The 72,089-nt window shown below is 43.2% G+C and overlaps 2 protein-coding genes across 2 annotated transcripts; one reads left to right on the top strand and one right to left on the bottom strand.

Annotated features, from left to right (window-relative positions):
- Positions 1 to 11,859: 11,859 nt before the first annotated feature.
- Positions 11,860 to 41,180, top strand: LOC118783996 (adhesion G protein-coupled receptor E1-like). The gene is made up of 19 exons (XM_036537964.1): positions 11,860 to 11,931; positions 17,775 to 17,813; positions 18,133 to 18,447; positions 19,362 to 19,670; positions 21,394 to 21,537; positions 22,793 to 22,936; positions 23,127 to 23,155; positions 23,399 to 23,464; positions 24,959 to 25,136; positions 27,342 to 27,455; positions 27,821 to 28,011; positions 29,651 to 29,812; positions 34,887 to 35,090; positions 35,773 to 36,005; positions 36,341 to 36,407; positions 39,287 to 39,378; positions 39,532 to 39,694; positions 40,090 to 40,194; positions 41,158 to 41,180. Exons 1-19 carry the CDS (start codon positions 11,901 to 11,903, stop codon positions 41,161 to 41,163), a joined length of 2,592 nt encoding a protein of 863 aa, XP_036393857.1. The 5' UTR covers positions 11,860 to 11,900; the 3' UTR covers positions 41,164 to 41,180.
- A 27,942-nt stretch (positions 41,181 to 69,122) lies between these two features.
- Positions 69,123 to 70,154, bottom strand: LOC118784082 (beta-1,3-galactosyltransferase 2-like). The gene has a single exon (XM_036538076.1). The coding sequence runs from the start codon at positions 70,152 to 70,154 to the stop codon at positions 69,123 to 69,125; it is 1,032 nt and encodes a 343-aa protein (XP_036393969.1).
- Between the last annotated feature and the right edge of the window lie 1,935 nt (positions 70,155 to 72,089).

Genomic DNA, 72,089 nt, shown 5'->3' on the forward strand with positions numbered 1-72,089 from the left:
AGTCGAAAACAGGCAGGCAGTCCGAGGGCAAAACAAGGATCAAAACAGCAACAGGCAGGGTCAAACCGTGAAGGCAGGCAGATCAGGAAATCAGGACAGATTAGCAGGCAAAGACGACGTTGAGGAACAGGCACGGCAAAACCAGAAAATCCAAACGGGGAAACAGAGGCGGGAACGAGACAGGCAGAAACACTGAAACGATCTGGCAAACAAGACAGAGACAAGCGAGGCAGATATAGGGCTAGGCTGATGAGGTGATGAGGTGATGGGAAGCAGGTGTGCAGGCAGGCAGGCAGGGCTAGAACACAAGGAAAACAAACGCACATGGACAGGGAAAAACAAAAACAACAGCTAGGGGGCGGGAGCCCTGACAACCCACCTGCTCACTTGTTAAAAAAACACCCTTAAGCAACCTTAACCTTTTTTCTGACGGTGCTGCTAGTCGCCATGACTTCCTGGCTGCGCTGTTACTTTCTCTTTTGAAGCTCTAGAGGCTCTCGCTCTCCCGCCCGCAGCTTCCGCTCAGGCAGCGGAACTGTTTATGCACGAGTGAGCACACACAGAACATTAACTCACACACATATATATAAATATTTTTTTTTTGGACAATTTTCAGAAATTGTGTCTGCACTCTTTTACCTCTAGTCTGTAATGGTGTATCCACTGTAAGTGCAGGCGGGTCCCACTACCTCAGTTTGAAGAGTTACCATTACCATCTCTGCACCATCAGGGAACATTCTACAAGCTTGATGGTGTTTGGAGGGTGCTGCTGTTCAGCTTGAGGATGAAGATTCAAAGTGAAAGTAAAACATCATTATCTGATGTGTCTTAAGAACCAACCGAAATTTGCAAACGCTCATTGCAGATCGTCTACACCGCCAAACAAGTACACACTGATAAACCTTTGATTAATTCAGTAGGCCTATCCAGAATGTCGCAAAAATCCTGGTTTAACGCACTGAAAGGCAAGGAAGGAAAGGAAAGGCTTCTGATATTGTTGACTCCTCACGTTTTTTTGCTTGTGATGTACTGTACCTTACTTTAAAGTCGCTTTGGATGAAAGTGTCTGCCAAACGAATAAATGCAAATGTAATGAGTAGGAACGGTTTTATTATTGGCTTTTTAAAAAAATCACACACTTGGATTCAATGATTTAGATTTTCTTCTTGTCTCCTTTGCTTTCTGGCGGGATCTTTCAGAGTCTTTTTTGTAATCACTTGTATCATAATAAAGCTGAATTAAGTGAATTATGACTGAATTTGAACTTGAACAACTGACCTTACAGAATTAAAAAATCAGTTTTCTCTACCAGTGGTCTAAGTTTATTTAATGTAGTTCATTTCATTCCTATTCTTTTTAACACCAGCCTTTTCTCATATCCAGTCACTGTGATAGAGCTCACACAAGAAACTATCCATCACATAGGGAAAAGAATAACATTCGTCACTGTAATAAAATGATACTGAGTAATACTGATGTGTGAAAGGTGTTGAGTGTAAGTTTTCGATAATGGTGTTGATTTCAGGCAGAACCCAGTCCTTTCCCTTACAGAGTATCTCTCCTTCTCTTTCTCTCTCTCTCTGTCTCAGTTTGTTTGCGCTTTAAAGCACTGAAAGTAAAACATCATTATCTGATGTGTTTTAGGAGCCAAACGAAATTTGCAAATGCGCATATCCGCTCATCTACACCACCAAACAAGTGGACACGGATAAATCTTTAAGTTGATTCGGTATCCAAAATGTCGCAAAAATCGTGGTTTAACATTGTAAAAGGCGAGATGGGAACGGGAGTGAGGCCGGAGCCACACCAGCCGTGTGGCGTGTGCGTGACGGCTGCGTCGCTGAACTGCTGCGGCTCGCATGCACCGCCAGTGTTCTGACCTTTCCAGTTAGTGGTTAGTGGTTTCCATCTACTGGTCGATTCTGGCATTGCACATAAAGACAAGTTGCTTCTCAGCGGAGTTGTTCTTTTCCTTTCCTTTCCGGTATTTTTCGATCGTCCGGAACCTTGGAGTAGATATGTCTGTCAGTATGAAAACCTACTGGCTCTACAGCAACGTTATTTACTGTATAAAGAAACCCGTGGTAAGCAAGTTAAGCTGCATGTTATACAGAGAAATTTCTTGAGGTAGCATCAATGTTGCTAGCCAGCTGAGCTTATTTATCCGTTCAGCTTATTTACTGTTACATAAAACTTACGTTAATACATACCTACCCACGAATATTCACCTGCACGAATGCTGTTAAAAGTGTAAAGAAAAACTGTGTAATACAGGCGGGTGTTTAGATTCGTTTATTGTATAGAAGCACTTTTCATATTTGGAAAGATGTACAGAGAAAACATGTTTGTAATGAGAAGGGGTATGCAAACTGTAATACTGTATTTTGTTTGTGTTATTTTTTAGTTTTACGAAGAGAAAATTCAGTAAACTCAGTCAACACGAGAAGACAGTCTACTGAGGTTTTCATGTGTGCGCTATCTGCCTAGCTTTGCTCAGTACGCAATAGCGAGGACACAATAGCCAGTGTTTCCGCTGCGGCGATGCTACTGCCAGCCGTGTCTTTCTACATTGAGTTTGCCGTTGATAATGGCCATCAATAATAGAATGTTTGATTTAATTTCATTATAAACAAAGGTTAAGAAGCGTGAGATAAATAAATAAATACATACATACATACATGCATAAATAAATATCCCTCTTCACTTGGCCCGGCTCAGGTTAAAAGCTGTTGTCATAGGGGGTTTCGGGTTTCTGTTCTACAGGTTTCCAGGGGTGGGCTTATCGAGAAGTATCGCAGGACCTTAATTTACATTATAGGCGCCAAACCAAATTTAAAACTGTATACGCAGATGTTCTGGGTTCAGTCTCTCTTCAAACTCCAAAATACAGTTGTTTAACGTACTCATCATCTCTACCAGCTAACTTGTATCTTGTCTGGCGAACCACTGAAACCTGGTCATGCAGCGCTTCTGATATTGTTGACTCCTCACGGTTTTTTGCTTGTGTTGTACTCTACCTTACTTTTAAGTTGCTTTGGATGAAAGTGTCTGCCAAACGAATAAATGCAAATGTAATGAGTATTATTGGCTTTTAAAAAATCACACATGTGGGATTCAATGATTTAGATTTTCTTCTCGTCTCCTTTGCTTTCTGGCGGGATCTTTCAGAGTCTGTTTTTTGTAATCACTTGTATCATAATAAAGCTGAATTAAGTGAATTATGACTGAATTTGAACTTGAACAACTGACCTTACAGAATTAAAAAATCAGTTTTCTCTACCAGTGGTCTAAGTTTATTTAATGTAGTTCATTTCATTCCTATTCTTTTTAACACCAGCCTTTTCTCATATCCAGTCACTGTGATAGAGCTCACACAAGAAACTATCCATCACATAGGGAAAAGAATAACATTCGTCACTGTAATAAAATGATACTGAGTAATACTGATGTGTGAAAGGTGTTGAGTGTAAGTTTTCAATAATGGTGTTGATTTCAGGCAGAACTCACCTGTTAGACAGAAGGTGACAATAAGGAGGTTCCTCATGCTGAGCTCTGGCTCCCAGTTACTCCCAGTTATTCCTAGTGCTTCCAGTCCTTTCCCTTACAGAGTATCTCTCCTTCTCTTTCTCTCTCTCTGTCTCAGTTTGTTCTCTCCTCCTCTGTTCAGTTCAGTCTTTACATCAGTCTGCAGCTCAGAGTGTCAGCAACTCTGTGTGGAGAGACATGGCCCCGCCCTCCTCCTTCTCTTCCCCCTCTCCCAGCTTCCTCCCTCCTCTCTGTCTCTGCTCTCCCTCATTCACATACACACTGCGCCCCCTGCTGGAGTCCCTGGGTCACTGCTTCACTGAGTGCAGTGCTGTGCTGACACTGTATTGCTCAGAGGGAATGTCAGTGAAGCAGTGGCCTTTTTCTGTGTGTCTGTCTCTCTGTGAGTCTGTTTTTGTCTCTCTGTCTCAGTGAGTCTCTGTATGCTTGTCTGTCTTCAAGAAACTACAGTCACTTTTTTGGTATATTTTGGTATTTTTTTCCCCAAGGCGTAGCTGTTTTAATGTTATTTAGTAATTTTTTACATTTCTCCCAATCTAATTACTGTCTAAGAAACCTGTGAAAATGTAAATGTCTCCAAAGCTTTATTGTTTTAATGCAGACTGAAGGGGCTGCGTGTGGGTGTTGGTTCTAATCCCTGACTTTCCCATATTCTCAGTAAGCCTGGAGGTAAAAACAAAAGTTCTTATGAGGTCTGACCCGTCATCGTGCCTCTGATAAATTTTAGCTTTGTGACAGGTGTCTTTCGGGCCAACTTTCAACAGACAGGGGCTTAAATTTCAAAACAACATTTTTATAAATTAAATGTTCATGAAAATAACAGGAAATAAAATTAAAATTAATAAAAATCACATTAATGTTTAATGTGAACAGTGACCTACCTCCCCCCACCATGAATCTCACATCCCCCCAGCTCCACAGCTACCTTCCAAATTTTCACTCACCTTCCTTCAGCACCTCCACACAGAGAGCTGGCAGGGTGCATGCTGCTCTGATATCCCAGGGTTCATTGTTTCTGATATGCCAAGGTGAACAAGCCACGTAGAAATTTCCCACCTAACCAATCACTGTATTTTTTTTGTTGTTCTTTTTTTGCAGTAATGTTTGATCTGCAGTGATAGCCCTCTGTCTTTCCTTATAAAGAAAAACATTTCATACCTTCACGCGCCCTGCATTTCCTGTGTCTGCGTTCCTCCATTTCTGTGTTCTTTCAGTTGGGCTGTCTGAGCGTGTGCAGCTTGTACCTGCTTTTAACCAACACAAGGCTATGCAGCGCTGTTCTGCCCACTCACCCACTCAGAATTGCAAATTAGGACTTTTTTTGCAGAACTTTCTGAGTCTGGTAACCTAGTTCTTGATACCTTTTATTAATGGTAGACAAAATATAAAGAATGTCCTTGTTAATGACTTGTAATGCAGTTATCAATAACCTTTTGAAGTATATAAGTATATAACCAAAGCTTTTTCTGAAGTCTTAGCAGATTTTGTAACAGGAGGATGGGACCAAACATGAGGTAAGGGTCATATAACACAGGTAAGCAAGGTGAACAAGATCAAAGGCTTTGCAGCAATAGGAAACCAGTGGAGGGCGCTGTGATGTCAGGGAGGAGGGAAAACGAAAGGTGAGAATGCAGAAGTATAAGCAGGAAGGAAAGCAATGAAAGGATATCAGTAATCAGCAAGAGCTGTGGCTTTGGGCTTTCACCAAAATCTTAACAAGGAGGTGGCTGGAATATGCTTCAGAAAGTAATGGCTGAAAGTAACCACAGAAGACATATGATGCAAGAATGTGTCAGGGTTGTGTACAGTGACCCCCCAGACACCTCAGTTTTGTTCTTTTTTAAGTGGGAGGGTGAAAGTGTGACTAACTCTAGACACACAGAGAGGTCTGCGGGAAGGGATAAAGAAGCAGGAAGTGATAACAGCAGTATAACAGCAGTGCCCCAAAGGAGAGCTGGAACTGAACTGGCAACCTTTCGGTGATGACGTCAGCACTTCGGCCTGAGTCACTTGGTTTCTCTCTGTCTGTCTGTGCAGCTGTGTCTTTTGGTTTTGTTTACTTGTGTTTCCTTGTCCCGCATGTTACTCTGCCCCACCCGTCACCTGAGGCCTGTTCCACACACCTGTGTCTCATCCCCTCATCATTTTGCTTGTGATTTTGGAGTTGTCATTCATTCTGCCTGTACTGTTTGCGCCTGGGTCCTTTCCCCACAAACCCTGACAGATAAGCACGGCTCATCACTGCTACAACATGTATGATTGTATATGTAAAAGGAACAGCAGCGGCATCAGGAATCACTCAGGCTCTCAGACTGAGGCACATTAGACTCACTTTCTAAACGGTCTTTCTCTCAGCACACTGTGCTGTACTGCAGAGGTGGACATTCTAACCTTGGGAGGCTAGAGGCAAAGCAGAACCTCATGGGGGTTAACAGCAACAAGAATCACATTGGTGACTAATTATGCACCTCACAGTGGAACTAAACTTAGTTTTTTTGGTTTGTTTGTTTTTTTTTTTGGGGGGGGGGGGGGGGGCACAGAGGTTTCAGTTTACACATAGGTTATGAGCTTGTTTGATGTGGCAAAATTGGTTGAATCATGTTGTCAGCATTCACACTGAGACAGTGTAAAATATTTTAGTTTTTGCTGCTTGATGTCTGAAGTGTGTGCATACAGCAGCTGGGCTTTTAGTTGTTTATTTATGGTGAAATATTCTCACACAGAACTGCAGGAAGCAGGAAGCAGCAGCTTCTCACCAGGCAGGAAATGCAGCTCAAACACTTGTGTGCCAGAGACCTGAGCAAACCTCAGAGAATCCTGCTTGGTGTTCCCTTCTGTGCTAAGGCAAAGAAGATGTCAGAAGGTACTGAACATTACATTAATAAGCATCAGCCTCTTCACTGTGGTTCTCTGTTGGCTTATTGGAGGATATTATTTAACTTGCCTCAGCTCTCTTGCATGAGTGTAGAGGTCATTGTGGTGAGCCAGACCTCATGCACAACTGGCGATTCCAAAACAGTGCTGCATAGTGTAAGGACCGAGAGGTTGCTGGTTCGATTCCCTGCTGGCAAAGTATTGTGTACCCTTGGGTAAGGTACTTTTACCCAGAATTGCCTCTGTAAGTATCCAGGGGTACAAACGGACAGCATGTAAAAAATTATCAATGTGGGCATAAGACATTACCTATATAAGTTGCTCTGGATAAGAATGTCTGCTAAATGATAATGTAAAGTAAAACAGAAGTGTGTAAAGGTGAATTCTTCATTACGCTGTATACACCAGTGAAAGTAGTGATGATTCTGCAGGCTCTGAAGATCTGCAGTCGAGGTGTGACCTGTCAGGTTTTTCATCACCAGCAAGTAAAAGATCATTGCACTCCCCTCTTAGACTGTACATTAAGCTCCGCCCCTCTTTCTGAAGGTATGATTTCTGCATAGTGGTTTCCTCCACCAGCTGAAGTGTGTCCAGCAGCCAATTATTGCCTTTAGAGAATGTCACATGGCCCACACCACAGTTCTGATTGGACCCTTGAAAGTACATTCCCCAGTTCATGTGATCCAATGAAACAGTCAGATGAGTATTTGCCAGTCACAAATACATACAGTGAGCAAAGCCAGAGCAGAGGTTGCTGAGGCAGGGATTGCAGTGCCTTATTGGAAACTTCATGCTTCCTCTGACAGGGTTTCCCACTCTGCTTACTGTACTAATAAAGTCACGTGTCTGTATTTTAAGAACATTTCTATGTCAGAAATACTTCTGAATGTTGAGGGGTTTTGCTGAGAATAAGCCACAGGGGATAAAAAGAGGAAAAGCCTAAGACGACAGCAGTGTGTTGACCAGACTTCGAGAGAAAGTAGAATTAGACTTTTTTCCGGTTAAGTCAGGCTTCCTGATAAGTGACACAGCAGTGTGTTTCCTCTATATCTGTCGTATCAGCTAAAACTAACAGGGGTTAATATGACCAGGACTCACAAAAAGAAGTCTGTCATTTAGTCACTTTAATGAATGGACAGACTTTTTCTCCTCGGTGTGGGGAGATCCCTCTAACAGAGGGAGGGATGTTGTTGGGAGAGGGGCGGCTGTAGATGACTGAGGAGAGGGAGAAATTAACCAGTAGCTGGGTCTTACCTGCAGCTCGTGAAATGATGGTCAGTCTGCCGTAATGAAGCGTATCTGGACCAGTTATATGAGTGATCACAGATGGAAAGGTGGAGAAAAAGCCAATATGCATTTCAGCTAACATTCAATTCAAACTTTAATAACTAAAACAGCTTGTGTCCCTACCAGCCACTGGACTGAAATTGTATTAAGTCGATTTCCATTGGCATTTAATATCCTAAAATGAGCACAAAATTTGTAGAAGCATCTATGATCAATTCTGCAGGACATGCTGCAGTTGCAAGCACTACAAGCCCAGGAGCTAAACTCTGAAAGGAGTCCTCTCAGTAAACATTTTTTAGAGCTCACTAACCTAGTCACAGCTATTAGACTACACCAAGCTCAGACCAGATCTGCCTCTAAAAGACAGAATCAACCAAACTATCACACAAGCCAAAAACATCTATCTGGAACATTATACCACTAGGAAAATTAACCAAGCAAACTAAAAACTGGACCCACAGACAGAACTACACATTGACATAGTATCTCTTCACTGTCAGAGATACAGAGCACAGACAGATCAGCTGATTAGGAAACAGGGGTGCATTTCTTTCACCTACATGGCAATAAATTTTAAAAAAGCTTGAGTTGTCCTTCCCCACATTTTAAAAAAGGAGATGAAGGACAAAAATGAAAGATTCTTCTGGGTGAAAGAAACACAACACAACACCAGCAGCAAGACAAGAGTCCGAGTGTCACGACCCAAAGGACCGGGGTCAGGAAGTATCCCTCAGTAGCCTGTTAATGAATGATATTTATTTATTGTTGCAGTGCTGCCCGTATGTGTGGTCAAGCCAATAAAGTTTATCTGAGAGAGAGAGAGACAGAGAGAGAGAGGGAGAGCACAACAAACACAGGATAAAGAGATTTCCTGCTATTATTCGGTGCATTTTTCTTCATGGGACTGAATATGGGGTCAGACATTATTCCATGAAAAAGTGACACAATATCAGAACTGAAATAATTGACCTCAAAAGCCTTTAAACATATTGCTTGTTCCCAGAAACACTATCAATTAGGGATGGAACGATCAATCGGCTGTAGATCGGAATCGGCCAATTTCCGTTCTAAACGTGATCGGCGATCGGCCGACCTTCCGTTCATTTGGCCGATATTGAGACCCAATCTATGACGCAAAATATGTGAGCCAAATTTCGCCACAAGGGTTGGAATGGTAAAAAAATGTTGTCCATCTGGTAGTTTTTTTAAATATCTGATACAGATCTAAGTAATGCCATTTGCAATGTTTGTAAAACTAACGTATCTCGTGGGGGAAGCAAGACAAAAAATTTCAAAACAACTAACTTGATACGAAACTTAAGAGTAGCTACATCACCCGACCGAGTACAGGTATTATCAGAAGGTAGCGGAGCTAGTGAAGAGTGATAAAGCTACACTGACATTAAGCCAACCACCAGCGCAGGAGACACTGGAGAGATACCAAAAGTACAGCAGCAATAGCACACTCATCTTCATTGGATAACTGTTAGACTGCAGCTACTGCCTGTTCCTTGATGGAGGTTTGTTGCAACAAATCGTCGTCTTACTTTACTCTTTAATTACTCTTACTTTACTCTTTAATTACTCTTACTTTACTCTTTAATTACTCTTATTTTACTCGTTTAATTCAAGATGTTAGTCATTTTAACCAGTTACAAATATGCTGTACATTTAGGCTATTTTTGTGTCAATAGCTATTGCGTTTGGTCATACTAGCACCTTAATAAGATAAAAGAACTGTTAAACTGTAGCTACTGCCTTTTTCATCGTGTGAATTGGTTGCAACAATCGTTGTATTGCTTGTTAATAATAATAATAATAATATATATATTTTTTAATTATACCGCCCTTTGGTTCTTTTCACAACCTCCTCCCCTCCCCCGGGGGGATCGGGATCGGGATCAAGATCGGCCGATTCTGCTCACAGAAAATCGGCAATCGGGATCAGCCTCACAAAACACAGATCGGTCCAACACTACTATCAATAATGGTCTCAGGGTGGACTAAGGTCTCTTGCCCTTCCTACTCCCAATAGACAAACAGAACAGTCAGATTCTGGCTTCATCTAATCCAGGATGACCTGACCAATCAAACACACGAGGGTAAAACAGTGCACTGTAATGTGGAAGTGAAGACACAGGCCCATCTTCTCCTTTCTTCCTCCTTTCAGTCCCTCTTCCCTAAATTCTCTGCATTCTGCATGAGGTTTTTATATCTAACCAGATTCAAAGAAAATAAAAACAACTTTGAAGGAAGAGGATAACACCCCAGACTCAGCGGCCCAATGTTTATCTGGCTAACTTTAATTTTAGAGTTTCATTTAACTGAGATACTGTATGACATTTGTTCACATTTACTAGTTCTGAGGCACAGGCTTGTTTTTGATCATCTTTCCTAAGTGTGGGTGGCAAAAGTATGTTTCAGTTTGTTATCTATAATCAAGTGTTATATACAAGCATCTCAGCAAAACCGTTGTACAGGCATTTGCTGTCTTTTTGCTTGCAAAAGGGAAACGGGCTACTTCCTTCAATTCCTTCAAAATGAGGTACAAAAAGAAGAAGCTAAATTTTGGGTGTAACCATACCACACTCCTACCAGCACACTGCACTGCTTTCCTATCACTTACACCCAGAGAGGAGCAACAAGTCTGACAACAGCCCCAAAAGAAACGTACAAACATAGTACATCATAAGCAAACCTTTCTGCTTGTGATTTATCATGCAGACAATAACTAGTAATAATCATAATAATAATTACAGCTATAACTCTGAGGGCCCAATTCTACCAGAGAAAAAGCACGGTGTGTAGCATAACTGCACATGGTGCGGGGAGTTTTGGTAATTTCATTGGCACATTCTGCAAAATGGCAGCTGTGCTGGGTTTGCAGCTTTGGACCCCGCTGCATTACAGCTGTGGTTTCTGTAGGAGGGTGATGGCTGGTAGCATGAAAATGCAGGTTGTAGTCGATATTAGAAGCACTACATGCACCTTGTACAATATGTACTGCAGGCACTTGTGCACATTGTGTGTTTGCCATCATGAAGGAAGACTTTCATCATTACAGAATAGAAAAAGGAGCACACTGTGTGTTTGCTGTGGAGTGCTTTCTCCTCAAACGCTGTTCTTCTGTTCTCCTCCATCTCCCTACACAGGCTGTTTCTGGGATCCTCCCTCATTGCTGAGAGTGCCCCTAATGGCCCTCCTGGAGGAATCTCCAGCTCCAGCAGAGGGTCACTAACACCATGAAGCAGGTCCTGTGGGAGGCCGGGACCGTGAGGATCTTCCAAAGAACAGCCATGGACCTGGCCGTGATCAGCAGGATCATGTGTGATCACTTTGGCGCTACCATGTGTGATCACTTTGGCGCTCTTGGAAAATTTTGAAAAATGAAGAACATTAAATTAAAAAATCAAATCAAAAATCATGAAATTATTCTAAATCGCCCTTCTTCAATTCCAAGTTGGTGTGAAATGATTTGGCAGCTAAAAAGTGTTACTGTAATATAATGAATCTGTAATTCAAGTCACCATACTGTACATGTGTTTTTTATTGTGTTCATTAAAAAGTTAACATTTTTCAAAATTAATTTGAAATTAGTATAGTTCAAAAAGAATGTGGAAGTTCCATTTCTGCATTAATCACAAAATGATTCATGCCTGCCTTTAACCAATTTTGCCCTTAAACTTTAACTGAAGTTAAAGACAATTACGGTTTGCTGAGATCAACAAGCATGAAAATGAATTTAAAATATTCTATTTGTAATGAGAAAGTAACACTTGTGTTGAGTTGTAAGTTAGATTTCTGGCCAAATGTTGATTAAATCCAGGAGCAAATTAATTTTAGTTTACAATAAATATATAATGTGCAAGGCTATTACCAAAAGGAAATACTAAAAGGAAATGTTGCAATACTTCAGTCCTGTGTTCCTGAAACACAATAAGTGTTACATGACAAGTGGGAGGCACACAAGCGTAGTTTTGCAAAGAACTCTCATTAGCCTTTCTCTGTCCTTCACAGACAGAAGAGTAAGGTGGAGCCCTGCACATCCAGCGTCACAGAGCGCTCATGTATTTATAACGCACTGAAACAATAACATACTGTATGAGCAAGTCTGTTCCTGTCACCCTGCAGCACTCTCCTACTGAAGAAGAGTGAGAGGTCCCTGTGTGACTGACACGCAGGAACTGTCCAACATGCAAACTGTCTTCTTCTCCACTGTTTTATGTGAGTAACTTGCACTTTTTTCATTTGTCCATACATTCATAACTGAAACGTGTGCAGATATTCATATTTATACTTATATTTGTACCGATAAGTAGATCACATTATTTGCACATCTGTGTAATTTGGCATTTTGGTACTATTAAATTATTTGAGAATAAATGCTGAAAATGGCTGCAAAAGGTAATAGGTAGTAGAGGCTAACTGTGCGCTGCGTGAGTGAAAAAAAGAAAAGAAAAAAAAACAAATCCAAGCATGGGACGAGGCAGGCCCCCCCAATCCGAGGCAGCCAGGGTGAGATTACTGACTCACCCGACTCTCTTGCGGGCCAGCTGTCTCCTGGGCTCCACAGCCACTGAAGCCACGGAGGTGGCTTGTTCAGTTAAGTTTTGTTTTTTATTTGAAATGATGGCTCAGAGGCAACAGGCCAGCTCTCGACATCACGGAACCCATGAGGGCCGGTGACCCCAGAATGCAGTTCACTCCCAGCCACACAGCAGCGTAATAAGGCGCCCCAGCTAAAGCAAGCAGCAATATCCAAACAACCCAGAGTCATCATCAGCCCAGACAAATGCTGGCTAACGGCCACCAAACAAGCCCTTTCCGTGCTCCTGCTCCTGCACCAAAACAATGGTCTTTAAAACCTCTCCAGTTCGGCATCTTAGGTTTGGATCTCCTCCTCCTCTTCCGGTCAGCAGTTCACCTTTATGAGCATACCGGGAAGGGAGGCTGCCTCTAACTGCATGCTGGAGCCAGCAGCATGTGCCAAAGTAAAGAAACAAAAGCAAAAAGTGTGTGTGTGATGTGAGTGTGTGTGTGTGTGTGTGTGTGTGTATGTGTGTGTGTGTGTGTGTATGTGTGATGTGTTGTGCCCCATCTTAACAATATGGATAAAACTTCAGAACAGAAAGATTTTTTCGCCTGTCATTTAAAAGGTGTCCTCTGAGAGAGTTGCTTTGTATTGCAGTGTCCGCAATATGCAGAGATAAACGATGAACTTCCCCAGACACCTGTAAATAAATGAGCTTTTTCAGGTTATCCAAGACATTGTGAAGACCTCCCATCCCTAATTCTGATAATGTTGGTGTTTTATAGAGAATCGTAAAAATGACAGAAGCATGGCTTCTTTCTGACTGCTGGAGTTTGTCAGCTCCCATGACACAGAGAAGCTTATGCACATGTGGGCGCAAGCATGTGAATGTGCACGTGGTGTGAAAACATTTTGAAAAATGGAAATTTTTTGCCTCTATCCAGCTCATAATCTATATGCCTCTCCTCCCCCAGAGCTCAAGCCAAGGTCTAACTAAATATCACCCTGCCTGAGAGCATATGCACACACATCCCGCCTGTTCTCAGCTTTCATTTCACAACCCTCCCTCTCTGCAAGATTAAAGATAATTACCATGGCAACAGAGATGAGTCAGAAGTGCTTCTGGCAAAAGTGGCCAAAGTGAAGTTCATCACAAGGAAATGGACATGAGTAGCAAATTCACTACTGTTAATGTACAGCTTGCATAACAGTGCACAGAAATAACAGGAGAACTTTATGAGGGGAAACAACAGTAGATTCAGTTATTTTAACTCACTGCTAAATATTAAAGACACTCAGATGAAAATGATGAGTAATTACTGGGTAATGCTATAGCAGTCAGTAATATTTCTACTGAGACACCATCTGGTAACAATTGTTAGCCATTTTCCTGAAGTGAATACTGTGAAATTAGAGGGTCATTTTGATTTGCATTGTTACCAAGTAGTCTGTTTACCTATAATTGAACAGGTAAGTGTTATGAAACTAATATGTGCCCTAATAGTAACTCACATTATTTCTGTAAACGCTACCAGTAATTACTTCATATGGAACTGAATACAATGCAATTATCCAACAAAATGCGGTGGCAGTAGTTACTTAAAAGAAGAACATGAAGTCTCCTCAGCAGCAGCGTCAGGGAGGACGCAGGTTGATGTGTTTATTTTGGGAGACTGAGGACAGCTTCGTTGGGGAGATTTCAAGTGGCTGTGATGATGCGCGGCTCCGAGTCAGTATAACCTGTAATATAGCTAATTAGGTAAGAACCGGTCCCGTTAGCTTAACGGACTTTATCATTATTATTACCTATACTTCAGCTAGTAAGCTTTATGCAACTAATATTTAGCTAAATGGTAACATCATTTCGGTCACCAGGAATTTATTGCCGTTTCCATAAGAATTCCATATAATTATCCCAATAAACTGCGCGGATTTAACTGAAGTTACAAATTCAAAACTGTGTGACCGTTACGGTTCGGTTGCTGGGAGAGACGCGAGCCGAGGAGGGCGGTGAGGTGAGCTACATTAGCTGTACATATTGCTACAATATTTACCGTTAAAAAGCAGTTATTAACTGTATGACGTTCAAAAACTGCATAAACTGAACGCCAGCTTCGTCTGAGGGATTTCATTCAGATCTCGCAGCCGCTGTTGTGATGATGCGCTGCTCCATATTTTCGGGTTGTGAGTAACGGCTCGTCGGAGTCAACATAATCGCTAATATAGCTAATTAGGTAGGAACCGGTGCTGCTAGCTTGATGGACTAATATTCTGATTTCAAAATTTACATAAACTTTAAAGTTTAAAAGAAACTTCGTTTCGAAATTCGTTTTCGAATTTCGAAATTTCGTTTATCTGAACGGGCAAAGTCGTCTTGACACTCAGGACTGTCATTTTCCGTTTAATTGGGGATTTTTGGTCCCAGAACTTCAGGGCGACTTTCTCAGCCAAAGGCAGTGTGGCAAGGCAGCGCTCTCTTTTGGTTTTGACTCAGATAGGAAAATGAATTGTCTTTCAGTAAATGCCCACGGTTCAGGACTGCTGGAGTATATACTTACTGCGTCAGCCGTGTATGCTACAAATTGGACTGCGAGTTCTTCTGATTTTCTGAGGTGGTGTAGACAAATGTCATATGCAGTTGTGATTGTTTTTCATTGCCTGTGTTCATCCAGTTAGCCAAAGTGTACCGAGGTGACTACGTCACACTGGTGTCGGAAGTAAAATTCCCCATTCATTTTATCATAGACTTTAAAAAAAACGCACTTTTAAAGTACTTCTAGTGATTTATGGCTTACCATCGAACCATTTCCGGATTATATATTGTGATCCCAACTTGCGACTTATGTTGTTTATTTCATGGCTGCAGTCCAGGGCAAAGCACTGAACCATTTTATAATGATTACGATTGTCTGTTAGCTCGTTAACTACCAACCGTCGTCGTCGTCCACTAGCAAACCTAGCTGCCAACGGTTTTCTAAACTGAACATCCCGGAATACCCGGATGAGATGGTGGTATCTGATTTGTCAGGACGTTCACCCCGCATCGCTCTATTGGATATGTCATTCGAAAAGTGGACTACAACTTGAACTACAAGTCTTAAATCTTAACATTTTCGGAAAATATCGAAACATTTGATAAGTCCAAGTATATCCTCACACCGAACAGGTTAATTCAGGAAATTCCCAGCTCCTGAAACGAATCCGAACATGAGAAAAGATGGATAGTGTGCGAAGCCCATTGTAATTTCCCATAGGGAATTTACTTCCGACACCAGCGAAGAGCCAGTGATGACGTACCTACCTCGGTACTCTATAGAGCAGGGGTGTCAAACATCAACAAAAGTTGATAAAGAGTGTCGGGCCTTTCAGGAAAAATGGACAAACGCCCACCTCTTTTGGGAGGTTAACAGTAAGTGTATCTGTTTAATTTTCTCACAGCAAGTAGCTGTTCCAAAGGAGTATAATATTAGATGGCATTACCAGACTACTCACGCTGAGAAGTATGATCGCTACACCGGCCAGCTGCGGGAGGAGATAGTGAAGGAGTTGGTGGCTACATTACAGAAGCAGCAATCAGTATTCACAGGCGGCCATGAAACAAGTGAGGCTGCTGTAAAGGCTAGCTATCTGATAGCCAATGACATCGCGCAGGCATCAAAGCCATATTCTGAGGAAGAGTTTGTAAAAAACTGGTCAAAGCAGCTGAACTCGTGTGTCCAGACAAACGACAGGCTTTCGTCAACATTAGCCTCCCCAGAAACACTGCGGCAGCACGGATTGAGGACAGCTGACACAAAAGCTCATTCAAAAAGTTCAGGGATTTGTTGCTTTTTCCGTCGCTGTTGACGAAAGTACAGATATAACGGATGTGGCACAGCTGGCGATTTTTATTAGAGGTGTTGACTCTACTTGTAACATCACAGAGGATTTCGTAGAACTGGTACCCATGACTGACGCTACTACGGCTAGCGACATCTTCAGTAGTCTCGCTGCATCATTGGATAAATTGGGAGTGGACTGGGCCCGTGCGAGAATGTTTCCTGCGCTCGCGACTTTTGACATAAATCTGACGCCATACGTAAGTCTTGCGACTGATGGCGCACCATCAATGATCGGTGTGAAAGCTGGAGTTGTGGCCAGACTTCGAGAGGAAGTGCAGCAGTGTGGAGAGGGTGAGTTTTGGAATTTTCATTGTATACTCCACAGAGAGACACTGAAAATGGACAATGTCATGGCTGTTGTCACCAGAACTGTCAACTTCATTCGAGCCAAAGGGCTCAATCACCGCCAATCTCTAATATTTCTATGTTAAAAGATATGAAACAAAAAAGTTGGAAATGTATTGAGATGGAATCAAATAAAATAAATGGGAAATTAGCCTAGTAGTTGTTTTACTGATTCCCAATGAAACAGTGTTCAAACTGTCTTGAAAAAATGAATCGTACTGCCATGCAGATTTCATGGTTGCCCTTTTTGAATGGATGGTCAACGATTATTTGGCCCTCAATGACCTAGAAATTTAGTGATGTGGCCCTCAGTGAAAATGAGTTTGACACCCCTGCTATAGAGCTACAGGGAAGTGTGTAGAGATGTCAGTCTTAGATAAAACAAATCAGCTGAATCTAAGAGAGAGAGAGAGAGTTGCTCTTTTAAGTCACTGAATTTTTTTTCAATAAATATGTCGATATTGACCATTATTTGTAAATAATGTGCTGATTCCCTGTGGTTATTCACAAACTGAAAATGAGGAGAATTGACATGGTCTGTTACTGATGCAATCTGTGGAACAGGTGAGATGTGATGGTATTTACTTTTACATTTACATTTATTCATTTGGCAGACACTTTTATCCAAAGCAACTCACAAGTGACGTACAATACATCACACGAGTGAAAAACCATACAGAGTCAACAATATTAGAAGCGCTGCATGACAAAGTTCCAAAGGTTAGCCAGGCAAGGTACAAACTAGCAGGTAAAGCTAATGGGTGTGTTAAACCATTACAGCCAAACCAATACATTTAAAAACCATTACAACCACACCATTACATTTTTAATATAATTTGGTAGGGGGTATTTAATTTAACCAACATAACAATGGCGACAAAACATAAACTAGAATTGTTTTTATTTTTCTCACCACAAAAAAATAAAATATTCTAGCACATGAGAGAGCATGTCTGTAATCTGGCTATCCATGCTAGAAAGAAAGAAAAGCCAATTAATTAGACTGACAGCAAAATCAAAATCATCAAGTTAGACTGGACAAGAAGAGTCTCAATGAAAGTGCATTCTAATGTGTTAGCCAATGTATAGATAGCTGTCACTAGAAAGCTGACATCTCTGCCTAATCTGTTTATGGAAATTGGCTTTTAAGGGGTCAGTGGGGGTACAACAGCTGTGTCCCAGCCTGGGTTCAGCCTCCCAGGTAGCCCCACTCCGTATTTAAAGCATGAGAATCCCACTCACTGTAGGGGAAAGCAAGGGGTTAATGCTCAGAAACTTACTCCAACCAAACTACTGTCTCTCTCCTGCAGGGGGTGCTCTGGTGCTGTGGAAGGGGGCAGAGCAGATCGGTGAGCATGTCAGTTGTGGAACTGCACACTCTTCAACACACAGGCATAATGACTAAATATGAATATGAATTTATAACTAGACATGCTGCCCACACCTTTGTAACTAACAATTATATGAAATATTAAACTTGTTGAATTCTAGCCATTCTCTGTCATTGTTTCAATAACCCAGAAAAAAAAAACCTATAACCATACACCCAACATCCACCCATAACAACAGTAAGAGGAGATTCAAAGGTGGTGGCGAGACTAAAAAGGAAGGAAAGTATGGGAGGAAGGTCTCAGTCCTTATCAGTCTCTTTGTCTCTGTCATCATTAGGTGATTTCCAGGTCAGACTGGTCGATGGGAAAGATTCCTGCTCTGGAAGAGTGGAGGTCTTACACAATAAAAAATGGGGCACGGTGTGTGATGATGGCTGGGATATGAATGATGCCAGAGTGGTCTGTAGAGAGGTGGACTGTGGGAGTGCTAAGTCTGCTCCAGGCAATGCCCACTTTGGACCGGGGACCGGGACAGTCTGGATGGGTCAAATTCAATGTTCAGGCCATGAGGACTCTCTCAAGGATTGCTCAAACCCCTCGTTTGGAGCTTCTCCGTGTCCTCACTCTAGAGATGCTGGGGTTGTCTGCTCAGGTGAGAAACTCCCCTTATTCTGTCATTCATATAACGTAGTACATAGACCTATCAGACAGTGATTGATATACATAAGCAGTCCACTTCTAAGAGTATTTTTGGCTTACTCTCATGTAATATGATTCTCAGTTGGTCTCAGCTGCACATATGCATAGAGCTACAAGAAACATACAGCAATGCAGGGGCACCACTACTCAAAACTATGTAGCACATCAGCTCAAGCTCCAAAACTGTATTTAAGGGCCCAAAATGTAGAGGAGGAGCCTAACCAGAGGGGTTAGGTAGGATATATGGGGACACATGCTGTCGAGAAGCTGGCCAATGCCCCTCACAAAAAAAGCAATGGTTGGGACAAAGCATACAAAAAACTGATAATTTATTTTAACCCTTTCATACATAATTTCTAAAATATTTCCAACTGCACCCCAGTGTGACTTAGTTTATGCTGTGTAGCACGCATGTTACGTTACACGGTTTATGTTTTCATTAGCGTTATTGAGCTTCTCATGGTTTTCACTGCTGGATTTGCCATCCTTTGTAACCCAGTGGTAAGCCAGTGGTTGCCCCTCAATCTGAACACACAGCTGAGCAGGTCCCCTCTGTCTATCTGTCTGTCTGCTGGATTTGAGTGCATCAGCAGTTTTTGTGCTTCATGCTTCAGTGCTCCTGTTTGAGTTTAAGGGATGCTAAAGGAGCCTAATGTGCATAGAAGAAAATACATGCATAATATTACAGATTTATGTAATGAAATGGAATAATGTTGTACTAATGTTTTTTCTGATGTAGCAGGTTACCCCAATGCTGAATACATACATCAGCTTATGAATAAATGCATTTTTGCCACAATAAATATTTGCTTTTAGATTAAGCTGTGTGCACTTCCTTATCAGTCTCTTTGTCTCTGTCATCATTAGGTGTTTTCAAGGTCAGACTGGTCAATGGGACTGATTCCTGCTCTGGGAGAGTGGAGGTCTTCCACGATAATAACTGGGGCACGGTGTGTGATGATGGCTGGGATATGAATGATGCCAGAGTGGTCTGTAGAGAGGTGGACTGTGGGAGTGCTAAAGAAGCTAAAGGCAATGGTTACTTTGGACCGGGGACCGGGGAAATCTGGGACATTCAGTGTTCAGGCAGTGAGGGCTCTATTGAGGAATGCTCACAGAATAGGACTGTAGATAAGAGGTGTCCTCACTCTCAAGATGCTGGGGTTGTCTGCTCAGGTGAGAAATTTTTTTATTCTGTCATTCATGTAACATAATTCATGAACAGCGATACATATATGCGATGAATAACATAATATGATATTGTGCTGGGGGATGCTACAGTTACATTTAGCCCATAACTAACCACAGGGAATTTTTACATTACATTTACATTTTTGTCATTTAGCAGGTGCTCTTAAACATAAACATAAACATACAAGATGTGAGTACATTTGCATATAGCAGATGTTAGATATACATAAGTGACAGTTAAACATCTGATACTAAGTGACTTGTGACTAACAGAAAGTAAGAGCACACTCTTAGAAGAAGTTCTTCTTGGGTAAAAGGCTCTACCTAGATCCATAAAGTGTTCTTGACAATGACAAGCCAAAGAACCCAATATGGTTCAAGTTAGAACCCTTTTTACCAATAGTGCATACAGGTACCTCAGAAAGGGTCCCTTTGTCATCAAAGCTCCCTCTGGTGGCCACAGAGGCCCTATGCAGCCACGTAATTCACCCATGCCAAGAGTCGGCACTGGGAAGAGCTGCACTGTCAGACCTGTGCATATTGTTTAACTAGTCTTCATGCAATATACTATCTTTTAGGATTTTTATTTCATGGATATGTAGATTTCAGACAAAAATCGAATGGGTACTCCTCTTCCACAGCAATACAAAGTTATAACGCACTAAAAAAGAGTCTACATCAAAACAAGCTTCTACCATACCGGAAATATTCTATGAAATATAAAATATAAATGTAAAGGTTTAATTAAATTGATCTAAATCCATTTACAGTACACATGATAGCGAAATGCTATGGAATGTCTTGGTTGTTTTGATTGTATATTTTATATTCAGTTTTTTTAAAATAATGAATTATAACTAATGAATTTAAAATACCATCCTTGGTCTCAACAAAAGGGATTTTTAAATTTTGGAAAGGTACTAATAACATGGACTACAGACACTATTTCAAGCTGAGTGCTACAGCTTGTGTTGTAATGTTATGTTTGCACTGTTGAAATAGGGTCCAAACAGTTTTGTAAATGATTTTTAAATCAAAAAAGATCTGATTCACTCTACATTTTGCATAGTTCAGTAGTACAAATATGTTGCAGGAGTTAAGAGTTTAAGTATGTCAGGGCTCCGCCCCCTTAAACTGCGGTGTTTTGTTTTTCCCCGTCCTTGTGCTTTTGTTTTCCTTGTGTTCCCTCTCTGCCCCGCTCCCTGCCTGGTCCCCGCCCACCTGATTCCCTCATTGCCTGCACCTGCCTGCCTGCTCACCTGCATCCCATCTCCTCGTCACCCCAGCCCTATATCTTCCCTGCGTGTCTCTGTCTCGTTGTTAGTTTGTTTCAGTGATTTTTCCTGTCTCGTCCCTGCATTAGTTCCCGTGATTTGTTTGCTGTCGCTGTTCCTGCCTGATTCCTGACTTCTTTTTCTGCCTGCCGCTTCGGATCTGTTTGACGCCACTCGCCTGCCTGGTTCCTGACTCTGCCTGCCCCGACTCCCGATTCTGGATTCTGCCCCCGGACTGCTTCCCCGTGTTTTCGAACCCTGCCTGTCCCTGTACTACGAACCGCCTACCGATTCTGATTAAACGCCTGGAACCGTTTACCCTGTGGTCCGCGTTTGTGTCCTGATCTCCGATCCTGACAAAGTACTTTATTGCTGTGGGGTTTAAATAAGACTGTGTCACACAGGGCTGGTGTCAGCTGTGTTCTTCTCCACAGATAGAGACGAGTGCAAAGACACCTCTGTGTGCGGCCCCAACGCAAACTGCAGCAACACTGTGGGGTCATACACCTGCTCCTGTCACCATGGATACAGAGCCCCCCTGGGGGTCACTCTCACCAGCTCCAACCACCCCTGCCAAGGTAAAGGACAAATACACACACACACACACACGTGCACACACACATACACGTGCGTGCGCACATGCAAATGTAAATGCAAATAAAATGTTACCTGGTAGCCTATAGGGGGTCTCAGGCCTGGGAACAATGTAAAGCTGCTTTGTGACAACTTGTGTTGTAAAAAGCGCTATACAAATAAAAATGAATTGAATTGAATTGAATTTGATGTCATGTAGACCTAGCCTTTTTTTAAACAGGCTACAGATGTTACAGGTTACAGATGTTTTGTAATAGCCTACATTTTAGCGGCTAAAGTTGAGGTTTTGCTCAATTGTTACTGTTCGTTTTGCTTAATCGTTACTGTTCATTAAGTAGTCAATTCGGCAGTATAGCATAGTGGTTAAGGAGCAGGACTCGTAACCGAAAGGTTGCCGGTTTGATCCCCGCTGGGACACTGCTGCTGTACCTTTGGGCAAGGTACTTAACCCACAGTTGCCTCAGTAAATATCCAGCTGTATAAATGGATGACATTGTAAAGAACTGTAACCTATGTAAGTCGCTTTGGATAAAAGCGTCTGCTAAATAACTAAATGTAAACTGATTTGAGGTTGTTGTCATTTTTTCATCAACCTAGGTGTACATTATATTTGCGTTTGTAACATAGGTTGTTATTGAAACGTGACCGGTAAGTTTCAAATTTGTCCAGTAAAATAAATTCTTTCAGGACACCAGACCAGCAAGAAAAAATACTAGCGAAAACCCTGACGCGCGCGCGCACACACACACACACAAACATTTTTTTCTCGCAAATCTAGATTTGGCTTTTGTATGTTGTATTTTGTACATCAACTTCCTAGAAAGGAGTAATATTTGTAGTAATATTCCAATCCTCTGTGTCCACCTTGAAGAATTAGAAAATTGAACCTACATTTACGATTCCTCTACCACATTGGTACCTAATGGCTTGCAGTAATTCTACTTTTAAAATGTCACAACTGATAAGATACAATAAGATTCATGATGGGAGCAAGTTATTCGGTCCAATCAGGTTTGTCATTTTCCATGTAGTCTAGAATATGTAGCACTGTTTCAAGCCTAGATCTGGGGCGTCTCATGACAGTGTTCAAAAGCAGTGCAGCAAAGTTTTCAAGACTCTGAGTAAAGTAAAGTCAGTGAAGCACAAACAAAATACTCATGCATTTCCACATAGGTGCAGCGTGGGAGGAGGGAGGGGCGTAAATACGACTGTGCCACACAGCTGTGTTCTTTTCCACAGATATAGATGAGTGCACAGACACCTCTGTGTGCGGCCCCAACGCAACCTGCAGCAACACGGTGGGAGGATACAGCTGCTCCTGTCACCATGGATACAGAGCCCCCCCAGGGGTCACTCTCACCAACTCCACATACCCCTGCCAAGGTGAAGGAGCTCTAACAAACACACACACACACACACACACACACACTTTTTGATGATATTACATTTAGTACACTCTTATTCAGTAACAGTGGACTCACTTACATATTAGCTTGCTATGATATCTTAGACAGCTATTGTTGCTACCTGAAACTGGCCTGTGTTTGAATTGAATGTATTACTTGTGTTGCAGGTGGGACAGAGGGAGAAGGAGAATGTAAGGTGAGAGCTTTCATTCTGTGGGAGGGAGGTTGGGGTCCAGACAGCAGGGAGTAAGAGTAAGAAAAAGGACCAGAGACCAAACTCCTGCTTGCATTGTCTGCATCAGAGATATTTCACATTTTTCAGACATGAGTCTTTGTACAACACTGTGAGCCTGCAAGAAGTTTTGTCAGGGCTGTGCGCCCTCTCTAGCTTCAGAAATCCTCCCCCACATGATCAGCTCTGCTTGGTCGTCTCTTCCAGGATAAATCAGAGGAGCAGTGCCAGCTGGACTCTCTGGATAATCTGCTAGACAACAGCAGCTCACTGGTACTTCCATCCGAAGTGAATTCAGTATTTCCTGCCATATTTACTGTGCTGTGTAGTTCTGCACAGATAGTGGCAGCCATGTTGCAGTGGAAGGATGCTTCCTCTCTGTCTTTTTCTTTACCATTTTCTTCTTCCACACCCACCCTCCCTCCCTCTTCCTCTGTGTGTCTGTGTGTCTGTGGAGACTGAGGGTCTCACTGGGTAGAAAAATTAGCAGCAGAAGCCATGCTGGTTTATTCACTAATACTAGTCACTGTAACAATATTGCTGGGGATGCACGATATTGGATTTTTGCCGATATCCGAAGTGATGATATTTTCAAACTCATTTTGGCCGACTGCCGATGCTGATACCGATATATAGTGTGCGATATAGTGTGCATAGCGCAATATTTATTTTGAATGAGCAGAGACACAATAAAGTTACAGAAAACGTTTTTTTGCTGTCCAGTGTCATTGTGTAAGTATACAAACACAAAAATTAGCCTCTGTTTGAATCCCAAAGTAGGAACAAGGCGATCGCGGGTTGTCTTATTTTCCATTGCTGTCTCTGCTTCCGGAGCCGCGTTATTTAAAATTTCTCACGCTCCCTCCAGAAGCAGATAAAAGCTTAGCAGCACACAGTTAGCATCCTCCCATGGTCAGAAACTTAGCTAGGGGTCGATCAAAACCATTAGGACCCCCGTTTGAGTCCCAAAGCATGACCTCGGCAATCGCGGGCGGTCTTGTTTCATTTCCAATTGCATTCTCTACTTGCCAAGTCGTGATACAATAGTCTCACACCCCTCCGGAAGCAAATAGAATGTTAGCAGCACACAGCCAGCATCCTCCCAGGGTGAGAAACCTAGCTAGGGGGTCAGTCGAAACCATTGGGACATCCGTTCGAGTCCCAAAGCACGAGCTCGGCGATCGCGGGCAGTCTTGTTTCATTTCAAATTGCATTCTCTCCTTACGGAGCCACGTTATTTAAAAATGGTCTCACACCCCTCCAGAAGCAGAGAAAAGCTTAGCAGCACTCAGCTCGGATCCTCCCAGAGTGAGAAACTTAGCTATATATTTTACCCCTCCTCGCATCACTGGTGCTTTACAAGCATTGCAAATAGCAATTTTGTTATCTGTTTCAGATACTTTGAAATACTTCCATACAGCTTACATGTTGAAGCTTGTTGCTGACGATCATGATAAACATTTAGCGTCATCACTTGCTCATAGTTAAGGCGTCACCTTATCGGCCAGACACATTAGCAGAAATTTTCATACCTGCCGATGCCAATAATTAACTTTTAAGTTTTTATTGGCCGATACCGATGTCGTGCCGATATCATCGTGCATCCCTAATTATTACCTTTATGTTCTACTTTTGGTATAGTTATATTTTTATCAACATGCTATGCTAATGTTATCATTATTGTGTAACTGTCACATTAGTTTTCTTATTGCTGGCATTGTTGCTGTTATTACTTTGTTATAACAGTGTTATTACCTCACTGTGCAGACACAGGAAACATTACTGAATGTGACTCTGCGTGCGGTGGATCTGCTGTCTCAGTGGAAGGAGGAGGTGCGAGAGAAGGAGATAGATGTTGCACTGAAGATCCCAGAGAAGCTGGCGTCAGCGCTGGTGAAGCCCACGCAAACCCAGAGCAGCTGCAACCTCTCTACCGAAAAACTAGGTTTGTACCTAATGATGTCCTTGAGCCTGTGGGTGTGGTCATCTGACCTGAGCCCACTTTTCGGTTGACCTTTTGATCCTTTGCTCCAATGGCAAACATATCTTAACACTTTCCCAGAGATCACTGTGTGTTCAGGGCTGGATCTCAGTGAGCCTTCAGTTCTGTTCACTTAGGCTTTATGTTTAGCAGGTCCAGCTGTGATGTCCTTTTCTAATAAACTGCTGCTGTAGGTCATATGTGAAAGAGCTATGTTGATTCTGGTGTGTTTTTGTAGTAAATACAGAATTGATGTGACAGATCAGGGCAGGGCTGAGTGAGGGCTCAGCTGTTTTTATGCTGTGAAGTTCACCTCAACGCTACATCCCTTACTTCTCATGCAGGAGCATCAAAGCAAAATTCATGCAAGCCGCCAAGACACCCGCATGTAGCCAGTACAAGAAAAGCAGAGATAACTCATTACTTTACATTACTGTCATTTAGCACTCTTTTCTATAGAGACTTACAATTTTTACGTGTTATCCATTCATACAGCTGGGTATTTACAGAGGCAGTGCTGGGGTAAGTACCTTGCCCAAGCAGGGATTGGGACCAGCAACCTTTCAGTTGCTATCCCTGCTCCTTACCACGATGCTGCACTGCCAAATACATTTACGGTCACAGTGGCTCAATTGCAAGCCAACAAATTCAAAATGCCGCCTCAAATTAAAGTGAGGTAACTCAAGATTCGACACAGTTTACTAAAATGAACCATTAGACTCAGCTTGTATTTTGTATAACAGGACACTATTTTGCAGCATTAATACTGCATTTAACAGGAGTCTATACATGCATTTCATTTTATGTTTCTGGCATGAAAACATTTTTAAATCAACTCTTTAACATGTGAGTGAAGTAACAAAAGAGCTCTAACAGATTTTGAAAGAGGTCAACGGCAAAAACAGGAACAGCAAAAATACTTAATGTGTCAGAGGGAACCGCATCGAAAATCATAATGACATAAAGCAAATGAGGATTCAGGGAAGTTCTCAAGAAAGGAAAGTTCAACAGCAGTCACAAATCAAAGCTCAAGGACAGGGATGGACAGACACTGAACAGGATAGTTCCCAGAAAAGAAAACACCAGCCTGAAAAATTACCACAGAGCTGAACCAACACCTCTTGTTACCCAGTATCAACAAAAACTATACAGCATGGGCACACAAAGCTAAATTTGTGGTGGGACTGTCCCACAGCATTATCACAGTAGTGCCCCAGGGGTCCATCCATGTTTTCGTTGTCCTCCTTGGCTCAGTAATATTCTCCCGTGGATTCTCCTACCACTGCTATGCTGATGATGCACAACTCGATCTAGGGCAGATTGTCTGTAGTTTGTGTCCTCGCGAAAGCTACAACGTGAGATTGTTTAAATAACAAGGATGGCGTTGATCAATTTAAATTACTTTAAATGCTCGAATTAACAAGGATGGCAATTTGAATAATTAAGTGGCAAGTAATCCCAAAGCTTTCTCTTAAATGTTTCACATTGTAGCTTCCTTGTGTTACAAAATTCAAATTACAAAACAGAGCTAAATTTAGTTAAATCGATTTAAATTACTGACAATAAACTTTTAGGTTAGGGTGAGTGCAATGAACAATAACATTTAGAACACAGACCTTACAAAAGCTGTGATGTGTCATGAGCATTTAACGTAATTTAAATAGATAAATGCCATCCTTGTTCAAGGAGGATAAAGTGGAACAGGTTGAAAGTAATGATAGATTTAAAGGTATTGTTTCCGCTTCCCCTGTTTCCAGCTCACCCGCCGCCACTGAAAAACATACGGGGAAAAATCCTAACGCCACATACTGGGGATAGCTGTTATTGCGCTAAAAATAGCTGTGCGATATATCGCGATGGCTATATCATGCAGCCCTAATTCGATCTTTCCTTCCCACCCACTGATGTTCATATCACCACAAGCATAGATACCTGCTTCTGTGACATTTGGAGATGAATGAACAGTTGGCAGCTCAAACTCAATCTCGCCAAAACTGACATACTCTATATGCCTGCAGCATTCTCCCTGTTCAAGGATCTCGCCATAACCCTTGATAACACAGTGATGCCCCATCCCAGACCAAGAATCTGGGCATAGCCATGGATAACAATCCCTGTTCATTTACAATCAACAAATTCATAATCACATTTTTAATGCATTTCTGTCAGAGGTGCAAACATTCGCCATCGGGCCAGAAGCCAGCCTGACAGAAACACCTCAGCTAAAATCCAGAGACAACCTTCTGAAAATTGATCTACTCACCATTGCTAAGAACAACAATGGTGAGTCCACAATCCACACCTCAGCCAATCACAGTGTTCTGTTCATTACTCTGTCTTTTTGGATCTTTTTATTCCATTTTCATCTGATATTTTAACATCATACTTTGCAGTGTATGTAGTTAGTGATATTTCAATATTTGAAGGAATCCTTTAACACATTTATGTGATGTTGTCAAAAATCATTTGGTTAGCTGGTAAACACACATGACCACATACGGCTCAATAAGACAACATTGTAACTTCAAGGGATGATGTATGTAGGTTATGCTCCTTAGAAGTTCTGAAGGGAAGCTGACATTTGAATGAAGGGTCTGTGTTCTGTCTAAGTTTCTGATTTGTGTTGGTTCTGTTGGTCTGTTCTGCAGGATCTGGAGCAGTGGTCTTCATAGCCTACTCCAACATGGAGGTTGTGCTGAAGGCTGAATTCTTCCACACGGAGAGAAAGACCAATAAGACCATCAAGACCATGATGTCCAATGTCGTCTCTGCCTCTCTCCCCAATACCAAAAACACAATGCTGCCTGAACCAGTCAACTTTACCCTGAGACACCTCACAGTGAGTCCTTGCTCCATCCATACCACTAACTGACCCAGAACAACACACCAGCTTGAGCCCTTCCTCATACTTACCTAACATTAATACCCAGGAAACACAAAATTTGGTCTTTCCTGTTTCATTCCCTTTACTAAGCCCTTAAAACAAACTTTATACCTTCACCTAATTATATCTCTCAGTAACCCACAATAACAGTTACCCGTTATTAACACACTACCTTTAGACCTTTTTCATACACAGCTCTCATTCTTCTAAATGACCTCTAATAACACTTAGTCCAATAACTTCAGTCTGACCTTCTGTAGGACTGAACCTGTAGGACTGTGGGACCAGGGCTGAGTGCTTCTGCTGTAGCTTTTGATGGTGTATCAGTCCCTGTAGTCCAGTTTCCATCAGTGGAACCCATTGATTTGTCAAGTCAAGAGTCAAGAGAGATTTTATTGTCAGCCCATCCATATACAAGTATACAGTAGTAGTAGGTTGAAATAATGTTTCCCTGAGACTCATGGTGCTACATCCAGTCAGTGAAGATATACACAAGACAATAAACAGACAAAACATCAAGACATATAATGGAAAAAGTGGCAGGCAGAAGTGAGCAAGTAAATTGTAAACAGTTACACCTTTCATAAAGTGGCTATGTGAATTTAAGTGGAATTTCAGAATTACTGTCTTTAAATGTGTGTTGTTGGAGTCCAGTGAAGAAGCCGTTGCGGTGAGCCGTCTGTAGTTTGCTGATTCTCCCGTAGAGTTCACCCAGGGCCCCGCTAGCATTAGCATTAGCGCTAGCACTAGGGGGGATGTAAACAGCAAGGATGATCGCTGATGATGATCCACAATTTCGTTGCACCCCCTCCGTGCAATGACAATAAAGTCTATTCTATTCTATTCTATTCTATTCTGTTGTGAACACACCTGGAAGGCAGAAAGGTCTACATCTGGCTGCCAGATGAGTGCTGAGAAGTGCGCAGAGACGATCGCTGCTTTCATGCACTATTCCTTGTTGATGTAAACACACAGGCCACCGCCGCGGGTCTTACCGGACAAAGTGGCAATCCTGTCCGACCGGAAAGCGGTTGGCCCATCCAGCTGAATGGCCGAGTTGGGGATACGCTCATGCAGCCATGTCTCAGTGAAGATGAGGGTACAGCTGTGTCTCATCTCCTTTCGGGAGGTCAGGAGCAGTCTTATGTAGTCCAGTTTATTGTCGACGGAGCGGACGTTGGAGAGGAAAACAGACGGGAGTGCTGGTCGGCTAGAGTTAGCTTTTAGCCTAGCATTAATACCAGCTCGCTTCCGCTTCCTCACACAGCTTGCGGCGTCCTTCCAGGTGGTCGCCATTGTCCGGTGATGCCGTGGTCTTGCGGTCCGGTGTCCGGAGCACACCAAAGCAGCACAGTTGGTCCAACGTGCCTCCATCTGGTTGAATTCAGCATTGTTTGCCGATTTTGACTAAGGTCTGGCAGTCGTACACATAGCGAGGTAGTTAAAGACAGCTTGCGGAAATCAGTAAATGCTAACGAAACAAAGCACAATTGTTTGGGACCCGGAGTACCCACTGTGACCTAGCGCAACGCCATCTTGGATCAATCATTTGGATTTTGATTTGGTGTGTGCTGTGCCTCCCTCCCTTTCTTAGCAGGTGGACCCTGAGGGTAATCTCTCCTGTGTGTACTGGAATCAGAGCAGGTGGATCGTGGATGGCTGTGAGGCCAGAGATACCAACGCCACTCACACCGTGTGCACCTGCAACCACCTGTCCACCTTCGCCCTCATCATGCAGACGGACAGACCACCTGAGGTGAGGAGCGAGGGAGACAGCTAAACCAGAGATAAGACAAACAGATGTATTATGTGGGCTTCAGCCAAGGGTATAATAATAAAATTACTTCTGTAACAGAGTACTAACTCTGTTCCCCAGCTCCATCCAACACAGGCAGCTGAGTGCTTATTAAGTGAAGATAATCACTCAATAAAATTATATTTGATATGCTTTTGTAGTAAAGAAATTGATAAATGGTGCTAAAGGGAATATGTTTCATGTAGATGTCTTAGATAGCACTCAGGTGGTGACTGGCCTCTAAGATGACACCTGTCTATACTGATTTGAGACAGAAGGATGCCATAATGAAACATCTTACAGGTAGATATATTTAAATATAATTTTGCTTTTGAGAGGACCATTGTTAGTAATGTTAATAAATATAAGAAATTGGAAATTTTCCTCTCAGGTTGCCTTGTGGCAGCCAAAGATAAATTTATCTTTATCCTCAGGATCAAATCTTTTTTGTTGGCTCATCTGTGCTCACCTGACAGGAAGAAACTCAGCTGCAACACATTCAAAGTATAAGCAGTTACTAACAGCTGAAGCAGAGGAAAGCTTAAGAGATAAATTCCATAAATCTCTACATGTGTTCTTTTAAAGGAATGCTGCTGTTGAGCTTATAGGTAAACAAAATGCTCTGTAATAGAAGTGTAGCAGATTATGTCCCACATGAATGTGGCTGGCAGGGTGAGTGGTGGCTTCACTTGAAACAACAAAAATAAATCAAAAATGAAATATTATACTGCATTGGCCCGTATCAAGACTTGCAGTTTTATTCAAGGTGCAGTAATACTTGGAAAAATATGGTAATTTTGAGGATGGAGTTTAGACTTCCACCAAGGGTAGAGCCATGTTGATAGGAAAAAAAGTCTTATTTTTGTTTTATTCTGATGTATAACTTCAGGTAGTAAGAATTGTGACCTCAACCCCTACTGATTGCACGCCAGTGAGACTTTTTAAATGGAGAGAATTGAAAAATAAGTCTTTATTCCTTGTATCAACAGGTGCTGACACCTGAACTTCTGTTTTTAACCCCTAGAACCCGACAGCTACAAATCGTGGATATATGAGCTTCCCTCATTCTCCACTGAATAACTTGCATAGCAACTTACCGTTTGTTTTGCCATTATACGGTATGTCATTATATCATCAGTAAATGAAAAATCGGCTTTCTAACAGAGAACTCCGCCTATGTTTTTATCGGGAGTTCTCTGATTTACGTCAAAAAGCACCATAGTTCATTTCTGTTCAATATCTCTATCATTTCAGCACGTAGAAACATTTGTTTATGCACCAGAAACATTGGTCTTACATGGTGGTCAATCAAATGTCAGTAAAGAACAGGATTTTATACAATGAAAACAGGATCTCCATCTGTTGGTATCTGCAGTATATTCAGACGTGCATCTCTGAGCTCAGCTAACCATGCAGATGACAAGAACAAATTTGATGATTACCGAAAGCTTTTCCTTTTTTCTGTAATAGACCTGAAATGTGAATTGATTTTTCATGACATCTATGTGTCATGATTGCAATTGTATTGCAATTGCTTAAAATCTATATATTTATGTGTTTTCGATATGTATTTATTTTTTATCATCATGTAACTTTACTTATTGTTGTGATCTATATGTTTTTTACATGCATTTTATATTAGGGTTTATTGTATTTATTGTCTGCAGTGTGTCATGAATAAATTAAAAACAACACTTTTGTCTAATTTTCAAATACCTGACCATAGCTTTGCCTGGCACTCAACTAATACTTTTTCATAATGCAAAACAATGGAATGTCCCTCTGATAGAGATAACTGAGCTGGAATTTGCTTTTACATGTGTGATCAAGTAAGCTTTTTTTAAGTAAAGTAAAAATGATTTCATGTCATATAAAATAGAATAGAATAGAATGCCTTTATTGTCATTGCACATTGTTGTTCAACGAAATTTGCTGTGCAGCCCCTGAGACGGTACATTAACATTCTACACATGTACACACACGCAAACACACAATAGAAAAAAAAATAGATACAAAAGAAAAGAAATATATAAAAGTATAATAAAAAAAAAAAAAAAAAAAAATATATATATATATATATATATATATATATATATATATATATATAATAAAAATAAATAAATAGAATAAAAAAAGAAGTGGCATATCAAAAGCTTAAATTGTACTTATGCTATTGCACCATGAAGAAATATTATTGCACTGTGGCAAAAAGTACAACTGTACCAATATTATTGCGTTTTATAAACATTACACGTTAAATACAGATTTGTATGGGAATACTATTCCAGTTGTGTGGGGGGTTATGATGATGCTATGGAGTTCAGTTCAGTGTTGGCTCTCGGGTAAATGCTGTTTTTGAGCCTGGAAGTGCGGGACTTTAAGACCCTGTAGCACCTTCCAGATGGCAGCAGAGAGAAGAGGTGATGGCAGAGGTGAGTTGCATCCCTCAGAATGCTGCTGGCTCTGTGGAGGCAGCGTGATCTGAAAGTGTCTTCCAGTGAGGGCAGGGGGAGTCCAATTATTTTCTGGGCTGTGTTTACGACTCTCTTGGAGAGCTCTCCTCTCTGTTGATGTGCAGTTGGCATACCATGCTGTAATACAGTATGTCAGTACACTCTCAATAGAGCAGTGGTAGAAGGACACGAGCAGCTCCGCGGACAAGTTGGTCTTCCTAAGTGTCCTAAAAAGTAGAGCTGCTGTTGAGCCTCCTTGACCAGAGCAGTGGAGTTGACTGTCCATGTGAGGTCCTCTGTGATGTGGGTTCCTAGAAACTTGAAGCTGGAAACCCTCTCCACTTCTTCTCCTTTGATGTTTAGAGGAGAGAGGTCCTCGTGGTGTCTCCCGAAGTCTATGATGAGTTCTTTAGTTTTCTTGATGTTCAGTGATAGGTTATTCTCTCTGCACCATCCTGCCAGTCTGCAGACTTCATCTCTTTAGGCTGTCTCATCACCGTTTGAGATCAATCCATCCATTGTCGTGTCGTCTGCAAATTTAATGATTGTGTCTGAGGGATATGTGGGGAAGCAGTCATATGTGAAGAGAGAATAGAGGGCATATAAAAGGGCATATAATATGTCTTGGTGGCATTTGCCATTACAGAAGTTAAACAAAAAGGTGCATGGCATGTGTGGATAGATTCAAGATTCAAGATACAAGATTCTTTATTACCATGTGTAACAAGTACCACGTAACAGGTGCCACGGTAAAAGTTCACAAGCCATTGTGTGCTTATGCCACATTTCCTAAGGCACTGTAGGGGGTAGAGGCATTGGTGTGCCTTCTTAAGCATGACCTCCATGTTGTGGGTCGATGCTAGGTTGTCGGAGATCTGTACTCCCAGGAAACGAAAGCAACTGACTATTTCCACCGGTGTCCCATCTAGGCTGATGGGGGAGCGGGTCCCTCAGTGGTTTCTGAAGTCCATAATGAGCTCCTTAGTATTACTGATGTCCTTGCACCACCGCGTCAGCTGGGCTACTTCATCTCTGTACTCTGTCTCGTTGTTGTTGCTTATCAGGCCAATAACTGTGGTGTCATCTGCAAACTTGATGATCCGGTTGTTGCTGTGTATGGCTGTACACCGTGTGTACAGACAGTACAGCCGTGCACTCCGGTGTTGAGGATGAGGTGTTGTTACCAATCTTTACCACTTGAGGCCTGCTTGTCAGGAAGTCCATAATCCAGTTGCAGATGGAGGTGCCCAGGCCTAGGTCCCTCAGTTTCAGGACCAGCTTGGAGGGAGCGATGGTATTGAGCGCAGACCTGTAGTCAATAAACAACAGTCTAACGTAGGTGTCCCTCCTGTCTAAGTGTTCCAGGGCAGTGTGTCATGTCAGGGAGATGGCGTCGTCCATAGACCTGTTTGATTTGTATGAAAACTGTAGTGGGTCCAAGGATTGGGGATAATACTGTTTATTTGTGCCATGATCAACTTCTCCAGGCACTTCATGGCTTTGGGTGTTAAAGCTCCTGGACGATAGTCATTGAGGCCTGTTACTTTGGTCTTCTTGGGTAACGGCACAATGGTTGTCTCTTTGAAGCACACTGGGATGACAGACTGCTGCAGTGATGCATTGAAGATGTCCGTGAACACAGGAGCCAGCTGGTCTGCGCAGGTCTTGAAGACGCGCCGGGCGGGGGGAATTCCATCTGGGCCAGCTGCCTTCTATGCTTTCACCCTCCTGAAGGTTCTATGGACCTCGCACTCAGACAGCTGCAGTACATAGTCCTCTGGATGGTTAGCCATTTTGGTGGTTGGCTCGGAGTTCTCCCTCTCAAAGCCAGTATGAAACAAGTTCAGCTCGTCTGGTAGGGCGGGGTCGGTGTTGATGACTCCTCCTGAGCTCCCCTTGTAGTCGGTGGTGGCCCTCAGTCCTTGCCACATGCGTCTGGTGTCTGAGCCCTCGTACCGTAATTCCAGTTTGTTTTTGTAATCCGTTTTTGCAGTTTTGATGGCCTTTCTGAGGTCGTACTTGGCCTTGTTTTTAGAGATTAGAGTCCCCTGATTTGAAATCAGTACTCCGTTCCCTTAGCATATTACAGATGTCTGGGTTCCAGTCTTGGTGGGAATGTATTCCTCCACCAGCCTGTTAATGTATCCAGTGACGTGATCTGCATACACATCCAGGTCTGTGGTCTTGAATACACTCCAGTCCGTGTGGTCTTGAATACACTCCAGTTCGTGTGGTCTTGAATACACTCCAGTCCGTGATTTCCAGCCCACCCTGCAGCTGTAGTATGGAGTCGTCTGTCTAGCGTCACACAGTTCTCACTGTTGTGGGCGTGGTTTTCAACTTCTCTTTGTAAGCAGGAAGCAGGAGCATGGAGTTGTGGTCAGAACTGCCGAAAGCCGGTCGTACGATAGCGCGGTAGGCATGCTGTATCATGGTGTAGCAGTGGCCAAGAGTCCTTTACAGATCCTGAGAATTCTGCCTAAAACTGGGCAGAGGCTAAAACCTCAAGAAACATCAAAAAGTCAGAATTCATAGTATTTTGAAGTGTTAGAATGATTTCTGTGATTGATGGCTGTTTCCAGGATGACATCATCTTGAAGTGGATCAGCATGATTGCATTGTCAGTGGGGCTGCTGTGTCTGGCCCTGGCCATCCTGACCTTCATCCTCTGTCACTGGAACCCTAAAGTCAGCAACACAGCACGCCTCAACCTCTCCATCTGCCTCTTCCTGGCCCACCTGCTCTTCCTGCTGGTGCAGAGTTTCCTCTCTCACATCCAGCACAAGGTTCTCCACCCACAGCTCCTAACCTTTACTTCATATCAGAGACCTCATCACTGTGTATAATCTCAGTGTCAGCTGTCTCTTCAGTTTCATCTGTAGTCTCAACAACATGACAAGGTGGCCTGGCTATAGGTCTATGGGAGCTTGACAGTGACCAATCAGAATGCAAAGATGCTGAAATTTGTAGTCTACAGATGTCAGCAGACTGACAACGTCAGCTAGACATGACTAGCAAGCTAGCTGACTATAAAAAGAAAGGAAATACCTTGCTACCTAAATGCTTGTTAAGTTTTATCAATAAAAAAGTACACACGCAATGCTTTCTTGTAGATCATTTTTGAGTGATGATGGATAGTAATGTCAGCATGTAAAACATCTTGTGTTGTGCAAAAATCAGTTGGCACCAATCAGCTGACTGTCTCACCAGAAATCAAGCAACCAGAAACCAGTCTCCTGAATTCAGTCACCATTTGTCCATCACTTAGACAACGTGCCTCACGGTTAATTGCAAGTGTCACTTATCTTCCATCACGAATAGTTTGGGAAGTTCAGTGATCACTAAAGCATCATAGAAGGTAGTGAGCATAACAGAAGGTTTGCATTTTTTTCCACTTTGTGATGATGATGGTAATAACAGTGATGGCATCAGTGATGATGGTGGTAATGATGATGTGTCCCTCCTCAGCTGGTGTGTGCAGTGATCTCGGGCGTGCTGCACTTCCTCTTCCTGTCCAGCTTTGTGTGGATGTTCCTGGAGGCTCTGCAGCTCTTCCTGCTGGTGCGCAACCTGCAAGAAGTTAGGGTTATACAGCAGGAGGGAATCCACTGGGGCTTCCTGCTGCTGATTGGCTACAGCATCCCCTGCCTGGTGGTGGGTGTGTCTGCAGGACTGGTTCCCGAAGGATACGGCAACAACCAGTAAGTACAGAGAGGGGCGGAGCCAAGTGGTTGGGGCGGGGCATTTACAGGGTGACCTTATATTGTTCTGTACCCAGCAGATTTTCTTGTTTGAGTAGGATTTTTGATGTTTGCAGATCAGAGAGGAGAAATTAACTAGTTCACAAGCCATTGATTAAAGCACTCCTGGGTAGTGGAAAGCTAGCAGCATTATGGGCAGCTATGAGATTTGTGCGGACATTCTTCCCCGGTTTCATGGTGTTAGATTTGACTCCATACTGCATTGGATTTGATTGATTTGTGTGATTGTGTTTCCTTTGTCTTCCTCCTGTAATTCTGAGTCTGGTTGATCGTAGATGCTGGCTACAGACTGATAAGGGCTTCAGGTGGAGTTTTTTGGGGCCAGTGTGTTTTGTCCTTGCAGTAAGTACTAAAATTACATTATATTACATGCATTTAGCAGATGCTCTTATCCAGAGTGACTTCCATCACTAGAGAACATAATATCTGTTAAGTTTAAACGAGCAACAGTGTCAGACCAGATTAACAACACTCCCAGACCAGTGAGTGTGAGCTTAACACCCTACCACAAGTTAACTTGTGCAATCTAACAGAAGCCAAGTATACTATGATACTACAGTCCCTAGAACACAGAATCAATATACATCATTATATTACACATAACTAGAGGTGCCAGGTGTGAGGGGGCAGGGATTGAAGTGGGTGCAGTCTGAAGAGCTGGTTCGTTAGCCCGGCTAAGAGCCGCTCCATACAAAACCCCTCTCCCTAGCGTTTTTCCCATGAATGCAAGATCGCTCGCCAACAGAGTGGACAAGCTCAGACTGGGCATCACCACACAGAGAACATGAAGGACTGCTGTTTTTTGATTGTTACGGAGACACGGCTGACTCACAACATACCGGATACCGCAGTTGAGTTAGCATAAAGGACATAAAGGATGCTTACAGGGCCATACCCCACCCCCACCCTGGACAGTCAGACCACCTCTCAGTGTTTCTTGTCCCAGCACACAAAGCCCTTGCTGACAGTGCTAAGCCAACCAGCAGGACAGTTAAAGTTTGGCCTGAGGGAGCCATCTCTCAACTCCAGGACTGTTTTGAACACACAGAATGGAATATATTTGCCCATCAGACAGACCTGGAGGTGTACACTTCATCTGTATTGTCATACATTAACTACTGCATGGACAATGTTACTGTTATCAAAAGAATCCGAGTGTACCCAAATGAGAAACCATGGATGAACAGCGAAGTCAAACTGCTGCTCAGGGCAAGAGACTCGGCCTTTAAATCAGGAGATACATCAGCCTATAGCGTCACCAGAGTGAACCTTAAGAGAGGCATCAGGACTGCAAAACAACTACAAGCTACGGTTAGAGGAGGACTTCAATAATAACTCCAACCCACGGCGGACGTGGCAAGGCCTGGTGTTGCGGGCCCTCCACAGCATCAACACACGGAAAGCAGCTGGGCCTGATGGTGTACAAGGGCGTGTCCTCCAGGCCTCTGCTGACCAGCTAGCAGACGTATTTACACACATTTTCAGCCTCTCTCTATCCACATGTACATTCCCTGCATGCCTCAAATCCACCACCATCGTGCCTGTGCCCAAAAAACCTACAGTAACTTGTCCCAATGACTATCGGCCAGTCGCTCTCACCGCTGTCATTTCAAAATGCTTTGAACAACTGGTTCTCACCCACATCAAAGACACTGTCCCAGCTGATCTAGACCTACACCAGTTTTCCTGCCGGGCAAACAGATCAACTGAGGACGCCATCTGTGTGGCTCTCAATACAGCCCCTTCTCACCTGGAAAGAGACAACACCTACGTCAGGATGCTCTTTGTTGACTACAGCTCGGCGTTTAACACCATCATACCGAACAAGCTGGTCAACAAACTACACGCATTAGGACTGACTCCCTCCATATGCAACTGGATACTGGATCCTCATCAACCGACCCCAGACCTTCAGACTGGACAAGCACACATCCTCCACCCTCACCCTGAGCACTGGTGTCCCCCTCCTCTATGCACTTTTCACACATGACTCTCAACCCATCCACAACGCAAACACCATTGTTACGTTTGCAGACGATACGACAGTCATTGAGCTCATAACGGACAACGACGAAGTCGCATACAGGGAGGAGGTTCGGCACCTGACAGAGTGGTGCACCAATAATAACCTGGTCTTAAATATCAAAAAGACGGAGGAGATTATCGTGGACTTTAGGACTACCAAGAAGACCACACATAATCCTGTCCACATCAACACAGAGGCTGTGGAGAAAGTCCCCAGCTTCAGGTTCCTGGGAGTGACTGTCACAGAGGACCTCTCCTGGGCTGACAACACCTCAGCAGTGGTGGATAAAGCACAACAATGCCTTCATTTTCTGAGGAGGTTAAGGACCTCCCCCAAAAGCTGCTTGTCAACTTTTACAGATGCACCACAGAGAGCATCTTAACAAACTGCATGACAGCCTGGTACAGCAGCTGCACCAAAGCTGATAAAAAAGCCTTCCAGCGTGTTGTGAAAACAGCACAAGACATTGTTGGCATAGAGTTGGTGTCATTAGAAGATCTTCACAGCATTTGCTGCGTAAGGAGGGCTAAGAACATCATAAAGGTCATTACACACCCTGAACACCATCTGTTTAAGCTCCTTCCATCAGGCAGGCACTTCAGAACAATCCGCACACACACTAACAGACTGAAAAACAGTTTCTTCCCCAAAGCTGTAACACGACTGAACTCAAATATCCTATCAGTCTGACAAGACTAATGTACTGCATCATTGGAGCACGTGCAATATTTATATTTATATTATTTATTTACTACTTGAAATAAGTGCTATATTCATACTGAACCGCTACTACACCGATGCTGCTGGCACCTTTGCACCCTTGTTTGTTAGTTGTATTTTATTCCTAATTGTATTTTTATATGTTACACTGTTTATATTTTATATCTCGTACTTGTATTATTTAGATTCTATACTTTTTCTTTTATTGACGATATTTTATATTGCTTATTTTTTTGTAAATATCTGAAAGGACTGGAATATAAATGAACCGTTGACATTGCTTGCACAATCACAATAAAGTTCTTGAACCTTGAATAGGGAGGAAGGCAGGCAAGGAGGGAGTTACAGTATTCCAGGCGTGAGAGGACCAGGGCCTGAACTAGGCCTTGACTGATCTGTTTGATTTCTTTTTCCAGTTACAGTCTGACTCTGTTTACACTTTTGATGAAAATAAACCACTGTCTGACCTGTACAGGTGAATGTCATCCTCTTCATTACCATCATTGGATACCTGCGGTTTGCTTTGGCTGGCCGGAACAAGGAAATCTCTCAACTGAAAGACACTAGGTAGGAGAGAACAGGTAGAGGAATGAGAGGGCAGGTGTGGGTAAGAGATTTTCATTTTTAGCTAGCTGCCAACAGGTGTAAGAGAATAGACACAGGTATAAGACACTTCTGTTGCAAACCCATCTCTCTCTCTCTCTTTGTGTCTCTGTGAAGGATGATGGTGGTAAAAATACTATTCCAGTTCATCATTCTTGGTTGCCCCTGGATATTCGGCTTCTTTGTGAATAACAGCAAGGTGCTGGAGTATCTCTTCCTGCTTATAACCTCCCAGCAGGGCACATTCATCTTCCTGGTGCACTGCGTCTTCAGAAAAGAGGTGAACACCCACCTGTTCGACCCACCTGTGCCCCTGTTCCCCACTCACTGTCCTGGTACCAGTCTGCTTTACCTGCTTACCTAACTTATCTTTTATTGCTTCCTCTCACCTCTGTACCTGATGTTACTTCCCTGTCCCTGTCTCTACCTCTGTTGCATTCATTATTTTACCACTCTTTACCTCTCACCAATAACCCATCTCATCCCCATTCTGTCTCAGCTGCATCTCTGATATGTCTTTTCCATCTCTTCTTTCTCACCTGAATCTCTACCCTATCTCAGTGATCTCATACCTCCACTGACTTACCTTATACGATCTCACCTATCTTCCATCTCCATTGTTTTACCTGTACCTGTGCTCCATCTCACCTTTACCTCCTCCTGTGTGTGTTGCAGGTTCAGGAACAGTACAGGCAGTGGTGGAAGAACATCTGCGGTTCCAAGGATGCCTCTGAGTCCTCCCACTCATTTACAACATTCACAACGTCCCAGACCGCCACAGTGAGTGAAAGCTGACAGAAACCAAGTGCCATTAACTGCTCTGCAGTAGAAAAGGGCCTTTATCCAAGCTCTTGTAATGTACCTGTCATGCACTGAGAGAGGAATCAGATTTTTCCTGCACATTAGTAATGCAGCAGTCTTGGATGGGAGGCTTCCTCTGTGCTGCTGTAATGTTTCAGATTCTGTGCTATGAAGAATCCTCTGCTAGGGATTTCTCTCCTGCCTCCAGGATCTCCAGCACTTTCCTCTCTGTAGAGTTCAGGCCGAGCATTGTTACACTCTTTCCTTTCTGAGGTCTCTTCGACTGAGTTAGTTTCGTACACCTCATTCAGAGGACTCATGGAGACATACCTGCTGTTTTTGGCACATTGCCGCTACTGTTGAATGTTTGTTTTTCAGTAGATGTTGGCAATCCCCCACTGCTTGTGAAACTGGGATAAGGAATCAGAAAAAAAGATAGCAGCATTGTCCAGGCTCGTGAGGTGCTCAGAAGAGCGACTGCCATCACTCTTCACAGCAGCTGACACGTCAGGCCTGCGTGTGTGTTTGGCCGGGGCGTGACTTCAGCACACGCTCCACTAATTTTGCCTTCAGCCGTGTGAGAATCGAAGGGGAAACAAAAATGCTGAAACTGTAGAGTGTGTACTAGGCTCAACAGAATTGACTGTACTTTTAGCGGTTGTGTGGTGTTCTTTTTTAAATCGGTAAAAAAAAAACACCTGTGAAAAAAATAACAGACTGGGCTGAAATCTAAGAAAAACATAAATCAAATTTTCAGCACTGGAATTTAGTAGCACACCGTCCTACTAAAAGCCTTTTGTTATGTTGGCAATAACTTGGTAAAACCACAGCTAGATGTTACACTATGCTGTGTTATGTTATCCAGCAAGCACTGTCAGGGGACAACAGCTTTGTAGGATGACCTCTCTACTAATGTAGTCGTTTCTTTCTTTTGTCTTGCAGAAGTAAGAGTCCCCACCTTCGGGACCTGGAGCTTCAAGAAGCAGATGTGAAATTTAACGAGCTGACCTCTCATGTCTTCTGTGCCTTTTTTCTTGCTGTTTCTCAGAATATCGAAGCGACTGAATGATGGGATGATGGTGGTATGATGGTCATGTAAACTTTTAAGGGTACATTTGTTGTATTTTCATGCAACAAATGACTATGATCATTTGCACCTTACTTGTAAAATGAATATTTTGCCTGTAGCAGAGCTATTCTTTCCTGATTAAGGGAGACAAAGGTTTCAGCAAGGGCATTGATAGATTGATAGATCATTCACTGTGACGGGCAAGGATAATCACTTAAGAGTCCTTGAAGTCTCCTTGTTCTCATCCTCACAAGCTGCAGCAAAGCATGGTTTAGCTCTGACCCAGGGAATGGGGCGAACCCAAGGGACTGAACCTCTGTTAATGAGACAGTTTTAGCTGTTTTAGCTATAGAGCAATAACCGACAAGCCTGTCCTTTATCAAATAGAAGAGCCGATGGCTGTACAGAGGCATTTCACCAATCAGAGAAAAGGGAAAACACAGGAGCAGCCTGTGGGTTCCTGCCCCACCCCTCCCAGCAGCACGGGGTGTCTTACTGTGTTGGTATGGAATGAAATGGTGTAACTGTTTATCTAGCTGCCATATTCCAGGGGTGCTTCACAGTAAGAATGTCCAGTTGATATTGAGTGAAATGGTGTAACTGTTTATCTAGCTGCCATATTCCAGGGGTGCTTCACAGTAAGAATGTCCAGTTATGTATGATCAGGATGTTGTGGGTGAAGAGTGACTTTGATGGGGTGCTATGAAACCCTTGTGAAATCTTAATCACAGCAAAGCAGCATATTTTTTAAAAAAATAAAGCCATAAGCATAATTTTTGCTTCATTAATGATTAATCTTTTTTCTCTTTTTGGTATATTTTGTTTTTCTTGTGTCTAGTTGCTGTAGTATAATCAGTTTAAATCACTGACTTGTATCATGGCATGAAAATAAACCGTTTGGGGTCACAGATGACACTCCACACCACTAAGCTCACAGTGCTACTGTGGATGAGAGTAATAATGTTCATTAAAGTATTCTGTAGTGTGGAGAGACATGGCCCCGCCCTCTTCCTCTTCCTCCTCCCCCTCTCCCAGCTCCCTCCCTCCTCTTTCTGTCTCTGCTCTCCCTCACTCTCATACACACTGCGCCCCCTGCTGGCCCTTACACCCCACTGTCTCACTAAAAGAGGAACTGCACTGTATATTAAACAGAGATTTTCTTCCATCTTAGGGGCTTTATTGACCAACTTTGCATATGCACAAATTTCATCCTACACTGTGCATGTGACCATTTTATACACAGTATATGATTTGCATGCAAATGTTCCCACCCATGTGCAGTGTGGGTTTCCACCCATGGGAGGCAGTGTAGCATAGTGGTTAAGGAGCAGGACTTGTAACTGAAAGGTTGCCGGTTTGATCCCCGCTGGGACACTGCTGCTGTACTCTGGGGCAAGGTATTTAACCCACAGTTGCCTCAGTAAATATCCAGCTGTATAAATGGGTTGTAAAGAACTGTAACCTATCTAAGTTGCTTTGGATAAAAGTGTCTGCCAAATGAATAAATGTGCACTTTGGTTGTGTGTAGAGTGTTTGATATAGCTGAACAAAAGTAACGCAGGGGAGAAGCACGATTTCTAATCTTTGTGGGTGCAGACAGGCATCTGAATGTCACAGCACTACATATGAAGCAACAATGTAAAAAAGACCTATTGGTAATAATATAAAGTCATCATGGTTCATGTAAGGTAATGATGAAAAGCACCTGCCATTTACAAACCAGTCCACTAGGGGGCCCCCAAACTGGTGTGTGCATCCGGACATTCATCTGTTTTTCTGTTATGTGGCTAACATCAAACACTTCCCCTGGAGTTAATTTTCAAAATACTTATTCACTTTTTTTCAGAGATGAGTCAGAAGTGCTTCTGAGCAAAAGCGGCCAAAGTGAAGTTCATCACAAGGAAATGGACATGAGTAGCAAATTCACTACTGTTAATGTACAGCTTGCATAACACTGCACAGAAATAACAGAAGAACTTTATGAGGGGAAACAACAGTAGATTCAGCTATTTTAACTCACTGGTAAATAATAAAGACACTCAGATGAAATTAATGAGTAATTACTGGGTAATGCTACTGCAGTCGCTAATATTTCTACTCGGACACCATGTGAATCAGAATCAGAATTTTTATTCGCCAAGTACAGATGTACAAGGAATTTCTTTTGGTGCAGGTGTTGACATTGAAAACATAAATGCAGACAGAATTATACAATACAAGACAATTCAACAAATACAATAGAATAAAATACAATAAAAGAAACTGTGCCATGCTTTGGTTATGTACATTTGTGCAATAACTTTACAGTATTACAGTTCCATTGTGGGATCTGTGGGATGGACTGTTAAAGTGCAAGTGTGCAACCGGACAGGGGGCAGATATGGGAAGGGTCCTTATTTGAGAGGATTACAGCCTGGGGAAAGAAGCTGTTCGGGTGACATGTGGTCCTAGTCTTTATGGATTTCACTCTTACTCTGCGTTTAGAGGGTAGCCTCTGGAAGAGAGAGTGGCCAGGATGTGAGGGATCAGCCATGATTTTCCCCACCCTCTTCCTCATCCTGGACAGGTACAGGTCTGTGAGGGGGGTGAGCTGACGGCCAATAATCTTCTTCAGACTCTACCTGGACTGACACCCTTGCCATTTTGACCTTGTAGATCTAAGATTCTTGGCATGTACTTGTAGCTCTGCCTTGTATTTGTAACACGTAGCTGTACTTTATTGTCCCAATGATTGTATTTCATATGTGTACCCCTAGATCAGATTAGCTGTGTCTCGCTACACTGACCTTGTGCTCAGCCTCAGCACTATCTGCTTTGTATGACCTGTACACATCTTGCCCTTGTGCCTGTGCCTGTTTGCCCACTATATGCACTTTTGCACGTTGCTTTGGATAAAAGCGTCTGCTAAATGAATAAATGTACATCTTTCTGAAAAATAGCTATTTTGAATTTTTTTACTTGTATAACAGCAACGCCACACTGCATCAAATGCCACACTGCATCAAATGCACACACTGCATTAAAATGTTTCTATATTAAGCTAAATAAAATATACTTAGAAATACTCGACAGTTCTGTTATTTTTAAGACGGTTCTGCTGTTGATGCAACCGCCATTGAACAATGGAAGAATGACCCAAATGTATAAACATTAGGGTCAGTGTAACAGGAAGCAGGAAACACAACGCCCAACGCCCAACAGCTTTGCAGGAAAGACGTATGCTCTAAACCAGTCTTCCCACCAGCTGTAATCATTTGAAAACATTTAATCTTGTTCTACTGCATGAAAAAAGCTGTTTGCATTGCAGAGAGTAGATAGCAGTATAAAACGCTGAGGTTTCCTCCTTTGCTTGGGGCGCATTCATTATTGTCACTCACATTTCAATGTCTCTGTTAGCGCTGAAATCAATCTGACATCACTGGTTCTCATCTCAGAGGAGGTGGGACGGTGTCAGTACTCCGCCTCCCTAGCTGTGGTGTTTTTTTTTCCCCTGTCCATGTGCTTTTGTTTGTTTCTCCTTGTGTTCCAGCCCTGCCCCGCTCTCCGCCCTGTCTCCGCCCTCATGATCAGTTCCACCTGCCTGCCCGCACACCTGTTTCCAGTTCCCTCATCAGCCCAGCCCTATTTCTACCCTGCTTGTTCCTGTCTTGTTTGCCAGGTCGTCTCAGTGTTTCTTTGCCTGTTTCGTCCCCGCCGGTTTTCGCGGTTCCGTATGTTTGCGTTTTCGACTCTGCCTGCACTTCGACTTCGTTTCTGCCTGCCGCTTTGTCCTGTTGCCTGATCGCCTGCCTACCTGGTTCCTGACCCTGCCTGTTCCTGTTCTCTGCCCCTGATTCTGCCCTCGGACTGCCTTCCTGGTATTGACGCTGCCCGTTTTTGATATCGCTTGTGTTTTGCCTTTTTTTTTTTTCATTAAACCCGCCTGAACCTGAAGCTCCCGTGGTCTGCGACTGAGTCCTTACCTGAGTCGTTACAGGACGGTTTTATTATTGGCATTAAAAAATCACGTCAGAGATTCAATTATTTCGATTTTCTTCTTGTCAGCAGTGCTTTCCAGCAGAGTCTCTCTTTATGCGATCACTTGTATTGCAATAAGGCTGAATAAATCACGTTCTGTTCCTAAATGCTCAACGTTTTTCTGTACCAGCAGTTCATCTTCGTAAAATATGGTTCATTTCACTTATGGTACGTATAATAATATTTCACTTGTTTTAAGTGTTTCCAAAGGTACTACCAAAATCAAACTTCATGGGGGAAAAAACATTCTGTAATAAGAATCTTTTCAAATCTGACACTTTTTTTTGGAATGCAAAAACAGTTGTAATGAGATACATTGTGTGTGTGTATTAGTAACTCATGCAGATCTTTGTCAATGTTACGGATCGAAATAAGTGATATATATTGTTTATCGTAGTCAGGGCAGTTAGGCTGATTATCTCCTACTATCCAGCCGGAACGAGACCGTCTCTCACTCCACTATCAGCTGTCTCGCATACACTGCGCCCTCTGCTGGCATTCCTAGTGTACTGCCTCACTGAGTGGCAGTGGAGCATAGTGGTTTCGTAACTGAGGGGTTGCTTATTTCATTCCATGCTGTTGTACACTTGGGCAAAGGACTTAACCCAGAATTTCCTCAGTAAAAATCCAGCTGTTAAAATGGATAACATGTAATCAAAAATTGTAACCTCTGTAAGTGGCTCTGGACAAGATCATCTGCTAAACACTTGTAATGGAATGGAATGAGTGAGGAGCTGCCAAGCAGATGAAACATAGACTCTCTACCTGCATTGTCCTGCTGACTGTCAGCAATCCAGATACCATCAACATCCCACCATCCCATCAACATCCCAGCATCCCATCAGCAACCCACCATCCCATCAGCATCCCAGCCTGCATCAGTCTACAACCTGCATCAGTCTACAACCTGAAAACTTTGCCCAAAAGAATCTCTTCTGAGGCACAGAAGCAAAATTGCCACCAGAGGTAGCTGTAAAGAAAAGAGGATATCTCAGAAAGCCAGTCAAGACTTGATTGGTATGAACCAACAGAGACTGCCTATTTTATTTTACTTATTGGGTTAGGGTGGTGCTCTAAGCAGCATGTGGAGGCACTTTATGAACCTCTCCAAAAACATCAGCTATGTGAGGCTTTCAGATGGAAGGACCCAGGCACAGACTGGAATGCCAAACCAGGTATTTATTTCACGGCAAGCCAAAAAAATGAAATCAGCAAGCGCTGATCCTGTCGGATAATGTGTGGGTGCATGATGAATGTTCATTCTGTGCTCTATTCCAAACATTAAAATAACACAGTATACTGAAAAGAAAAGAAAAATATTAATTTCACACAAATTTTAAAGTAAAATGATTATAACAATCCAGGAAACTGTTAGTACATATGCAAAGTAACCAGCTCAGCCAGTTTTACCAGCCAAACAATGCATTTATTTGAGTGTATGTTTCTTCCTGTAGATATTTCATAAATATCCTGGCTAATTTTTCAGGTAAAATTTGGGCAGGTGGGCCACTCTCTTGGAATATTTACCACTGCTCCAAGCCTTCTCAAATTGGAAATAATGGCATGCACTGTGGTGCAGGGGAGTCCAAGAACCTTAGAAATGGGTTTGTAACCCTTTCCAGACTGATCTCAACAATATCTCAACAACTATTTTTCTCAGCTGTTCTGGAATTTCCTTTGATTGTGGCATTATCTGCCTGTAGAAGCTTTCTGGTGACTACTTCTCTCTGATGGTAAGGTTCAATATATATACCATTTAAACTCAACAGGAATAGTTTCAATCAAGCCTGGCTGTGTGCCATCACCTGACTCTAACTATCAACCAAAATTTAGATTTCTTTGTTTCATAACAACTTAATTCTTCACAGGGGCAATGAGGGTAATTGGTGACTTTTTCTATTAATTGAATGAAATAATGATTTAAAAACTGTTTTGTGTTTTCTCAGGTTTCCCTTGTCTAACATTAAATTTTATTTGATGATATGAAACCATTCAGTGAGAGAAACATGCAATAGAAGGAGAAATTAGGAAGCGGGAAAATACCTTTTCATGCCACTGTACTGTCCCAAATCGGACAGAAAAATATGAAAAGGGGACAGACCCACAGAGGATCAAATGGTGCTTATAACAAGAACCTTTTAAAATCTCAGACCATTATCTTTTTTGGGAATGCAGATAACAGATGCAAGTGATTAGCTGTACAGTTAACTTTACAGGCAGTATATTTTCAGAGCAATCCTTGTGGAAAGAAAGCTTTTCCATTCTCTGCCCTGTAACAGTTAAGCAAGAGGGACCCAGATGCAGAGATCACACAAAAACACAGAACAGTTTTAAAAGACAAAGAATCTTCACTGGAGCCTGGGAACTAGCAAACGTGGGGCACAGGAAGGCACACAACATACAGTAGCTCAAGAGTGAGCGGTGAACCCAGCCACAGGCAGGGTTTAAATAGAGTACCAGACACATGGAGACTAATTACACACAGGTGAAAACAATTTAACTATATTAGGCACACACAGTTCAGGCACAAACAGGAAGACGGTCGCTCTGGTTGAAGCTCGGGGAAGCAGCAGGCAACCGGGCCAGAGAGGCTGTCACGAGGACGCCTGCTGGTTGTTGTGGGAAGCAGTCTCTGAAACCCTGACACCCCTGTTTTTATCTTAATTGGATTTTATTTTATCTTGTGAAATCTTTCTGAAAATAGTTATCCTGTAAATCTCTGTATCACCAGGACACAGTCAACAAGCTTGATGGTGTTTTGAGGGTGTTGCTGTTTGGCCTTTCAGAGTGAAAGTGATTACCTGATGTGACCGGTTTTTAAGAACCAGCTGAAAGTTGCAAAAGCTCATTTTAGCTTGTTCGCCTTACTGTACAGGTGCACAAGGACACATCTTTGAGTTAATTCAGCATTCAAAATGTCGCAGCAATCGTGGTTTGACAGCCTGGCCACTGATGACACAGGCAAGACAAAGAAATGGCCCCCGGAGGGTGCTGAATACACGATTGCAGTCTTGAAAGGTTTCAAGACGGGCCCCCTCATCCTTGGTGCAAACCTGCTAATGCCACAGAAGAACAAATGCAATATTTCATGAATTGCTCAAAGTGGATGCTTTTTTTACTCACAGGTGAGACATTTTAGCATTGTGAACGGTGTGTGTTTGTATGTGTATATGTAAATATATATGTGTGTGTGTCTGCGTGTGCATGTATGTATGCTATGTACTCTTTTTATGTTTTGTGTATGGGCATGTCTCATAGCCAGGATATTTATTTTGAATGAGCAGAGACACAATAAAGTTACAGACTTTATTCGCTGTCCAGTGTCGTTGTGTAAGTGTACAAACACAAAAATTACGCCCTCTGTTCGAGTCCCAAAGCAGGAACAAGGCGATCGCGGGTTGTCTTATTTTCCATTGCTGTCTCTGCTTCCGGAGCGGCGTTATATAAACATTTTCTCACGCTCCCTCCAGAAGCAGAGAAAAGCTTAGCAGCACACAGCTAGGATCCCCCCAGAGTGAGAAACAGGGGCGGATCTAGAGAAATTTTCTTAGGGTGGCATGAGGGTGGCACGCAGAACAGATGGGGTAGCAGAATCAAAGCTTAGTTTTCTACGCACGTGCGCGCACATGGTAGCAACTGTGCACTCGTATGCAATATATAAGGATAAAAAGCCTAATAATAAACATTATTATAATAAGTGTAAGCATACTTACAGATGTTTCATATACACATATAACTTTCCTATAAGAATCAGCCTAAGAACGTGGCCGCGGACTCGCTCCCAGGTCGTAACTGCCAGGCGCGCTCCCCCCGCATACTGAAATGACGCGTAATTCGCCGCTTTCAAACGCCGGGAAAACGGGCGAGCGCCCAAGCCCTGATCCGCGTAGTCCGGTCGGTCGAGGCGTGGCAGCGGATGCACGATGCACCCTGCATCGCTTTCTGGGAAAATTGCACCCTCTCCCCCACACACCCACCCATAGAAGCATCGAATTTATTTTGGAGGAAATGCAGAAGGACGTGGGGGGAGAGTGGGGCTCAACTATTTTGTCTCTTCCTCATAACATCGCTGTTGCTCCAGTACCTTTTTATAGTTCTCATGTAACAGCTGTCAAACACATTGGGTAAAAGTATGAACATCTGGTTTTCGAGACCAAAACTGTAACCAATGAGCACTGAAGTGTAGGTCATGTGACTTTCTCTAAAGGGAGTAATTGGCTGCTGGGCACACTGCAGCTGGTGGAGGGAAAGCACACCTTCAGAAAGAGGGGCGGGGCTTAATGTACAGTCTACAGTGTCACATGAAATGATACTGATTTCTGTTCACTAAACAGTAAGAGGGTTTAATAGTTCATTCATTTAGCAGACGCTCTTATCCAGACAAACTTCCAGCACAAGAAAACAAATGCATTCACTACATTGCATTACTGTCGTTTAGCCAACACTGTTACACAGGGTAAATTACATAGGCTACAATTTTACATGTTATCCATTTATACAGCTGGATATTTACTGAGGCAGTTTTGGGTTAAGTACCTTGTCCAAGGGTACAGCAACAGTGCCCCAGCAGGGGATCAAACCAGCAACCTAATGGTTAACTAGCTCTGCTCCTTACCACTATACTACACTGCTGCTCCTGCATATGAAGCTCAGATATTGACCCTCTACGTAATTAATGATCCCATCTTTTGGTCCTTCAGTTCATAGGTGTTTTTATGGACAAATTGAGTGTAGCTGGAAGACACACAATGCAAATTATTTTAAAATATCAAACATACAAGTGTAAAATTATATTCAGCTGGATAATGCAGATACCAATTGAATCAGAATCTTGTTCATATCTAAGAAAAAAGTGTTAACATTTCATAATTTATCCTGTATTACAGTATGTTGTATTTATGGATCCAGATAATCAAATTGGATTAAATTAGTCAGGAACAGAGTCAGTTTTGTCAAGGGGACTGAACTTTGTTTTAAAGTCAGTATTGTGTTCAGAATTACCTGTGCTGTTGCCTTGCATCTCCCTCCTTTCAGCTCAAAAGCAAACATGCTTTAACTTCTGTCACATTAAATGCCGACTGGTGCCAGGGAGGGAACTCATCAGCGGTGTTAATGGCCTGACAGACCTGCCCTCAGACCTTCTCTCAGTAGAGGTTTCTTTCTGCACTTGAAGATACAGGAATATCGTGCACTGCGCTGGTCAGGTCAAGATCTACTCAATCTCCGTTAAAAGTGGCCAAGATCCAAACATGAACCCTTGCGTTTCCTGAGACGATCAGCTAGCAGAACCTTCCCATCTCTTCATCCTGATGTTACTAGATGGTGCTCTTCCTGTTTCTCGTCTCTGCATCACATTACATTACTGGCATTTAGCTGATGGTCTTATCCAGAGCAACTTACATCAGTTACAGTTTTTTTTACAATATTATCCATTTATACAGCTGAGTATTTACTGAGGCAATTGTGGATTAAGTACCTTGCCCAAGGGTACAGCAGCAGTGCTCCAGCGGGAAATCGAACTGGCAACCTTTCGGTTACGAGTCCTGCTTCTTAACCACTATGCTACATTACCACCGCAGTGGCTGGGGCTCCCAATTGGTCAAAAACACTGCCAATCAGCAGCAGGACTGCACAGTCTCCTATTATCCCCTATCCACTTCCTGTTTCACATATTCTAAGATGAAAACAATATTGTTTGGGGACTCATATTTAACCGAAAGTGCACATAATTTAATTACATTGGATTTTTTATTAAACATTTGTTGCATTGTCTTGAGATGTTAAACCAGTTTTGTTTGAGTTTTGTTCATTGAGCATTGCCAGTCATAATGTTGTGTGTAAGTGTAAATTTATAAATGTTGTGACTGAAGTGAAATTTTGTTTGCTCCACAGTGGCCCCCTCTTCCTCCAACAGGATCAACACTGCAGGGGTGAGCTGGGAGGTGGTTAGATCAATTTGTGGAGAGTAAGTGCATAATATTTGCAGGATATATAAAGTACTGGAGATATTAAAGTACAGAACCACATTACCCATGATGCACCTGGTTTTTTATATACCAATTCAATTCTTTGACTGAGCTCAAGCTGTATCTCTTTTAAATATTGACTTCTGCACCTCTTTTCCACTTCCCTTTGCTGTTTGCATACCATGACAGTATAACAGTATATTTTTATATTGCCGTATGCTTTAACCATAGAGCAGAGAAACATTTTTGCAGCAGGCTGAGAGATGATGTTATTGGTTGTGTGGATATTACAGACCTTCTAAGCGTTAGTGCTCTGCAAATTGCCATTGTTGCCAATTTCTAGAACTTTCTTTTCCTCCCACAGTGCCAGTGCCTCTGCATGCATTGCTTTGATTAACTCTTGACAGTACTCCGTTAACCTGTAGTGTAAATGTCAATCAGATAACATGCACGTGCCCGCGCGTGCGAACGCACACACACGCACGCACACTCACACACACACGTGTGTGTGCATGCTCACACGCATGCACGCACACACAGATGTATACACACATGCACACAAATTGACTGTAAAGAAGATTATGTCCTGTAAAGAGTCACTATACTACCTAGGTAAAAAGGTAAAGAGATAGAGCTACAAGTACGTGCCAAGAATCTTAGATGTACAAGGTCAAAAGGGCAAGTGTGTCAGTCCAGGTAAATTCGGAAGAGGTGTGTCTTCAGACCATGTCTGAAGGGTTGGAGTGAAGGGGTTGTTCTCAGGGGAGTGGGGAGTTCATTCCACCATTGGTGGGCGATGACAGAAAAGCAATGTTGTGAGGAGCGTGGGCCTTTCGTTCTGATGGTGGGAGGAGCGAGGCATCTGGTTGTAACAGAAGGAGGTTCTATTTGGTTATGAAAACAACCATCTTTAAATATATGTGTGTGTGTGTGTGTGTGTGTGTGTGTGTGTGTGTGTGTGGTCACAGGGATAGCCATAACTCTTGAATATTACAGGTGCAGAACTACAAAAAAACATACAAGAGAAATGTCCAAAGTAAAATGAGTTGCTGACATGAAACATTATGTTCTCCTATCAGTGTGTACAGAATGGTTAAACACAGGCTACCTTTACATTCCCTGCTGTTTCACTACATTTGCAAAAGGGCCATGACCTGTGCAGCTGGTATAATACAGAGGGGGAGGCGCAGCGCTGAAACGAGGGACTGGTGAACTGGTGGATGAGGCCTGGTGAGAGCATCGGGTCCTTCACTGAGCGATCTTCTCTTTCCAGCAGCTAAACCCCCTACTCTTCCATCACCATGTCTTAGTCCTTCTGGAGGTGCAGCAGAACGCCTCCCTCAAGAGCTTCTGCAGCCTCCTGCTGATCACGGCCAGGTCCATGGCTGTTCTTTGGAAGATCCTCACGGTCCCGGCCTCCCACAGGACCTGCTTCATGGTGTTAGTGATCCTCTGCTGGAGCTGGAGATTCCTCCAGGAGGGCCATTAGGGACACTCAGCAATGAGGGAGGCAGTGTGCATGTGAGTGAGGGAGAGCAGAGACAGAGAGGAGGGAGGGAGCTGGGAGAGAGAGAGGGAGAGGAGGAAGAGGGCGGGACCATTTCAGACATACACATCTATCAAATAAAATGTGTTTTGAAGGTGACCAGTTACAAATACTTTCACAGCCCTAAGTTTTCCTAACCCTTTGTGACACCAACTTGATTTGTGAAAAACAGCCACAGTGTATATTTGGGAAAATTTCCTTGTATCATACTTTGCATATCTGTTTCGTATTGTGCTACTTGTGTGAGATGGCATTGTATGCGACAATGAAAACAACCACATTCAAAGGCATATGTGGTCACAGAGAGAGCCATAACTCTTGAATATTATAGGTGTAGAAGTAAAAAAAAATTGAAAGAGAAACATAAAACATAAAAGAGAAATGTCCAAAGTAAAATGAGTTGCTGACATGAAACATTATGTTCTCCTATCAGTGTGTACAGAATGGTTAAACACAGGCTACCTTTACATTCCCTGCTGTTTCACTACATTTGCAAAAGGGCCATGACCTGTGCAGCTGGTATAATACAGAGGGGGAGGGGCAGCGCTGAAACGAGGGACTGGTGAACTGGTGGATGAGGCCTGGTGAGAGCATCGGGTCCTTCACTGAGCGATCTTCTCTTTCCAGCAGCTAAACCCCCTACTCTTCCATCACTCTTAGTCCTTCTGAAGGTGCAGCAGAACGCCTCCCTCAAGAGTTTCTGCAGCCTCCTGCTGATCACGCCCAGGTCCATGGCTGTTCTTTGGAAGATCCTCACGGTCCCGGCCTCCCACAGGACCTGCTTCATGGTGTTAGTGACCCTCTGCTGGAGCTGGAGATTCCTCCAGGAGGGCCATTAGGGACACTCTCAGCAATGAGGGAGGATCCCAGAAACAGCCTGTGTAGGGAGATGGAGGAGAACAGAAGAACAGCGTTTGAGGAGAAAGCACTCCACAGCAAACACACAGTGTGCTCCTTTTTCTATTCTGTAATGATGAAAGTCTTTCTTTATGATAATGGTGCCATGCTCTCAGTGACCTTTTTTAGCTGGAAATGAAGATCCAGAAATGTACAGTTACGCTTTTCATGGATGTGCTTTGGCTCTTGTCTCTCTGTAATCCATATGATTCCCTCAGTTTAAAGGCCCTTGGTTGGGTTTCACTACCTTCCAGTTTATCCTCCAAGAGGGTACCGCCAGTGGAAAAGAACACACGTTTCACACCTTTCCTGTGAACATTTGCCTATAGATTATATTTACTCAAAGGGAGACTGAACAAATTACCTTTGCAGCTGCCCTTCAAAGCTTTGTTTGAACCCACATGCACTGTGCTGTCCCTACAATGGCATTACAGTGTAATGTAGTGGGTCTCTGCAGTGCTGACAGTTACCATGGAGGAAGAACATCTGTGTGTTTAATTTACAGTGCAGGTCCTCAATCTGTGAGACAGTGCACTGTAACGGCCAGCAGGGGGTGCAGTGTGTATGTGAGTGAGGGAGAGCAGAGACAGAGATGGAGGGAGGGAGATGGGAGAGGGGGAGGAGGAAGAGGAAGAGGGGGGGGGCATGTCTCTCCACACACAGCTGCTGACACTCTGAGCTGCAGACTGATGTGAAGACTGAACTGAACAGAGGAGGAGAGAACAAACTGAGACAGAAAGAGAGAAAGAGAAGGAGAGATACTCTGTAAGGGAAAGGACTAGAGGCACTAGGAATAACTGGGAGTAACTGGGAGCCAGAGCTCAGCATGAGGAACCTCCTTATTGTCACCTTCTGTCTAACAGGTAAGTTATGTTCTTCTTGACCTCAACACATTTCACTCCATATTGTTATTAAGCACTAATGAATCAAAATATTTTGCTAGACATTATATTATCAGATAATGTAACACTCAAATGAATTTAACAAATGTAAAAAAAAAACTGACCACTAATACACTGACAAGTATTCACTAAACACTGTGTTACTGAATAATTCATTGAAGCAATGTGACAGCAACAATGCCCAAGCATTCAGAGGGATTTGCTGACAGCATTATGCTTAATGCCATAAGGTAATGCCAGAGACTTCAAAAATCAAAGTATGCTTGATATGAGAGATTCATGTAATTAACACAATTCTTCATACATGTTTACAACTGCAAATATCCACACACACAGCCAGGCACAGATCCATTAGAAGGCATGAGGTTTTTGGTAGAAGTTTGTTTATGTAACTTAAAATCTCCATGCAGTGTCCAGTACCAAGCAAATATTCTTTTTTACATGGGAGAATGTTATATCCACATATGTATGCATTTTAATATTGGATTTATTTTTAGTACAGTGTGTATATTAATAATGATCATTCCTGTGATGTAGCTCATTTTACAACAAATATTTCCATTAAGAAATTTATATGCATCAGATGTAGCTAAATGTCATAAAATTCTCCTTATTCCTTTGACAGCTCTGTATTGTGTGAGCTCCATCACAGTGACTGGATATGAGGGAGGAGCAGTCAGCATCAGGTGTGATTATCCACAGGGTCATGAAGACAACAGGAAATACTTCTGCAAAGGTGGGAGCAGGTTGCTCTGTGAAGATCTAATTGGAACTAAGAAACAGAACACTTGGGTACAGGACGGGAGATTTTCCCTGTATGACGACACTGTAAGGAGATACTTCACTGTTAAAATCGACAAACTGACACAAGAGGATGCTGGGATACACTGGTGTGGAGTTGATATAACTATGAGGTCTGACAATTACCATGAAGTACAGCTGAAAGTGGAGAAAGGTAAGGCTCTAAATCCTTTTCTTGCTAATCAGTTTGTGCAGAGAGTTATAACTGATGCAGTGAGTCTATTGTAGCGTGCAGGTGTTTATGTTAGCGCTAGTTACCACAGCCCTGTGTGATGGACTGAGGCATCTGCAGCTCAACAAAGGTTGAAGCTCAGTCAAAAAATAGAAGTTAATTTAGGGAGTTAAAACTTTTGAAATAAGGTTTATGGAACTCTTGCATAGAAGCTCATTGATCTTCTGTTAACGCCGGTGATCGGGACACAAACGCAGACCGCAGGATGTTCCGGTTCCAGGCGATTATTTGAAAGGGACAGGCAGTTCGTAAATCCAGGGACAGGCAGGGTTCGAAACACAAAGAAGCAATCCGGGGGCAAATTCAAAATCGGGAGTCAGGGAGAACAGGGTCAGGAATCAGGCAGGTGAGAGGCAGCGATCAGATCCAAAACGGCAGGCAGGAATCGTGGTCAGGAAACAGGCAGGATCGGCAATGGAGCAACAACTCTCGAGAAATAAAGCGCGGGGACGAGACAGGTGAAACACACTGAAAAGAACTAGCAACAAGACAGAGACACGCAGGGAAGATATAGGGCTGGGGTAACGAGGAGATGGGAAGCAGGTGAGCAGGCAGGCAGGTGCAGGCAATGAGGGAATCAGGTGGGCCGGGACCAGGCGGGGTGCGGGGCGGAGAGGGAACACAAGGAAAACAAAAGCACAAGGATGGGGAAAAACAAAACACCGCGGCTTAAGGGGGCGGAGCCCTGACATCTTCCTTGGAAAATGATCTCTCTTGCCATATTCCAACCAGCACGGTGTTTTACAACAAGGTGTTTTGAAACCATGTAGTGTTGGCAAATATTTGTATACTTGTGTGATTGACAGCCCCACATTCTGTGAACTCCGTCACTGGATATGAGGGAAGAGAAGTCACCATCAGGTGTCATTATACATTGAATCATAAAGGCAGGAATAAATACTTCTGCCACTATGACATTGGTTTGAATTGTAAGAATCTAATCAACACTGGAGGAAAGAAGGCTTTGGTGTCAGATGGGAGATTCTCTCTGAATGACAGCACTGGAGGGAGATTCTTCACTGTTCACATCACCAAACTGACACAAAGGGATGCTGGGAAGTACAGGTGTGGAATCGATACACCTGCTTACTCTTTCACCTACAGTGAGTTTGTGCTAAAAATAGATAAAGGTAAGAGTCTATAACCTGTTTTTTTACCTTATTTACTCTCTCTAACACTAGATAGAAATTTCAGCTGTCCACAGTGCACATTTTACTTTATATGATACAGCAACTGTCTTGAAGGAAATCACAGATAATCTTCAACCATTATTTTCCCTGTGCTTGCCTGTCCAATGCACTGAATCAATGAAATGACCAAAACAATGAATCAAAACATTTAACAACAGCGTTGGTAATCCTTCACTAAAAACCTAATACATGTGTCTGAGTTTTAGATGTCATTTTACCACTTACAGAGAACACGTGATGGTAGTGTACCACTGGAGGTTTTAATTTGGTTGCTGTGAAGTGGCATAGATCAGCATGTTCTTTTTAATAAAGACCACTCCGAGGTGCAACTTTGTGTTTTTAAAAGTCGCTGTCTGAAGAAATGAGTGTTTCCGCATGTAATTGCTACTCGGCTGTAGATGCAGAGCAATTGCATCTCTCTTCTCTTATTGAGAGAAACAAGGACAATCCTAGGTACCTGTTTAGCACTATTTAGTCCTGCATCAGTTAACCCTACCATACCAGCAATTTATAGTAGCAGTGACTTCATGAACTTCTTTGACAGTAAAATCTTAAAGATAAGAGACACAATACAAAAATTCTCATCAACTTCTGGTTCCTGCCTGGCCAGTCCCGTTCCAGATTATGTAGACATATCTATTAGGCCCGCCTTGCGCTTTGACTCCTTTATACCCATCGAATTTGGCGACTTTTCTTCTCTTCTCAATTCATCTAATAACTCTACCAGCCAACTTGACCCCATACCAACTGGCTTCCTAAAACAGCTATTGCCTGCAATTGGCACACCACTATTAAATCTTATCAATGCCTCTCTTATGTCTGGACACGTACCTCAGCCCTTCAAAGTAGCAGTTATCAAGCCTATTCTGAAAAAGCCTAATCTTGATCCCAATGACCTGTCAAAGTATAGGCCCATCTCGAACCTTCCATTCCTCTCAAAAATTCTGGAAAAAGCGGTATCAAAGCAACTCTGTGCCTTTTTACACTCTAACAACATTTTGGAAGTTTTCCAGTCCGGATTTAGACCTCACCACAGTACGGAAACCGCTCTCCTGAAAGTGCTCAACGACCTTCTACTCTCCTGTGACAATGGCTGTATCTCTCTTCTTGTGCTACTAGACCTGTGCAGCCTTTGATGCCATCGATCATTGTATCCTCCTTGACCGCCTCGAAAACCTGGTTGGCATAAGTGGACATGCCCTATCTTGGTTTAGATCTTATCTATCAGAACGATATCAGTTTGTCTCCATCAACAACGAATCCTCCGCTCGTTCCAGAGTAAAATATGGTATACCTCAAGGATCTGTGCTTGGACCTCTGCTCTTCTCGTTATACATGTTGCCTCTTGGCGATATCATCCGTAAACATGACATTAATTTCCACTGTTACGCGGATGACACTCAGTTATACATATCAGTCAAACCCGATGTCCCTCTGAATATTTCAAACATGGAGGCCTGCCTAACAGATGTAAAGAATTGGATGGCCCGAAACTTTCTCCTCCTCAACCCGGACAAAACCAAAATATTGGTCATAGGCCAAAATTCAATCAGCTTCAATCAAACTCACTCATTTTACATTGGACCTTGATGGTGTCTCCCTTGCCCCGAGTGCAGCCATCAAAGACCTTGGTGTTGTTATTGATCCCGAGCTCTCCTTTGAAACTCACATAACTAACACCTCTAGGACTGCCTTCTTCCATCTGAGAAATATTGCTAAAATCAGGAAAATCGTATCAATTAACGACGCTGAAAAACTAATCCATGCCTTTGTAACATCCAGATTAGACTACTGTAATGCCCTCTTGTCAGGATGTGCAAACGTCTCATTAAAACCCCTTCAGCTGGTGCAAAATGCAGCTGCTCGAATCTTAACTAAAACTAAACGCTTTGAGCACATCACCCCAGTTCTGGCCTCTCTCCATTGGCTACCTATTAAATACCGGATCATTTTTAAAATACTCTTACTCACATTTAAGGCTTTAAATGGGCTTGCCCCCCCCTATCTTAAGGACCTTCTTCATCCATATCTTCCGCAGAGAGCCCTTCGCTCCCAAAATGCCGGGCTTCTCACCATTCCAAGAGTGGGCAAAACTACTGTAGGCGGTAGAGCCTTTTCCTATCAAGCCCCTCTCCTGTGGAACAGTTTACCCTCTGAGATTCGGGGAACAGACTCTCTCTCCACCTTTAAGTCTAGGCTCAAAACATATCTATACAGTAAATCCTTCAGCTGAGGGACATGGCCTGGTGCTGGCGTGGATCATAGAGTCTCTGGTGGACTAAGTGGTCATTGCTTTCATGGACCCTGTGCCGTGATCTGGTGTTGACTGTCTTAGGGTCGCCCTCATGACTATGCCGGTCCCTTGCCTCCTGTCCCCTAGGTATGCTGCCATAATGTTAGCCTGCCGGGGTCTTTCCTTGTTGCACACCTTTTTCTCTGCCCCTCCTCTCCTGCCTCTCTGTTCTACATCCCTGCCATTCTTATCATCCACTAACCACTGTTTTCTGTTTGCTTCCGATTCCCTGCTCCGGGCTCCTGTCCGGAGCTGTAGCCCAAGCGTCTCATCTCGTTTTCCAGTCCTGCTACCTCGCTGCCCTGCCCATCAAAGCCAACTGCATTCCAAGACCCGGACATCCTAGGAGACATTCTTATAATCACTCTACTGTTAACTGCTATTGTTTGTCAATAACAAATGTACATTGCATAATTTTGTGTCTAACTCTATCTGCCCAGTGCCAGCCAGAAGCAGATGGGCCCCCCCATGAGCCCGGTTCTGCTCAAGGTTTCTTCCTGATAGGGAGTTTTTCCTTGCCACTGTTGCCTTGTTGGCTTGCTCTCAGGGGGTCTCAGGCCTGGGAACAATGTAAAGCTGCTTTGTGACAACTTGTGTTGTAAAAAGCGCTATACAAATAAAAATGAATTGAATTGAATTGAATTGAATTGCTTTTAGGGGCTGCAGTGAGTGCGCTGTTACTGAGGGACCTGCTCAGCATGGATCTCTAACTCTTCCGATACTTATCTACTCAATGCACTGCATCAATGTGATGACCAAAACAATGAATCAAAATTAAAAAAAAAAAGCTTTGCTAATCATTGACTAAAAAAGTTATATATGCATCTGCATAGTATCTATTATTGATGTACAGGACTTCACAGCAACCAAATGAAAAATTACAGTGGCACACTACCATCATGTATGGTATTATTGCTGGCCTGTTGCTGCGATACAGTTTCATAAGAATAAATGGCAGTCCGAATAATTAATGTAAAAATCAGCAATATTAAATGTAGATGTAATATACATGATACAAGAAAGCAGAAGTATTAGCATGAACCTGAGGTCTATGCTCTGTGTCACAAAGAAACATCACTTTTTTATGTTGATCATCTACAGACATATTTCTAGTTAACATTCATCTCTCATTCTAAGTCCTGCACCAAACGCTCTTCTCTTTCTCTTCCTCTTTTCTAAGTCTGCGGTTTATTCTCACCAGAGCATCGCTCTCTTCTCCCCTCAGTTCCTCTTCCTCACCCGGACAGCACTGCAGCTCCCCTTCCTCACTCTGATAGTACTGCTGCTCCTCTTCCTCACTCTGACAGCCCGGCAACTCCTCTTCTTCGCTCTGACAGCACTGCACCGCACAGCACTCCTGAGGAAGATGCAGCTCATACAGAATCAGGTACTAGATCCTCCTCTGACTCCAGTAAGTGTCACAGCACTAATGCTGCTTTACAGTGTCTGAGACCACAGGCAAAACTTTCTAAGGTTGCAAGAAACCTGGGTGTCGTGATTGATGACCAATTGTCCTTCTCGGACCATGCTGCCTCAGTCTCTCGATCATGCCGCTTTGCACTATACAATATCTGCAAAATCCAGCCCTACCTGACTCAATATGCTACCCAGCTCCTGGTACAGGCCATGGTTATCTCCCACCTTGACTATTGCAATGGCCTCCTAGCTGGCCTCCCAGCATGTGTGGTGAAACCACTACAAATGGTTCAGAACGCGGCGGCGCGTCTGGTTTTCGATCAGCCCAAAAGGACCCATGTCACCCCATTGCTCATTGAGCTCCATTGGCTACCTGTGGCTGCCCGTATCAAATTCAAGTCTCTCATGCTTGCCTACACAGTGACCTCTGGATCTGCTCCGACATACCTGAGCTCAATCATACAGGCTTACTCTCCTTCTCGGCCATTACGTTCCTCCCAGGAACGTCATCTAGCATTGCCATCCCTACACACAAGACAATCTCAACGAGCTACCTCACGCTATCAGAGCAGGGGGGTCCCTCTCTATCTTCAAGAACCTCTTGAAGACCCAGCTCTTCCAAGAGCACCTCCTCTCCTAACACTTCTAATAACTCTAACACAATTCCATCTCTGCACTTTCTGCCTCTCACTTCTTTCTACTGTTACTACTTGTTTGTCTCCTCTGCCTGTCTATCCTTCTGTTTTCACCTCGTTTACCTCTGTTTTCTACTTTCCTTGACTTATTTAGCTGAGTTTAGTTGTTTAGGTTGCACTTACTCCAAGGTCTCCTACACTACCGTAGCTTGCTTGCTGTTCCTCACTTGTAAGTTGCTTCTGCCAAAGCATCTGCCAAATGACCTAAACGTAAACGTCCAATCGGGGCCTCCTCCTCTATTACAACAATCTGTGAGGGCCTGGGGGGTCTGCTCCCCCCAGATCATTTTTTGAGTTTGTCAAGGAAAAATTAAGTTTTCTATTTGATGAGAACATATGCATATTTTACGTACTGTTCAACAGGATGAATGATAATACTATTTAAAACGCTTCATTTCTGCTGAAACTGAACAAATTTGAAATGCAGTGAAAATAAGAGCTTAATATTAACATTGAGATGAGGGATCAGAGTAAGTTCTGCATTCTCACACTCAGAAACATTGCATTTATTTTTGTAGGAAAGGCAGAAGGATGTGGTAGAGAATGGGGTTTTATGGTTTGGTCTCTTCCTCATGACTTGGTTTTTGTTTCTCCAGTAACCGTTGAAAGTTCTCATGTAAAAAAAAACTGTCAAACATGTTGGGGTGAACAAATACTTTCTAAGTCTGTAACCAATGAGCACTGAGTATATGCTACACTGCTGCTCCTGCATATGAAGCTCAGATATTGACCCTCTATGTAATAAGCCCTTTATGATCATGCAGGAGGACCCTTTTTAATCTCAGCATGTTTCAGAGCTAAGACTTTACTCCCTCTGTCTGCCAGATCCACTGCTGTACATCAGTCTGGGTCTGGGTGCCATTGTGTCAGCGCTTGGAGTGGGCCTGTTTATATTCCTAAGACAGAAGAAGAGAGCCAGGAAACCACCAGGTAAGAGTCAGAAACACACACACACACTCTCTCTCTCTCACACACACACACACACACTCACACTCACACACACACAAACACACACACACCTGCACAGTGAAAACTCTATGTTCCTCATTCATTTCACATTGTCAAACTTTCGCATACAGTATCTGGATCTAGATCTCCCCACTGAGACCATACAGATGTAACATTTATGGAAGTGTGCTCCCTCTGTTGGGCATTAGTGGAAATGGACATGCTTATTTAAATACTTAAAGACACCGGGCTGACATTCACCACTTAATGATCCCATCCTTTCCCATCTTCAGTTCATAGGTGTTTTTATGGACAAATTGAGTGTAACTGGAAGACACACAATACAAATTATTTTTAAATAACAAACATACAGGTGTAAAATTATATTCAGCTGGATAATGCAGATACCAATTGAATCAGAATGTTGTTCACATTGAAGAAAAAAGCATTAACATTTCATATTAATTTACTCTGAATCACAGTATGTAGTATTTATGGATCCAGATAATCAAATAACATTAAACTAGTTAGGAAGAGAGTCAGTTTTGTCAAGGGGACCGAACTTTGTTTTAAAGTCAGTATCGTGTTCAGAATTACCTGTGCTGTTGCCTTGCATCTCCCTCCTTTCAGCTCAAAAGCAAACATGCTTTGACTTCTGTCACATTAAACGCCGACTGGTGCCAGGGAGGGAACTCATCAGCGGTGTTAATGGCCTGACAGACCTGCCCTCAGACCTTCTCTCAGTAGAGGCTCGTCTTGTAGCTGTGCTCAGTTCTCCTCCCCTTGAGTGTGTAGCTTCTTCTCGCTGCTGCCCTTATATTTCCTGGTGTCACTGCTGCCCTTGATTCTTCTTTCTGCACTTGAAGATACAGGAATATTGTACACTGCGCTGGTCAGGCCATAATGTAGTTCATGTCCGTTAAAAATTGTCAGGATCCAAACATCAACCCTCGTGTTTCCTGAGACGATCAGCTAGCAGAACCTTCCCATCTCTTCATCCTGATGTTACTAGATGGTGCTCTTGCTCTTTCTCGTCTCCGGCTCCCTATTGGTGGAATGGACTGCCAATCAGCAGGAGGACTGCACAGTCTCCTATTATCCTCCATCCTCTTCCATATACCTGTCTCTTAACTTTTACTCCTCTTTCCTCTTTAAGACTAAAACAATATTGTTTCTGGAATGTTATTCATCCTGAACTTCACATAATTTATTTATGATGGATTTTATATGAAACATTTGTTGCATTGTCTTGAGATATTAAACCAATTTTGTTTAAGATGTGTTCATTGTTGTAGTTACATTTTTGTGAATTGCTGTTGTACTGCTGTGTGTGTAAATGTGTAAATGTTGTGGCTGAAATGAAATGTTGTTTGCTCCACAGTGGCCCCCTCTTCCACCAATGGGATCAACAGGATCAACACTGTGGCGGTGAGCAGGGGGGCAGAGTCAGATGGAGAGGAAGTGCTTGGTATTTGGGGTGGGGGGGGGGACTGATTCTGATAATTGTCTTTAAGTGGGATATTCAATCAGATATGCAATTTCCAATTTCCATGTGATATGGACTAGAGACGAGTGAACAAAAAGTTGATCGGAATCTTTTAAACTTTAGTGTTTAGACAGATGTGATATTGGGTCAAACCTCAAACAATTTGTGTGATTATTTTCAGGCTGCTGACTGTGAATACGAGGAAATCAAGGATTCAAACCAACAACCACATGCAGACCCTGCAGTCACTTCCATCCACTGCACAGCCAGCTCACCCAGAGACCCTCCAGACTCCCTAAACTACGCCACTGTCAACTTCCCCAAAAGCCCAGACTCTGAGGATCAGTCAGCCATCACCCTCACTAAAGACTCCAGTGAATACTCCACTGTGAGCTTCCACAGAGACCCTCCTAACTCTGATATCTACTCCAATGTCAGTTCACCCAGAGACTAACAGATCACTCTGCCACCTCCTCCAATGTCAACTTGCCCACGGACTACTAACTCTCAGAATATCACTCTGCTTCTGCTCAACTTTAATTTTATTTGAAGACCTCCTACATCTTCTCTACTCTACTCCACTGTCATATTGGCTTGGCCTGCACTTCATCGCACTCTAATGTCAGTTTGGTGGGGATGTAATTATCTGTTAATAAACACTGTCTCTCTGTGGTGTCTTGGTAAGTGACTGATTTAAAAGCACTGATCTCTTACAAATAATTTTAAGTATGATTTGATTTTTATGTGTGGAATTCAGTGAAAGTTTAAGTGGACTTGAAAATAGAGTAAGAGCACTGCAGAAGATATAAAGTATTGGAGATATTAAAGTACAGAACCACATTACCCATAATGCACCTGGCTGTTGTATACCAGTTTACTTCTGTGACTGAGCTCTAGCTGTATCTCTTTTAAATCTTGACTTCTGCACCTCTTTTCCACTTTCCTTTGCTGTTTGCATACCATGACAGTATAACAGTATATTTTTATATTGCCGTATGCTTTAACCATAGAGCAGAGAAACATTTTTGCAGCAGGCTGAGAGATGATGTTATTGGTTGTGTGGATATTACAGACCTTCTAAGCGTTAGTGCTCTGCAAATTGCCATTGTTGCCGATTTCTAGAAATTTCCTTTCCTCCCACAGTGCCAGTGCCTCTGCATGATTTCCTTTGAGTAAATCTTGACAGTACTCCTTTAACTTGACACGCACATGCACGCAAACACACATGCAAACACACACACACACACACACACACATACACATACACATACACATACCCACACACCCACACACACACATACACACACACAAATATTGTTATTGAGCACTAGTGCATTAAAATATTTCACTTGACATTGTGTTATCAAGTAATATTACACACCGAGTTTAACAGATTAAAAGAAAACTGACCAATGACAAGTATTCCCTAAACACTGTGTTACTGAATAATTCATTGAAGCAATGTGACAGCAACAATGCCCAAGCATTCTGTTTCTGAGACCACAGGCTAAATGTCCAATCAGCGGCCTCCTCCTCTATTACGGTGTTTCCCAAACCTCTCCTTGTCCTACGTGCTTTAGATCTCTTCCTGTTCATTTGAATCAGCTGTGTTGGAGCAGGGAGAGATCTAAAACATGCAGGACAAGTGGCCATCCAGGAGAGGCTTGAGAAACGCTGATTTACATCAATGCATGTTATGCTGTATGCTTACATGACTCCTTACATGGCTCCTTTTGGCTTGTTGAGGCATTGACCAACTGTAGAAAAGGGCCACATGTTTCTGTCTCTGTCTTTGTCTTTGTCTTTGTTTGCGCACCATCCCCACCTCACACAGACACTTGTTTACAACTCAGCTGAAACCTGGTCAAACCGGTCCTGCTGCTCCCCTTATCAGCAGGACCCCCACAGGGAACTTGAGGCACAGGCGCACCCCTAAGGACAGCCCCCAGGTCACCATTTGCCCTCGGACCTGCCCGTATCCTTTGGCCACCAATCAGGGCCTCAATAGGGCCGGGGATACGGGACAAGATAAAGGTGGTAGTGACCTCCCCCACCTCAGTACCACAACAATATCTAGGAGGTGAAGAACTGGGGAGACCAAGCCTTTGGGGACCAAACCTTGTGCTGTTGTTGTGTGCGTCTGTGCCAAAGTAAGTAGTATGCCTAAGTTCAACTGGTTGTAATATAATTGCCTGTAGAGAGAGAGGGGTGTGCATGTTAATTAAGACAGTGTGTCCTTGATGTATAAATGTTTTCATAGCCATTCCTGCAGTTTAAGTCTGTATGCCTCAATGCCTGTATGTATATTTTTACATTCAATGGACCCAACAGTACTGATCATTCTCCCTGCTTACTCTTTGCAGGGAACCACACACACATACACCACAAACCCTTGCATCCATCCATTCAAAATCCCCAATAAACAGCTGAACCCGGAACCTGACTCCTGTGTCCTGACCAACACCCCACTGTGACAGCAAATTAGCCTGAACCTAGTACGGGTGAAACTGCCCCCTCAGTTTCACCAACGGATAGCAGCGGGCATTCGGTAAGCACTGGAAATGGTCCTGCGCTGTATTTCCGCAAATGAACACAAGGCGGCGCTAACGCACACAGTTTAACCTCCATCTTCACACACGCTTCTCTCTGTCCTGCAGCGCCCTCTCCTGGTAATTCATGTTCTGTGCTCACTGTTTTTCCTCTCCTGATTGGTTTTAATGTGACAAGTAGTTAAGCATCTGCTTCAGCTGGACATTCACAGGCAGTTTACCTTCAACTGTACCTTTAAGGGTAATAGTTCAGGTAGGAACAGTTCAGGTGCATTATGGAGGATCCTTTTTAGTGATTTGTGAGACATGGCTGCATGGATTGGAGTTACTGCAAGGGAGTGTAAATTATTATTCATTAGAATCAATAAACAGAATAAATTCCTGCTAAATGCTGTACTCGCCCATGTTGAAAGAAAAATGTAGAATATACAAAATATTTGTACTAAAGTTATTTTTTTGATGTTTTTCATACATACACTAATATATAAAAAAATGCTAATTAACGACAAACACAAAAATGTTCATGAATATTCACGTAAACATCTGTAATCCCCTGGAGGAAGACACTAGTGAAAGTCTGGCACTAGTGAAAAAAATATCAATTATCCTGGCACACCAAAGGCCAGGACTTCAAAGGACCTCAAAAGGGGCAACCTTGGTGTCAGGCTTGCCTCTGCTACCGATTTCCTGGTATACGTTACCAAACAGCACAGCAAACAACCGGGTCATGGTGGAAAAAAAACACAACAGAAACAGAGTTTTCAGATGATGAAAAATTGTTGTGTCTGGACAAACCGCTGATTACTGGTCTTCCCATCTCAGCTGCATGAAACCCCTAGTTCAGCTTAAGCATTGTCCCACTAGGGATATGAACCATTCTAGGATGCATAGACAGGAGTCTGCAACTAATTATTTTATAACAGTTATAAACTTATCATAACTATGTAACAGTTTCAAGTGAACTGTGAATGTTTATTTATTTAATCAATCTGTCTGTGTGTGTGTGTGTGTATGTGTGTGTGTGTGCATGTGGGTGTGTGTGTGTGTGTGTGCGTGTGTGTGTGTGTGTGTTCAGTTCAGTTCACAGCCCATTTCTGTTCTCAGTTATTTTATTATGTTAATACATGTTGGCAGTTACACGTTTTAAATGTTACATTTACATTAATACAGTAATGCAGCAAACCAAAAAGGGTAGGGTTAGGGTTAGAACCTTGAACAGAACATCAGAAACTTAAATTATCACTAGCTGATCCACAGACTTAAATTAGGAGTGATCTGCTTGCAACACAGCAGAATAAAAGCAAGTTATAAAGACGTAATGTGCAGTTCTGTCCTTGACCATTTTGCCAACTGTAATCCAAGGTTAAATACGGTGTCATTACGTCCTGCTTCTTCAAAGTGCTCCCACTGCCAGCATTTTCTGGTATGTTGGCTATTAACTAAAACAGAAGATAAAAAAGAAGGTGTGTTATTGTGTTACTGTGAGCCTCTCAAAATACACTGGTGACAGAGAGCAGAGGTATCAAAGATTCAGATGCCCCTGGCAAAACACACATTTTCACTTCATCTGTCTTGACAGTTTGTTTTGTTTTGTGCTACTGTAAATAAAAAGAGAATGATGACGGCCTCTGATTATCTTATATTCCGTGGTTTTATTCTGAGATTAAATCTGTTTTGCTACTTCATATATCTGGCAAAACAGCAAAATGAGCATGCCTGGAGGCCTAAAATTACCCCATCAGGAAATGTGTTCAATTTAATTCCATACAATCACTATGGTGAAAGCAATATTCTCATACAGTTTCAGTTTCTGCTGATTTCTTCCTCTTTTTTAGGCATAAGACAAAATATCGTGATACCAAAATTCGTAACATCAGAAAATCATGAAATGTTTTGTGGTCTCACGAACATCAAATTACGGATTGGATTAAAACTGGCTAAGTTTTGTTTTGTTTTTTTTTTTTTCCTCAAATCGTTAAGTTAGTGGAATTTTGTCTTTGCTTCACCCATTCTGTCCATTACTCCTCAGCAGTGGTGTGACAAAAAGTACTTTATCAAGCAGTTACCTCTGTTTTTTACGTTGGTCAGTTTACGCTCCAGTCCCTTACAATATTCACTGATACATGTAAATACGTTGTTTTCATATCACTGCGCGTAGACAAACATAAGTTTTGTAACTGCTCCATTCTACATCCCTACGAGCTTAAGTTCCCGAAGATGGAAAAGTTTACCATCCCTTGCAAGAGCAAGGAGTTGTAGTAAACAAGTAAATGAGTAGTTAGTAAGCGATTGAACTCGACTGTGTAACGTTAATATGAAATAAATCAAGATGCCTCAAAAGGCAGATGGTTTGCTAGCTTGTTCACAGGCAAGCTAGCGAAGCCGGCAGCACTACTCAGATGATGTTAGGAACATTTCTACGGCAACAGTATCATATCTAGCTGGGTACTACCTTCATTGGCAGTTTTGTGTAATAAACACTATTTTCTAATTTTGGTCTCTCTTCCTGCTTTATGTAACTAAATAGCGAACCGGCCAGTTAAGGGCTTCAACCTGGGAAATTGCACAGAAGTTAAAAAGTCAATTCTAGTCAACAGTGCAGGCTACTGTAGAAGGCACCATGGACAAGAATGGAATTTTACGGTACGACCGGTGCAATTAGAACACTAGATCGGAAAAATTCTAGCTAATTATAGCTTTGAGGAAACAACAATTTAACGTTAAAAAAATAGCAAATGTGGCGGTGAAAACTATGAGAAACTTAATAACGTTAATGAAAACATAACGAACCGTGTAACGTAACACGCGTGCTACAAAGCACGAAATAAGTTAAGTGTGAAAGGTTTAAACCGAACATAGTTTGTCCGTTTGGGCTGGGTCTCCTCTGTGGGGTGGGGCCCTCAGGGGCAGGGGGGTCCCGCTTTTTGGAAGTCAGCCCAGTACCCGAGCAGCTCCCCCAGGCTGACACTTGACACGGAGATGGTCCCGGCGAACCTGCAGCGCTCGTACGGGACGGGCGTCAGCAGGAAGGGCCCGGGCGGGGCAGCAGGCATGACACCCAGGCGCTGCAGGCACATGCCCAGGTAGACGTCCTCCAGGTGGACCGGCTGCACGCTTCTGGAAGCCTCCAGGATCTTCCTGGGCAGGTCCATAGAGAAGACGTAGGCGTTGCCCGACACATAGAGCGGATACGTGGGCCCGGGGTACACCTCCTCGGGCATGTACCACTTGGAGGCCTTGTCCCGCCGCACGATCCCTCCTCTGATCACCGCCCCCGTGAGGTAGTCGCGTCGGGGCTGTGCCGTCCGGGGGTCCAGCAACCTGCTCACCAGCAGCTGCACGTTGAGGAAGACGTCAGTGTCCACCTTGACGGCGTAGGCAGCCGCGGGGCAGCGGGAGGCCAGCCACTCCAGCATCATCATGGTCTTGATGGTCAGGTTGCGGTAGCTGTCCAGGAAGTCACACTGTAGCAGGTCGCTGTGCTCCATGCTTTCCCTGCGGAGCTCTTCCTCCAGCCCCGCCCCCTGCTCCGCCCCCGGCCCCGTCCCCGGCCCGCCCGGGAGCCCAAGGAGGAAGAGGCGCCGGATGACTATGCCCGGCATCAGGCTCTCGTTCCCCCAGGTCCTGCGGATGGCGTCCCGGGCGGCCCGATTGTGGGGACCCACCGGTACCACCAGCACCAGGAATGGCTGATGGTCCTGGCACTTCTCCGGCTCGTCCAGGATAAAGTGGTACTCGCGCGGGTATTGGATCTCAAAGGGGCCTGGAGGCTTCCAGGGGGCAGGGGTAGTGGTGGAAGGGGGCGAGGCGGGGGAGCTGGGGCTTGCAGTGGAAGACAGGGCGCTAGCCTTCCTCTCCGCCCCCCTCTGCCACCACCAAGCCAGGGCCCTCAGAGCAGGGGACCAGATGTCCCCGCTCACGTACGTTAGCATCAGAAGCACACAGCACAGGAACATGGAGGTTGCCAGCAGGCAAGGCCGACCCCACTTCCACCTCCCTGTCCTCACTGCTTCCTGACTGAGGAGACAGAGAGGGACTGTGATTAGATCTCCAAGCTAAAGACCCAGGTCTCTGACTAAAGGAATTAAGGAGTACTCTTGCTCAGGCTGCAATGGGTAGTGTCACCTTCTGTAGTGGCGTCTGAGTTTGATATGATTATTTTTGAATATGATGTGCACCAGGAAATTAAACATCATCTTAAAGGTATAGATCTTTCAGTGTCAGATGCTCACAGGCCTGGATAATTTCCCTTGCCTACTGAGCAATTCCAAGCTGCAATGTTACGGCGTGTCCATTTTCACCGGAATCACCCTCCGAGCTGGGTTTCACAAGTCGAACAGGACTGCCCAATCAGTGGGAAATGACCGCTCAACACTGCCACGTGTCACCAGCTGTACTTCAAACGAGCCGTTTTAGACACATGGCAGAAAGCTCAGAGAGAACCGTGTTGGAAAACACAATGGCGACATGATGGAGACACCAAAGCTAATGGCGATTTTCCCCTTGCTTCATAGACAACAATGCTGACTAACCATGTCTGGGGGAGTGATGTCAACACTGAAACTGTTCTGTTATTGTACAGGCACCAAAGCTAATGGCGATTTTCCCCTTGCTTCATAGACAACAATGCTGACTAACCATGTCTGGGGTAGTGATGTCAACACTGAAACTGTTCTGGTATTGTACAGGCTTTACACAGGACTGAGCTACTGATTTCAGCACAAGAAGCAACGCAAGCACCACCAATGCGCATAAATAGCCGTGCAATTTATTAGAAACGGTTGATCACTTTGTACACCTCAGACTTATGTTCAGAAACGGTGTTCATTGTTCTATGCCGATCTGTCCTGAAAAGACTTCACCACATCCCTGACCGTTATCTAAAGTCCTACAGACGAACCTGTGCGGAGTGTGAACAGGCTCCTTAAGATCAAAGACATTACCATCTGTTTTATGTTTATACTGCTATACAGTGCACACCTGCTGAATATTATTACAGAATATTATTACAGAATATTATTACAGACTTCATTTCTTACACTACTATGTGTTTGTGTTGCTTATTACATGACTTTTTTCACAGTGATGATGGGATATTCTTGAGACAGAGACGAACATCATTATCCTTGGGTGTGGCTGACGCGACTACCACATTTTTTGTGTGTTTTTAGGTGTCTGAGGTGCTCGTTTCTGAGCATTGGAACAGCAGGGGGAGCACCACTAAAAACACAGGCTCTGCTTAGCGTATGTTTTTACTGCTGGAGCCACCCGGGAGCCCAAGCGAGTGTTTTTACTTGAGTGGCTCAACCGGTAAAAGGTTTACCGCCACAGCCTCGATCCCAGGGCTCAATTCCAGCCGTGTCATTGGCTGATGATGACTGGGCGTCCACAGCAGTGGAGCAAATTGCCCGATTGGTTCTGCCAAGGGGATAGAGGCAATGTGAATAACGCGTTAAATTAATCAGTGACAATAATGTAAAATAATTCAGGGAAGGGCGGGTAGGTCCGTCAAAGGTCTGTTCCACTGCAAATTAGCGACGCCTGCTGGTCGGTCGGGCACCTGCAGTCTGCCTGCATAAAGATGTGTATGAAGTGTCCTCCTGCGACTCCAGCCTGCAGAGGCTTAGCATGGGGACTGCAGTGTGTGCAGAACCGGGGGGCTGGCATCACGTAATTTGATGGAGATATATTTATCTCCGCCCTCCGGCACTGACACCAGGGGTTTCAGTAATAGGGGCAGCTTCTATTTGATGACAGTGTAGCATAGTGGTTAAGGAGCAGTACCCTTGGGGAAGGTAAAAAAGTTGCCTCAGTAAATATCAGAATAAATGGATAACATTGTGAAAAAAAACTGTAACGGCTCTCGT

The sequence above is a fragment of the Megalops cyprinoides genome, chromosome 1 (genome assembly GCF_013368585.1).
Source record: "Megalops cyprinoides isolate fMegCyp1 chromosome 1, fMegCyp1.pri, whole genome shotgun sequence".
Classification (NCBI taxonomy): domain Eukaryota; kingdom Metazoa; phylum Chordata; class Actinopteri; order Elopiformes; family Megalopidae; genus Megalops; species Megalops cyprinoides.

Coding starts and splice junctions, on each gene's coding strand:
- LOC118784082 (XM_036538076.1), bottom strand. CDS start 70,154: ATGCTAACGTACGTGAGCGGGGACATCTGGTCCCCTGCTCTGAGGGCC.
- LOC118783996 (XM_036537964.1), top strand. CDS start 11,901: ATGCAAACTGTCTTCTTCTCCACTGTTTTAT. Junction 25,137..27,341: donor CCTCTCTACCGAAAAACTAG/GTTTGTACCTAA, acceptor CATTTCTGTCAG/AGGTGCAAACATTCGCCATC. Junction 36,408..39,286: donor CAGTGTGTTTTGTCCTTGCA/GTAAGTACTAAA, acceptor TGACCTGTACAG/GTGAATGTCATCCTCTTCAT.